This window comes from Quercus robur, chromosome 11 (genome assembly GCF_932294415.1).
Source record: "Quercus robur chromosome 11, dhQueRobu3.1, whole genome shotgun sequence".
Classification (NCBI taxonomy): Eukaryota; Viridiplantae; Streptophyta; class Magnoliopsida; order Fagales; family Fagaceae; genus Quercus; species Quercus robur.
In genome coordinates this window covers 18,316,388-18,379,116 of record NC_065544.1, presented here as the reverse complement: position 1 = coordinate 18,379,116, position 62,729 = coordinate 18,316,388, and the positions used below count along the sequence as shown (strand labels likewise).

General features: G+C 32.8%; 3 protein-coding genes, 1 long non-coding RNA gene and 1 pseudogene across 7 annotated transcripts; 2 read left to right on the top strand and 3 right to left on the bottom strand.

Moving 5' to 3' along the window:
- Positions 1 to 4,077: 4,077 nt before the first annotated feature.
- LOC126706163 (O-fucosyltransferase 23) lies at positions 4,078 to 6,900 on the top strand. 3 transcript variants are annotated; one of them, XM_050405477.1, is made up of 3 exons: positions 4,079 to 4,622; positions 4,857 to 4,968; positions 5,075 to 6,900. In XM_050405477.1, exon 3 carries the CDS (start codon positions 5,190 to 5,192, stop codon positions 6,537 to 6,539), a length of 1,350 nt encoding a protein of 449 aa, XP_050261434.1. In that variant the 5' UTR covers positions 4,079 to 4,622; positions 4,857 to 4,968; positions 5,075 to 5,189; the 3' UTR covers positions 6,540 to 6,900. The 3 variants fall into 3 exon arrangements, with proteins under 3 accessions (XP_050261436.1, XP_050261434.1, XP_050261435.1); XM_050405479.1 differs by lacking the exon at positions 4,857 to 4,968 and having other exon boundaries at positions 4,078 to 4,622; XM_050405478.1 differs by lacking the exon at positions 4,079 to 4,622 and having other exon boundaries at positions 4,629 to 4,968.
- A 3,543-nt stretch (positions 6,901 to 10,443) lies between these two features.
- LOC126704545 (E3 ubiquitin-protein ligase RSL1) lies at positions 10,444 to 16,139 on the bottom strand. 2 transcript variants are annotated; one of them, XM_050403517.1, is made up of 4 exons: positions 15,983 to 16,139; positions 14,965 to 15,666; positions 12,763 to 13,523; positions 10,444 to 11,174 (listed from the first exon to the last, which is right to left on the bottom strand). In XM_050403517.1, the coding sequence occupies exons 2-4, from the start codon at positions 15,355 to 15,357 to the stop codon at positions 10,796 to 10,798; spliced, it is 1,533 nt and encodes a 510-aa protein (XP_050259474.1). In that variant the 5' UTR covers positions 15,358 to 15,666; positions 15,983 to 16,139; the 3' UTR covers positions 10,444 to 10,795. The 2 variants fall into 2 exon arrangements, with proteins under 2 accessions (XP_050259474.1, XP_050259473.1); XM_050403516.1 differs by having other exon boundaries at positions 15,866 to 16,123.
- A 16,970-nt stretch (positions 16,140 to 33,109) lies between these two features.
- On the bottom strand, positions 33,110 to 41,767 carry LOC126707171 (probable zinc transporter 10; annotated as a pseudogene).
- Positions 36,992 to 39,342, bottom strand: LOC126707172 (uncharacterized). Its single transcript, XR_007648850.1, has 3 exons — positions 39,026 to 39,342; positions 38,003 to 38,065; positions 36,992 to 37,727 (listed from the first exon to the last, which is right to left on the bottom strand). It is a non-coding gene; the product is annotated as an uncharacterized LOC126707172 (long non-coding RNA).
- Positions 41,768 to 55,860: 14,093 nt separating the features above from the next.
- LOC126705940 (fe(2+) transport protein 1-like) lies at positions 55,861 to 57,460 on the top strand. Its single transcript, XM_050405178.1, has 3 exons — positions 55,861 to 56,628; positions 56,860 to 57,009; positions 57,113 to 57,460. The coding sequence occupies exons 1-3, from the start codon at positions 56,029 to 56,031 to the stop codon at positions 57,416 to 57,418; spliced, it is 1,056 nt and encodes a 351-aa protein (XP_050261135.1). The 5' UTR covers positions 55,861 to 56,028; the 3' UTR covers positions 57,419 to 57,460.
- Positions 57,461 to 62,729: the final 5,269 nt, after the last annotated feature.

Sequence of the window (62,729 nt, the reverse complement as noted above, 5' to 3'; positions counted from 1 at the left end):
TTGAGGATATTATTGCAACTGTGTAATCATCAGTCATCACTCATCATATATTGAGTTGTACCGCCATAAAATTGTTTCTCTCTGTTGTTTTGAAATTTATACGTTTGCCTTCATAAAAAAACGAAACTTTCCAACAATGAGTGATGAGTTTGCCTTCATTAAAGCAACTACTACCTGTCCAATAACTTTCCAACTTGCAAATTGATGAGTGATGACATTGACAACAAATAATCTCCATATCTTTCTTTTAAAAAAATTAAGTTAAAATTCAAAGGTGAACTTCTATATTTCTTCATGTTTGATTTTAATTTTCTAACTTTATTTTTATTTATTTTAGTCTTCTAAATTTTCGATTTATTCAATTAAGACTTTTTCGACAATTTTTGTTAAAAAATTATAAAAAAAAAAAAACTGAAAGATGTTTTTCAATCATTAATTGAGTTTTTTTTATTTAAAAATTTTGAATTTTTTTTTTTTTAAATTAACCATAATATATAGCAAATGTTGATAGAAAAATCTTAATTGAAAAACATTTGCTATATGTTAAAGAACCAAATTTTTTTTTTGCATTTTAACCCAAAAAAAAAAATCTCTACGTGAAAACGTGCCAATATACTGGTTATAGGATTATATCACTCACAACTTTGCAGGAAAGTAGGACAAGATAAACACGTACCAGCTTCAATAAATAGCGGATAAACATTTAATTTTGTAAACTTTGAGGTAAGAATGTCAAAAGGGGTATTAGTGGAAATCCACGTAAAGGACCACCCTCCCCTTCATAAACTGCCCTCCATACATCACAAGGCTGTGATCTGTGAATGTCCTTTTCCATGAGCAAGTAGCTATTTATTATTATTAACAATTAATTATTACAATAAAATAAATAATAATTACATGCTCACATTATTTTAAGGATGGATGAATTGGAAACTTGCAATTGCAATGTCATGGAGGCATAGAACTCTTGCTATTCAGCTCTCTTCGACTATATGAGATTATTTGTGACCATTGCAAAACATCCATCTCACTAGTTTGGTACATTTTAGAATTCATTTCCCTTCCTCTTATTGGATTCAAGAACATATGTTTTGATGAGTCATTCACTATTTTGGTGCATTTTAGAATTTCTTTCCCTTCTTCGAATTGTTGTAACTATATATTGGAAAGTGCTACGATCATTACATTTTTACAATAATTCATAGGTTGTTAATTATTATTGGTTTTAATTTAAATCTACCACTAAAATTACGTTTTTGTCAACCAATAACAATCGGTAACAATCTGTCACGTATGATTTGTTGTGAAAATATTGTAAATATAACATTTCTTACTATGCATTTGCTCTATCTCATTTCTTTTAATTAATTACTTTATAATTTTGTAAAACTTCATTTTTTATTTATAATCCTATTTTTATTCATTTTTAATAAATATGTAAATAGACATGCTTACTATTTGTTACTTAAAGATTTCAGTAAGTTTGCCTCTATTTATTATATATATATATATATATATAGTGAAAAATGTTAATGCTAGCTTGGGTATTTACTCCAATCTCCTTAAAATTTCTCCACATCTATTCGACGACACTATTTCCACACTAAGAGTATGTGTTTCCAAAAAACAACCCTCTCAATAGTAATAACAAACTCATTTTATATGAAAAACCATTTGATTTTATAGGTGATTCATATCTTCATTTAAAAAAAAAAAAATTAGAAAACAATGGTAAATTTTATTATTCATAATCAATATATATAGGGATTGGATAGGGGTTAGCTTCAGTACTCTACACAATGCAAACACTTAGCAAAAATTAAACATGTGTCTATATCGTATCGGTGGGGTTAGGGGCTCAAATCACATACTGGGCCTTGGGTCTTGTCCGAAGAGGTAAGTAATCCGAAGACAAGCAAGCAGTACAAAATGGTTTGAGTTAGACTTTACTAACAGAGCATGGATGGGAAGGTGATCCGAGGAGGAGTGTCTCCTCGAACCAGCTAAGAATAGGTTAAACACAGATCCTAATGATCAAGGCGACCTTCCAAGAAAAATTAGTGACAAGGACGTACCCCAGAAACGTGCAAGAGATAAGGAAACCCCAAAAAATATCTAAGGGAAAGCTGCTACCACCGCATTGAATGCATTGCATCTATTTTTCTGGCCGCATTTATGTGGAGAAGACCCTTGAACAGTACTGCCTTGACAACCGCAACTCACAAAAAGCCAAAGTGAGTGTCTGATGTGACAAGTACTCAAATAAAGGTTCAGATAATCAACAAGTGTGGGATCAAGATGGCCCAAAGAGGGCTATATAATGGGAGAGACCCTCCTTCTAAAGGGGGAGGGAAAAAGAAGAAAAATAGAAGAAACATTGTAGCAATCTAGAACCAGACTTGTAGTAAAGCTTTGAGAATAATATTTAAGAATCAGTCTCCTCGAACTTGGCCAGGGACTTTTTTTCTTTAGTGAACGTCTATTATCTTTCTTTTTATGTCATCAAAATCCATAGGTCGGTTACTTAATTCACTAAAACCCAGTTTTCCAACACATTCTCTACAAATTTATTACTTTGGGCTTTTTGGGTTTAAGTCCATACATTTGTTGGGTTAAAAGTTCAAACTAGGTCCTTACAGTATCAATTCCAGTACACTGAAGTTAACTTGTATCTAGTTTGAAACAGCTCAAACTCCACACCCAGTGAAAGTTTTGTATGCACTCAACCTATGAGACTTATGTCTCATGACATGTAAGCCCTACACATATTAATGAGACATAAATCTCATATCCCGGGCACATAAGATACTAGCTCCATACCAAGAGGGGTAATATTCCCAAACAATGACAGCTAATAATTTGAAATAATGACCATAATTAATAGCAACATGGCATGATTTTTTTTGTATATGATATTAATAATAGGTCATGCTAACGGGTGCCCGTATTAGAATAGTTATCAATGAAAAATTTTTTTTTTAGAAAATGTTATCAATTAATTTTAGGAAAATTTTGGCATTACTTTTTTGGAAAATGGAAAAAACTGTCAAAACATTAATTACTTTTTTTTTTCTTTTCCCATAAAAACTTTCTTTAATTGGATTGTTAACCATTACCCTAAAAAAAAAAAAATTGTATACTCCCAAAGTACCATAAATGTATACTCCCTCCTCTCACATGAATGGTAGGTCCCACTAATTAAATTTATGATGGGATCTACTATTCAAGTGAGAGGGGAGACTATGCATTTATGATACTCTAAAAGTACTTAATAATTTTCCTATCCTAAGAGCATTCATTAGCTTTCTCGTTAATAATTTAACAACAATTTTTACTTCCTTGCTTAAAAAAAAAAAAAAAAAAAAAAAAACCAAACAAACAAACAAACAGCAACAACAGCTTCCTTGAGAATTGAGAATTAAGAAAACGTGTGGATCGAAAATTATGTGAGCGTTTGGATTCAGCGTTTCCGCAGAATCCCGCGTCACGTTTTGCTTCTTTTTTCTTTTTTTTTTTTGCTTTCACGCGTTTAAGGGAGCAAAATTTACTGTTCATGAGACAAATTTTACTGTTTACGCACTGTTCCATCACTGTTCACGAACTGTTTATCACTGTAGCAACACTGTTCATACATTAAAAAAATATTAAAAATGGATCCCACGGTACTATTCACACATTTAAAAATTATTTTATTACAGTATTTTCAGTTTTCAATTTTCAGTTTCAGTAACAATAAATTTAATCCAAACGAAACCTATAGATATACTTATGAACATCAAATTGTAGGCAAAAGAAGGACCATATATTATATTATATTATAATATATTTTAGTGAGAAATGTAACTAGTGCCTATTTCAACAGCTCAAAAGGGCTTTCTCCAAAAAAAAAAAAAAAAAAAACAGCTCAAAAGGGCCAGGCTCACCTGCATCAAGTGGCCAAGTGAGTACCAACTGTCAGAGCCACCTTTTTAGGCATACAATACAATACAATACTTTATAGGAGTAGTTGCTTTGTTTTAAAAAAACTCATAATTAGGAGCTCACGGTTCCCGTCCAACTTTGGCTTTTTGTCAAGTTTTGTGGGACTGACTAGTACAGGTATTCCTCTGGTGTGACTGTGAATGAAATCTCAATATGTCCTTTTGCCTCACCCTGATTAGACAATTACCCTTCAATCTCTCTCTGCTTTCTCTCTCATCTGTACATATCCCTCATTTCTTCTGACTCCTTTTCACTTCCCCTCTACTTTTCTTTTTATTTCCTCTTCTGTATAATTATCTTTAGTCTTCGTCATCCCAATATTTCTTTTCGGGTTTTACTTAAAAAAAGAAAAAAAAAAGGAGATTTAATTTTGATTTTTTTGGGTTGTTATTTAAAGTCTTTATCATATTGGTTTTGATTTTTTTGTTTGACATTGATGGGTTTGGCTGGTTGGTTTTGGAGGTTTGCGTGAATCCAGGCCTTTGTGGATTCCTTTTCTTCATGCATGATTATTTTTCTTTTGTCTTTTTCTTTCTCTCTCTTTTTGAGTCTCTGAGTTTTGGCTCAGAGTTCGGAAAAAAATTCAGATTCCTTTTTCTCATAAGCTAATTTGGGTTCAGAAGGTATTGCGTTCTTAAAAGGTGAGATTTTTTTTGTTGTTGCAGTTTTTGGTTTTTTTTCATTGGAAACAAACACAGACACAACAACACACACACACACACCCAGACTCTCTGTCTCTCGTGACACCTCGAAGTTCTTTGGCATTGCACGCGTTACTTTCTCTTTCTAGTACTTTGTTGTTGTTTTCTTGTGAATTCTGGTGTTTTGAAAAAAGATGGTTTTGAATCTTTTGATGGTGCTTTACCTGAACGCAGTTTGATGAGAGTATCACGTGGGAATCTCTTGGCGCTTTCTGCCTTGAGTTTGGCATCTGGGTTTGGATGCCTTTTGCTTCTTTCACCCATTTCATTTCCCATTTGAATTAAGGTGCAATGCAAAGCCTGTCAATTTTTTCATCCCTAGTCCTGTTCTAGATCAACCCCTTTTTTTTCTTTGGATCTTTTTATTGATTTATGGTTCTGTTAATTTTCAGGGTTAGGCCGATTGTGTGCAACTTTTCTCTGGATTGATGTGGATTTCTTGTGGCGTTCAAGTTGGTTGTGTTGGACTTGAACTCATAGGATTGAGTATTTACAAGTGAATCTTAAATGGACATATCATCGTCTAATTGTAAGCAATCCAAATTCTGTGGCCGGCATTTGAATTCAATAGCATGCAAATGTGTTATTTTGGTTGTGGTTTCTCTGGTTATTAGAGCTGCTCTGCTTCCTACTATTACATTCTCTGGCTCTGGTGGAATTGAGCAGAAAAGCTTGGTCTTACTCCACAACCGCTCTTTATCAGTGAATTCTGACTTGGGAATTCGAAAAGATAAGTTCTTGGAGGTTCCTCAGATTGTATGGGGTTTAAACAATCAAAAGATTGCATTTGCAAGAGCTTGTCTAACTGCTAGAATGCTGAACCGAACTCTTTTGATGCCTAGCTTAAGTGCTTCCTTGTTTTACAAAGAAGTTGATCTCTTGAAACCAATTTCCTTGGATAAAGTGTTCCAATTTGACAAGTTCAATTCACTATGCGCTGGATTTGTCCGATTGGGTCGATGCTCGGATCTTTTGAATCAGACCGGAGTGTTTGAGCTTCATAAAGGAAGTGGAAGGAAGTGGACAATTGAGAGAGATTTAGATCAGTTGAGACAGCATACAGAGGACCCTATTGATGGATATGAGGTGATACGCATAGTTGGGAAGAACCCCTTTTTGTGGCATGATCATTGGCCTGTTAAGGACTATGCCAAGGTCTTTGAGTGCTTAGTTTTGGTGGATGAGATTACCAAAGAAGCAGATAAAGTTGTAACAAAGATTAGAGAGAAAGTACTGGAGTTGAGAAGCAATACCGAGCCTGTACAAGATGGGGCTAATTCTGAGGGGTCTACATTGCGGCTAGTGCCTTATGTAGCTGTCCATATGAGGATAGAGATAGATTGGATGATTCACTGTAAGAACTTAGAGCAGAGATTAAACATAAGCCAAATTTGTAGCAGCAAGGAGGAGATTATTGAAAGAGTGGGGAACGTTGTGGGCCTGAAGACTCCAACTGTAGTTTACCTTGCTGTGGCTGATAGTCTTCTTGAAGATTCTTCTATATTGAATGGTTGGAAGGAAGGCTTGCTTCCTTTGGAGAAGAAGAAATTGGGTGTTGATGGAATTTACAAGAAGTATCCCTATCTCATTCAATCAGCAATTGATTATGAAGTGTGTTTAAGGGCTGATGTCTTTGTTGGCAACAGCTTTTCTACATTTTCAAGTCTCATAGCTCTTGAGAGAACACAGAAGATGATCAAAATGGGCGTCACAAGCTCGTGCGGGATGCATGTAAGGTGGCCATCATATGCGTATAACATATTAGGGGAATCGAAGGGCCCTCGAAGCTGGATGACAAATATGTCAGATTCAAGCCTTCAAGCTATTAGCTATGGCTCTAATGACATCTCTTGTTGATGGTCATGGTAGGTGATTCTGCTGCAATCTTTCCCATTTGATGGAGTTATTGAGGTTGCTTTCCTTTTTGAAATATATAGATAGTTACACTGTCATACACTGGCAGAATTGGTTGGTATAGTTACAAGTTAACAGGGATTTTTATTTATTTATTTTTTGTAGACAAAATCAGTGATAGATAATGTCCAGATAGCAGTTTGATACTGAATTGGTACATTTTGCCTTTATGTAATTTTGTGTATTGCTTTTTTTTTTCTTCAACTCAGTGGCTACATCTTTTGTAGATTTTCCTACAGCACACTAATGTAATCACTTATACATTTATCATTCAGTAATAGAGATCCCTTCAGATTTCACATTACTTGTTGGATTTTCTATGTTGTTGAAGGTAAATATGTTGTGCTTTTTGGAAAAGTTGGATCCCAGTAATTATAATGATCTTGGGGAGCCTTAAATTTTTTGCAGGCCGCTATTTAGAGAACAAACGTCCTAACTATTTCTCTGTTTGTGGGCAATACTGTGAGTCTGAGGGAAATGAAAAGAAAATTTGAATTGAGTGGCACTGGTATGCTAGGTCTGTCTCAGTTTGCTGATCTTCCGAGAATTCAAACACAAGATTTCCTTTCTCTCCCCTCCCCCCCCCCCCCCCCCCCCCCCCCACTTTTTTTTTCTTCTAATTTCCATTTTAGAACCTTCATTTTCATAGTTAATTTGACGTTCAGAGGCAGTCTATTCTGCTGAGGATCCAACTTTTACTCTTGATGGATTTGATTCTTAAGTTACTTACATTCATCTTTGTCCTAAACTTTCATTTAGAATATGTCATTGTCACCTTTTCTTGCCAAATGGAAGTCAAACTTCATCTTATAAAGTTGCAAAATTTTCCTGATCTTGCACATGCAATTATGCAAATTAGCCCCCTTATGCATAATGTCATCTTTACCTGTTTTTGCCAAATGGAAGTCAAAGTTCATCTTATAAAGTTGCAACATTTCCTGATTTTGCACATGCAAATTAGCCCCCATTTGTAAAATGTCATCTTTACCTGTTCATGCCCAATGGAGGTCAAAGTTAATCTTATAAAGTCGCAAAATTTCTTGATCTTGCACATGCAATTAGATTTAGACCCCATATGCAAAATGTCATCTTTACCTGTTCTTGCCCAATGAAGTCAAAGTTAATCTTATAAAGTTGCAAAATTTCTCAGATCTTGCACGTGCAAATTAGTCCCCATAAGCGAAATACATCTTTCTCTGTTCTTGCATAATAAAAGTCAAAGTTAATCTTATAGAGTTGCAAAATTTCCCTGATCGTGCCTTTGCAAATTTCCTGAACTTGCATATATAAATTGTTATGCGTTTCATTTTGCATTTTTAAATTACATTTGTTATGTGTAATTATCTCTTATTACAAATGGTATGAGTAATGTTGCATTTATGCCATCATTTTCATTGATAAAGGACTTGGTGAATCAAAGAGTCTAGTATATATTTTGTACATAAGCAAATGCATTGATTTTAAATTTGATTAGACATTATTATTGTAAGAGAGAATCATATCATAGGAGTTCAGGAAAATGACAATCGGAATATGGGGGATCTCCAGGTTGCTTACATCTCAATGATCCTCTGCTTTTTATCGTGAACTTCTCCAAGTAAAGCTTCTCAAACAGCAGGAAACTAAATTCTTTCTGAGCTTTTCTCTTCCTCTTTATTCCTTCTTTTTCTTTACTTGAAGGTTGGTGCAACTAGGAAAACGTTTAGCCAGTCACCCACTTTGTCTCCTCCACAATAATTAAGGAATTATGGTCTCCTCCTGATAGTCAAATGTAAAGATTCTTTTGGCGTATACTCTATGGTATAGTGCTTTTACTGAACATTTAGATAATCCTAGATTTCTTGAGTGGAAGTGGAAAACATTTACTGCTCAGAAGTTTAGGTAATGTGGAGTGTGGACTTTGATGGTGTGTCTTGCTATTTATCTTTGTAGCTGCTCTGATCAGGCTGTTCTCATAGTTGAACTAGGCATCACTTATGAGCATTTATTCGTTTAGCTTTTTAGTCAAATTTGAGGTCACGATAGCCACACTCTTCCATTAAATGTCAACATTGGGGCTTGAATAATTTAACTAGAGCAGTTTATGACATGACTGCAGATAAAATCATAAAAATAAAAAATAAATGCAGTCCTAACTTAGTAGGTATAAGACTGAACCAGTCAACCAGGCCTTTAATTTTAGGCTTTTACTAATTAGTTTACATCATACTTGAAATGATTAGTACTAAAAGCTATTTGAATGACCTTTTAGTTGGGTGAGTAAAGTACTTGAGTCTACTCTCTGCTTCAATTGTTTTGTGTTTCTTGCTGATTATATTATATAAGAATCTTTCAATTATGTTCTTAACACAAAACAGGATGGAGATTCTATTTTTTTTGGCATACTGTCATTAGTGCAAATAAAAGTGTTGTCAGTGTGAAAGTGATTTTCTAATCAGAATTTTCCATGTTAACAGTTGGTGAAAATTTTTGTGTGCCTAGCATAATTCATGAATAATGGAATCCATTTCTTCGTCTGTTAGAGTAGGTGTGACCTTTTGATAAAAGCTTCAACTTTCAAAGCTAATGTCCTGCGTGACAATTTTTCCTTAAGGCTAATGCAATTGCATGTTTTCTTTGGGTTAGTTATGCCTGACCATTCAGCCTTTTAAAGTAGTACCTGACCTCTATGTATATATTTGTTGAAGGAAGCTATGAGTGGGAGTCAATGGGAGGTGTTAGGAACTAGGATACCCCGTTGAAATGAAATACATGGTAGGTACTATAAGATTATGATGTGAATATGGAGGTGGTAGATCGGGTATCCAATGTTTTGCCTCTGTATTTAGTATCTATATTCTATACTTAGGCCCCGAGCTTGTGATTACTGTTTAGATTGTAGCCAACCGGCTCCCTTGACTAGCTTGTTAATAATAAAGATTGTATTTAGGAATTGGGTAATGAATATTTGTACTTTGCAGTCCGGTTATTTGTAATTGGTAATTTCTGGGTTGTTACTTGTTAAGCACGTCTCATGATTTCTTCAAATCAGCATCTACAATTAGGAATCCGGTAGTAGCGTTGGGCGTAACTCGCAAAAGACTTCACTACAGCCACAGAAATAATTGCTGGATTTTCATCAAATGATGCATGATTCTTTCTGAAGTCACATGTATATCAGGTTATGTAACTATAGCCTGTTTATAGGACTCGATAACGAGAATATGGTGGCGCAATGCAAGCTAAGTCATATCATCCCCAGATTCACCCACAAAAATTTGCATAAATAGCACTACAATAATCATCACTTTTGTTACACCCTTTGTTTTTTCGGCTTTCTAAACATTGGCTGTTTGAAAAAGCCACGCCTATAATAAAAGGTTGTGTTAATGGGCACCGTGCGGTGCCCATTAACCACAGAATTTTTTTACTTTTTACTGACACAACTTGTCTTTTTTTTGCTATTCATGTCAAATTTTTTTTTTCAGTTTTGCAGGTATTATGCAGAATTTTTTACTTTTTCTGACCATTTTTTTTGGGTCTTTTCTGCACTTAACCAGCACCAGCCGGTGCTGGTTAATATTCTCCATAATAAAAATTCCAAATATGAAGTTTTTAAAAGTTGTTACTTTGAAAATGTACAATTTCAAACGGAGCATGATATTGCTACACACATAAATGAACATACCACCAAACTAAATTGATTAGCAAATACAACCGGGACACCCATCTGATGCCATTTGGTCCAAAACTGGTTATAAGAAGCTCAACAATGAAAATTTCAGCAACTCCTATAAGATAACATAGAAGAGCACCAGTTTTGAATGATTTACCAAAACATTGCTCATCTAACCACAGATGTCAGTCATTAAAATGGAAATATATGTTTCATTAGCTTTACTTTTAAATTCAGTAACATAGTAAATATTCTCAGTTCACTGACATAAGAAATGTTCTCTATTCTATTTCCTTTTCTTTCGAGAAGAAAGCAATAAATCAAGCATAAATTCTTCTTCTCAATTTTATGCAAGGACCATCAGGATCACAATTTTCCAGTATGTAATGACTAGGAAAACTACGTAGAAAGAAAAGAGCCAATTTCTGCATGGGGCTGTGAATGAAGTTGGAGTGAGTAGAGTGAGAAACTCTCTCCCTCCCTTTAAGCATTGTTGGGAAGCTGCAACTTATTTCCTAATTTCAAGAGGAATCCTGTCTTTGCTTCATTGGATATAGTCTTCATAGTAGTTATCACTTATCACAGAAACAAACCTCTCAAGCCAAGGAAGCTGATGGATATCTTTCAAAGCATCTACGTAGGAGTCTGTACAGCGGGGTGGGGATTGGTAAGGGTGATGGTCACTCAGACTAAAACCTCCGGCAAGGAACCTTTGGATCAATGCCAACTGTGATCTTTCTTGGTCCGAGTATGCATCCATAATCATAGGGAGCGAATTGAAAGTCTCCCATGCCCATTGTTCCGATTCTTGCATAGAGTGGGTAAAGTCTTCAGAGTTGTCTTCATCCCAAAAGGCACATTGACAGGTCTGTTGGCCTTCACTATATTCCGCACCACAAGAATAACAGAACTCATGTCCACACCTGAAAATGAGAGATGTTAACAAAATTGTCTCTGGCAACTTAAAATCATGCCATCAAAGTTGAATATAAATATAATCCATAATTCGGCACTATAATGCAGTGCATTTGGGCATACAAAATATTGAAAGAATACCCAGCAAAGTGACGTAACAATCCTAAATCTTTCCTAAGGTACCAGAATCAAAATAGTTAGTTTTTACACTTATTGTCTTTACCTTAAAAAATCATCATACTTAGTTTACACTTTCACACTTTCATAAAGGTTTGGCTGGGTTATTTTGAGTATAATTATAAGAAATAAACATTTTGAACTTTATGGTTGCAGCTGTGCTTTGAGTGTTGAATCATCAACAGCTTACTCCCATCTTAATCAAATCATAAGATGCAGTCAACAGAAAATTCTACTCCATTTGTTAAATTAAGAGAAAGCTTCCAAGTATGGAAGGAAATTCAACTAGTAAAGATCTAAATTTAGTTCACTCCAGGTGTCATCTCCCAGCAGAAAGAGAACAAAATGAATCCAGGTTAATCTTAACAAATACAAAGGCGAATATGTACGCAGAAATCAACTTTCTTAAAAATTAGTATCTAAATTTTCTAATCCAATCACTTATCCAGAGAGCTAAGAAAAATATGGGCATCAAAAGAACTTGAGAAGTTAGATTCACCGCATCAAGAAAAATCTGCATCTCTCTCTCACAGCTTTCAATTCCTTTCTTGGTTGTGGAGCATCATTAAGGCCAATATTTATACTCCTAAGCATGTGTGATGCCAAATTGGGGCTCAATAGGACTGAGGCACATTGGTTCTCTTACTATTATAAACGAAACACCAACACTATAATTTATACATGATTTGTGGAAAAGATCTGATGTTAAAAACCTGGAGTAAAAATTTAATTATCAAGAGAGATTGATTGTCATTTTTTAATTGGCTGGACTGATATTTGGATCAGCTGCACTGGATACCTTAAAATCCCTGCAGGAACTGTTGCATTGTCTGAAATTTAATAATCACAAAAAGAAAATTCTATTCTTAAAGCTTTGACTGCATGAACATTGAGAGTTTCAAAATTGACTTAATATTTTACTTATTATCTATTCAGATTTTGTTAGGATACTTTTTAGTAATAATAATATAATCTATACAAGTACAAGATGATGGTAAGGGATATGTAGGTGAGAGAGAATGATTATATTGTTTTTCATGGCTGGATTGAATAAGATGGAGGAGAAGAATAGATGTGGCTGACCCTAACTAATCTGTAGAGGATCCATAGCTGACCCCAAAAAATTTGGGACTAGGCCTTTGTTGTTGCTGTAACTTGTAAGTGTAGTCACAACACTTTCTATTTGGGTTGGATCTGGGCAATAAATCATTTGTTCTGTCATCAATAAAGGTAGGTTTGTCTAAGGCTACCGATGCATTTAATTCATAAGGTCAATATCTAAAACACACTGCTACTACATCAAAAATCAGTTTCTAAGATTCCAAGAATAAATCATGGTCTGATCAGCTTTACATCATTCAATAAATGAACTTCTCTAAAATAAGAATCTCAGAAGAAAGAAGAAAGAAAGTCCCATACCGGCAGGTCATGTGGTAGCAACCTTGAGTAAGCTCAATCATTCTACGGCACTGCTGACATCGTTTCCACCTTTGATTTTGTGCCAAGCGATGCAAGGTAATGTCTGCAGCATCTCTCTCTTCCAATGGGAGGTTTTGGTAGTCTTCACATCTCATCGAAGAATGCCAAGGAACACCACATACCACGCAGATAAGCCTATGGCAAACTGGGCAGTCGACACGGCTATTATCTGATTGACTAGATGAACTTGCTCTAGTTGACAAACATTCACGAGGATCAAGCAGGACAGAACAATTTGAATATGGGCAGTAGATTCTATCTGAATGGAGAACATTTGCTTCAGCAAGTGCTCTCTCTAAAGATTCAAAGGAAGTGACTGGAAGAAAGGATCTGCACTCAGAGGTAGAGATGTAATATTTGCATCCCATCTGAGGGCATTTTATTGGGACTTGAGAGGACTGCACTTTCCCATCAACATAGGTTCTCATACAATTCGAGCAGAACTTGTGAGAACATTTCATAGTAATCATCATCAGCGATTTCTTGTCATCACGACAGATAAAACAGTTTTCAAGTGATTTATCACCCTGGGAAGGAAAAGAAACAACCCCAATTGCAACTTGGGCTAATTGCAAAGGCTGCTCAAGATCAATACTGGGAACAAGTTTCAAATCAAAAGCTTCAAGATTACTGGCATGTTCTAGAATCCTTTCCCTAAGTGCCATCAGAAGCGGGATCTCAAGCTTTTCCTCATGTGATAACTGTAAGAGATTCACACCACATCACCAAATCACATTTAAAAACTCAAAAAAAAAAAGTATATATATATATACATTATTTGTGTTGTTAGCTATCAATCACATGCAATAACAATCATGCTGAAAAATGCATTATTGCAATTAAATCCATGTAAGGTAAAATCAAGAAATTCCCCATAAGCAATGACATGACACCATCTTTTATTCCAGAAACAGATAAATTATCTAGCAAACCAAAACTTTGGAGTTTTCAGACTTTACATCTCCTCCCTAAATTTTCAATCTTATCAATGTCCACTCTCTACCTCTTGTCTCAAAATTGTCCTTCCATTAGAGACAACCATTGGTATTAATTTAGTAGGCTCCATGTGACATATGATCTTATTTATTCCAAATTAGAAAAGATCAAGTTTAGTGCCAGTTTAACCATTTATGAGCAAGCTGTACTGCTATCTTTGTTTGTCCGGAGAATACATACCTCATGCAACTATGGATTGATAGAAAATCCATTGTTTATTAATTTTTTTAGATTAATAAATACTACCAACTTCATATCCAGACCAAATCAAAGAAGCTCATGCTTAACAATGATGTTAATGACAGGTTCATAATTCATGGGTTCAAGTAAATCCAGAAAGAGATAATTGTGATTATTTCTCTTCATACTTGGTTCTAAAGGTTCATTTTTGCACCATTTTTTCACTAAAAAATAATTGTCCAGTTCAATGTCAATGACAACAACTGATTCAATTATTAAGCCAGAAGAAAACTTCGATAATTTCCCTGCCATCCCTTGTCACCAAATCCCAAATTCCTTCTTATATTGTCTTTTAAGTAAGAGCTAATGCTGAGATTCATTTAGAACCGTGTTTACAAGATTATCCACTATTCTTCTGCCCCAAGAAGCATAGGAGTTACAAGTTACAACCCAAAGGAACAACTTTGCCAAGGCAATTCATCATTAGAGGAAAGTTATAGACGCATGAAAAATATAAACTGGTCTCATTTTTCTTAAGTGGAATACATAATGCTGAAATTGCATTTCGTAATGAACCCGTAAAATTGTCCCTCCAAAGAAAGAAACAAACCCCCTTATAACAAATGAAAGTAAACCAGAATTAATTAAAACACACACACACACACACACACACACAAAATTAAATTTCAGAGTATAGAAATTAAAAAAGCAACAAAACTGAAAAAGAAAATAATAAAATTCTATGTTTTGCATCAAGAAATTCTGAAGAATGACAAACTATAAAATGATAAAACAATGGCAATATACTCATATAACAATGCCAATTTCTAAAACCTCATGCAAAACTTATATCAACAATGGCAACGATTTTCAAATTTGATTATGCAAACCTTATCATCTGAGATTGAGAAATTTTTAAGAATTTTAGAAGAGCAATGCCAATTTCAGAATGAATGAATGACTCACCTGGTCAAACAACAACTCGGAATCGGTAAAAGCATATACCCTCCTGATGTTATTTTGGGCAGCCTCCACCAGACCATCCATTAGAGCTAAGTATTCAGCCACAGATTCCTCAACATAAAGATCAAGCTTTTTCTGCACCTGAATAACAGGAACATTGGCTGATCTTTCCATGACCACTCCAATTCCAGAAATCCCAGAACCAGAGTCCTCAACATCAGATATTGAGATGCCCTTGAAGAACATCTTAACTGAAAATTCATCAAGATCTTCTTTTGACTCTTCCTTCACCAATTCTTCTGTCTCATTCCACACTTCCTCATCTTCACAACAACTACAAAAATCTTCTTCATCTTCTTCCCTGACGATATTCACATGAACTGCCTGATTCTCCATTTCCAATACCAGTTTCTCAACTCTCAACTAATCCACAACTGCTTATACTTCAAGATGTGACTTTTATCAAAATCTAAGCTTGACCCATGAGCAAATCGATCTGAAACTCTGTATTTCGGCAACTATATCTCCCAAAATCACAAAGAAAAATCCTTGTCAAGCAGTGATCTTTCAGCCCCTACTTCTAGATAATATACAAGAAAAACCCATCAAAGACAAAGTCCACCCAAAACTGCAAACTCCTCCAAAAATCAAAAAGGAAGATTCATATCAAAACAGTGCTTTAAGCTCCTCTTACAAAATCAACACCTGAAAATAAAAAACCCATCAAGGAATCAATCCAAAACTCAATATTTAAGCTTATTTATCCCCAACAAAAAAAATGACAAAACAGATTAATCCCAAAACTTGTAGGAAAAAAAAAAAAAAAAAAAACCAGGAAAATAATATATTTGATATATAAAAGTGTGCAAATTGAATTGAAAGGCAAGAAGTAAAGCTTCCATACCATGGCGGGTTTGACCCAATCTGCAATTTGTGTGTGTGTCTGTGTGTGACTGTGAGTAAATAAAAAGAAAAAGAAAACCCTAATCTGACAAGGAAAGAATAGTAACAGCTTCCTTACCAAAATGTTGTTTTTTTTTTCTTTGTTTAGAGTTCAGAGTTTAGATTAAGATTAGGATGTGGATTGTGGAGAGAGAATCATCAGTTACTACTGTTGTTAATTGGCGTAAGCGGAAAGGGAGGTCCTCTCTGTCTCTGTCTCTCTCTCTCTGCTTTGCTGGCATTCTTCTCTGTGCTTCATTTACATACAGTTTCGGTTTGTACAATTCTCCACATTTCTACTAAATTAATCACCTCTCTTCCCGAGTATAAAAATAAATAAATAAATATATTTTTAGCAAGTGAATAATCATATTTAATTATATAAAAAGTTTCTCAAAAAAAAAATTTGATTATATAAAAAAGTGAATAATCATATATATATATAATATAATATAATAAAAAATTAGAAAATTCATATTAAGGGCATGTTTAGATATAGTTTATTTTACTGAAAACTGAAAACTTATTGTTGAAAATACTGTAGTAAAATAATTTTTAAATTATGAATAGTGTCGTGGGACCCATGGCTGACCTGCTTATGCGCGTCCAAAAAATGCAAAACGCCTAATAATCTTTAGGCAAACGCATGCTAAGTCCATATTTTTCATCAAGATTAAATTTTGTAAAGATGTGATGTAAAATCTATGTTTTACCCTGTCAATCTCAACATACTATATCATTTTCTCAAAAAAAAAAAAAAAAATCATCTTATCATATATTTAAGAATAAACACAACTACACTTAATTAATTCTAACACCCATTATATAAATCCAACTAAATTGGGAGTCTATTAAGATGTTATTAGGTGTGGTAAGATATATTGAATTCCAAATATAACACTGATGTAGTAATCTCTTATTAGATGGTGTAAAATATGAGTTTTACACTCCATCCTTACCAAATTCGGACTCTTTTTCATCTTCCCAATTAGAATCTCAATCTTTGTTATTCCAAGTTGTAATAGAGTATAGAAAATCATGAAAACACTTTATAAAACTTTGCATTTCACATAAGTAATTGAGTTTGAATTTGGTAAGGATAAGGTGTAAAACTCATGTTTTACACCATCTAATAAGAGATTATCACATTAGTATTTTACTTAAAATTCAATGTATTCTACCACACCTAATAACATTTTAATAAACTCTTAATTTGATTGGATTTATATATAGGTATCAGAATTGATTAAGTGTGGTTATGTTTATTCCTAAATATGTAATAAGATGATGTGGTATATTGAGGTTGGAGGGATAAAATATGAGTTTTACACCACATCTTTACAGAATTTAATCTATAAGTAATTAGCATCTTACGGCATAAAAGATTTATTTTCACTTTTTTAGTCTAAATGAAGCAATCTCTCTCTAAGCGGAGTTATACCCTATGTTCAATGGTACTAATTTGAGTTATGAACAAGCCTGAAGTAAAATGCAATGTTTTATCAACAATTTTCCACTTTTTTATATTCAGTTAATGGTAAAAAAATCAAAGACTAAAAACAAAAAGAGATGGACGTTTCAAATTGAAACAATTTCATAACTTTGGGACTTTAATTGACAAAATTAAACAACTGAGACCTAATATCATCTTGTGAGAGTACTTTGATTTGGAGTAAATGAGTATTAGATGGGACAACCTACAATTATCATCTATATCTTAGTTAATTGAAATGCTACTTGACCCACCATATGTGTTGCGGTTCAACGAGGAAAATAACCAAGTCATGACTTCTTCAAACTTAATTGTGATGCTGTAGTTAAGCAAAGTTTTTCTTCCATGGTTGTGGTAGTTAGAGACTGGAGAAGGAAATTGGTTTTTGCTCACTAAAAGAAGGTAAATACCAATGTCCCTCTTTAAGCAAAGTTGCAGAGGCCAAGACAATGGCTCGTTTGGTAACGTTGTTCTGGTAATATTATTTGCATTTTTTAGAAATACATGTGGGTGAAAAAGTGTGTGAAAATATGTGTGTGGGCTAGAGAATTTGTGATCCCGACCCACGTTGCATTAGGGCCCAAGGCCCACGCTGAGGATAGGCGTTGCCGAGGACATGCAACGAAAGTCCAAATGGCCTAAAGATACAGCCGATGATGATTCTATTCTCGGCATCCCAAGGCACTCCTAGAAAAAAGGGCGAGTATGGTATAGGAACGGTTCAAGGAAAAGCTAGACACTTCCGCATTAATGGGGAAAAGACCCCTGAGCAGTGTGGCGACAAGGGACAAAGGAAAGGCTGCCATTACTGCAATTAAGTACTCTGCGCCTAACAGAACAATGTTTTTTAGCTTTTACAACCACCTCCAACCACTTTGGGTATGGGCTGATAGAACAAGTATTAACCCTAGAAAGCTGGACCTACATGTGGACGTTGGAGGGTGGGTAAAGGCTAGTATAAAAGGAGAAGGAAGCAATCCATAAAAAGGGGCTGGGGGGCTAGGGCTAAAAACCAGAGTCACCCAGGCCGTGCCGAGGAGAAAAATCTTCTTGAGCAAGCATAGTTCACCCCTGTACAATCATCTCAAACACCATGACTAACCACTGTCTAATAATCAAGGCCTAGCCTTTTAGCCCACTCTCTGCAAATTTATTGTTTGGGCCTTTAACGTTCGAACCCAATAAACCAATCTAGAGTCGTTACTAATCGAGTCCTTACAATTGGTGCCGTCTGTGGGAAAAGTTTGTGCGTTGGCACAGGCGGCGGTTAGTCGTGGTAGGATTAAGCTCCTATCAAACAAGGGTCTGCGGAAGCTCCTCCATCATTTCCAGCAGCACGGGTTTGTCATCCTAACTCAGCTCCCACTCAAGGCTGCACTTCAAAGTGCCAGTGGTGCGGGCAGTTCTAGGGGCTTCCAACATCAAGTTTATGCCCCACACACCTTTGTCAGGGGCTAATCCCCGCGGGTCCAGTAGCCCGATTCACCAAATTACTATAAGTTTTGGACATAACCAAGGTATTTCATGGTCTTCGAACTCAAACCTATGGGGAAACCAACTACTTTAAAAAAAAACTATAAGTTTTGGACAGAACCAAGGTATTGCATGGTCATCGGACTCAAACCTATGGGGAAATCAACTACTTTAAAGAAAAATTAAAAGTTTTGGACAGAACCAAGGTATTGTATGGTCCTCGGACTCAAACTTATAGGGAAACCAACTACTTTCAAGAAAAACTATAAGTTTTGGACAGAACCAATGTATTGCATGGTCCTCGGACTCAAACCTATGGGGAAACCAACTACTTTAAAGAAAAACGATAAGTTTTGGACAGAACCAAGGTATTGTATAGTCCTCGGACTCAAACTTATGGGGAAACCAACTACTTTAAAGAAAAATTATAAGTTTTGGACAGAACCAAGGTATTGCATAGTTCTCGGATTCAAACCTATGGGGAAACTAACTACTTTAATGAAAAACTATAAGTTTTGGACAGAACCAAGGTATTGTATGGTCCTCGGACTCAAACCTATGGGGAAACTAATTACTTTAAAGAAAAACTATAAGTTTTGGACAGAACCAAGGTATTGCATGGTCCTCGAACTCAAACCTATGGGGAAACCAACTACTTTAAAGAAAAACTATAAATTTTGGACAGAACCAAGGTATTGCATGGTCCTCGAACTCAAACCTATGGGGAAACCAACTACTTTAAAGAAAAACTATAAGTTTTGGATAGAACCAAGGTATTGTATGGTCCTCGGACTCAAACCTATGGGGAAACCAACTACTTTAAAGAAAAACTATAAGTTTTGGACAGAACCAAAGTATTGCATGGTCCTCGGACTTAAACCTATGGGGAAACCAACTACTTTAAAGAAAAACTATAAGTTTTGGACAGAACCAAGGTATTGCATAGTCTTCGGACTCAAACGTATGGGGATACCAACTACTTTAAAGAAAAACTATAAGTTTTGGACAGAACCAAGGTATTGCATGGTCCTCAGACTCAAACCTATGGGGAAACCAACTACTTTAAAGAAAAACTATAAGTTTTAGACAGAACCAAGGTATTGCATGGTCCTCGGACTCAAACCTATGGGGAAACCAACTACTTTAAAGAAAAACTACAAGTTTTGGACAGAACCAAGATATTGCATGGTCCTCGAACTCAAACCTATGGGGAAACTAGTCACTAGAAAATGGCCTAAGTCCTAGACAGAATGGAAATCCCGCGCGGTCCTCGAATCCCCAACTCTAAGGAAACTAACACAAATCGAGTGTTTAGACCCGGTACAGTCATACCTCGGTCCTCGGACCGGATGCCAAAAAAAGGGTTCAGGCTATGAGTATTGTCAGGAACGTGGCAAAGCACCCTAGTGCTCGACGACCCCCTCGGATAGTTCATTTTAGGTTACCCATTCTCGGGTGATCACCCCATATGCAATACAGAGCATTCAGCGGTTATTTCGGTCAGTCTCATATGGCTAACCTACTTCAAGTCGGCATTATTGTGCCCGTCAGTTTTAATAAGTTCAAAGTGATAGCTTTTTATTAACAAGGGTTTCGACCCTAAGTATTGTTCAAAAGAAAAGGACACCAACACATCCATTCACAAAATAATTATGGCAAAAAAGAAAGAACACGCAAAATGGGATAAAGTCATCTTTTATTAGACAAAGAAGTAGTACAGCGTACAATAAGGGGCTTAAACAAGCCTATACCAGAAGCTAAATACAGAAGCAAAAAGAAAAAGATACAGGGGAACGATAAATCCTTCAAAATTTTGCCCTAACAACAACTAAGCACGTCAAGATGGCACTAGTGATGGAAGAGAAGAAGAAGCAGAGGCAACTAGATGGCACCAGTGATGGAAGAGAAGAAGAAGCGGAGGCACCTAGGTGGCACCAATGATGGAAGAGAGGAAGAAGCAAGGATGCCTAATCCCCATACCAGCTCTGACTACAATCGAGCAGGTATCATATTAGCAGCGCTCGAGACAAAGCGGATGGTACCGACGATGAGAAACTTCAGTGCTGTCACACCAAAAATCTGATGTGACCTCCACCTGCTTCGGATTTTGGCTGAAGGAAGAAGAGGCTCCTTTCTTGCCTTATCAAGGGGAAGAAGTGTCTTGAGTCTTTGTCTCCCTTGCCCTAATCGGGCCATCTTGAGTCCCAGAGAAACCTAATGCTTCTAGAGAGGGTGTGGTCCCTTTACCCTCACCCTAGACTTGACCATATCACTCCCTAGGGCTTAGTCACACTGGTAGTGGGGACTTTGAGCACAACTGGAGGGTTAGGGATTTGAAAAGCTTGAAGGGTTTGTACGTAAAGGAAATGACCTCCCACCGTGCTTCTTATATGGAGAGCAAGCTTGACGGCATTTAAATCTGTACAAATCTCTATGAAAAACTACAAACGAGATAAGTCTCGCTCAATTCCCAAAGCAGCCTTCAGCCATTGGAATTGCGTCGCCTCGTGAAGAGACCTTATTAAAGGCCCGCCTCGTGTACCGAAACGGCAGGAGCACGGCGTGGGTAAACCAAAAGAATGTCTTACAATCTGGAGCGTGTTCCAAGCAAATGAAAAAGCTCTCGCATTAATGAAGGACAAGACTTGGCAAGTCGTGACATAGGCCCAATGTCATCAAAATCCTCCTCTCCGTTCGAGGAGCTAGACAGCAGGATTTTGAGGGGTTATTGTGGGGTCAGAGAATTTGTGATCCCGGCCCACTTTGCATTAGGGCCCAAGGCCTACACCGAGGATAGGCGTTGTCGAGGACATGCAACGGAAGTCCAAATGGCCTAAAGATACAGCCGAGGACGATTCTGTTCTCGGCATCCCAAGGCGCTCCTAGAAAAAAGGGCGAGTATGGTATAGGAACAGTTCAAGGAAAAGCTAGACACCTTCGCATTAATGGGGAAAGGACCCCTGAGCAGTGTGGCGACAAGGGACAAAGGAAAGACTACCATTATTGCAATTAAGTACTTTGCGCTTGACAGAGCAATATTTTTCAACTTTTACAACCACCCCCAATCACTTTGGGTATGGGCTGATAGGACAAGTATCAGCCCTAGAAAGCTGGACCTACACGTGGACGTTGGAGGGAGGGTAAAGGCTAGTATAAAAGGAGAAGGAAGCAATCCATAAAAAGGGGATGGGGGGCCAGGGCTAAGAACCAGAGTCACCCAGGCCGTGCCGAGGAGAAAAATCTTCTTGGGCAAGCATAGTTCACCCCTGTACAATCATTTCGAACACCATGACTAACCACTGTCCAATAACCAAGGCCTAGCCTTTTAGCCCACTCTCTACAAATTTATTATTTGAGCCTTTAACGTTCGAACCCAATAAACAAATCTGGGGCCGTTACAAATCGAGTCCTTACAACGTGTAATGTTGTTTGAAAATTGAAAACATGTATTTAAACATATGTACCAAACGGCCATTTTAGCACATCATATATTGCTACTAAAGTTGCATGCCTTTCACTTTGTAATCGAAAGCGACTCCAAGATATGCATAGATTCTATAGGGGCTCCTATTTATCAAGTTCCATGGAGATTGCTTAATTTTGTATTGGCAGTTAACTTTGCATTTGTTGATTTTGATTCTTTATCCTTAAGCTAGGTTTATCGTGAGGTGAATCTTAGAGTCTATAAATTAGCTAAATGGTATTGTAGTCTAGTCTTTCACAAAGATTTTTCATCCTGATTTGATAAAATTTAGGCGCAATTGCACTTTTAGTCCCTACATTTTGAAGTTTTTCCATTTTAGTCCCTACATTTTATTTTTTCCACTTTTAGTCCCTAAAACCAATTTACGCTTTCCGTTTTAGTCCTTTCCGTCAGTCAACCAACGGAAATAACTGAGGTGGCAGCCGGAACAATTAAAATATTATAAAAAATGCCACATCACCCTGACAAATCAGCATATATATTTTAAAAATTAATTTATTAATTTTAATTAAATAAAAAAATTAAAAACATAATTAAAAATAATAAAATCAAACCTAAACCCAGAAAATCAAATCCAAGAACACAAATTCAGAATTAAAAACAATGAAATCAAATGCCTATGAACACAAGAACACAAACCCAGAAAATCAAACCCAAGAACATGAAATTTATACCTAAATAAAAAAAATTAAAAACAGATAGTTTAAAAAAGAAATTAAATTAAAAGTAAGAGGATAGATTATGTTCTTCCTAGTTATCATGAAGAACATGAACTTAAATTAATCTACCACCACCACCATGCACGAAAGGAAAACCCAGAAAATCAAATCCATTCCTAAATCAAAACCCAGAAAATCAAATGCCTATGAACACAAGAACACAAACCCAGAAAATCAAAACCCAGAAAATCAAATCCAAGAAATTAAATCAAACCCAGAAAATCAAATCCAAGAACACAAGAACACAAACCCAGAAAAGCCAAGCCCCACCGTCCTTCACATCGACACAAGACACAGCCCCAACGTGTAACACAAACCCAGAAAATCAAAACCCAGAAAATCAAATCCAAGAAATTAAATCAAACCCAGAAAATCAAATCCAAGAACACAAGAACACAAACCCAGAAAAGCCAAGCCCCACCACCACCATGCACGAAACCCACAAAATCTGAATCCAAAAGGAAAACCCATCCCTAAATCCATTCCTAAATCAAAACCCATACTAAATTCTAACCCCAAAACCCATCGGAAACCACCCCAAATCAAAACCCATGAACCATAAATCAACCCATCATCAACCACAGTGCTTCAATCAATCTACCTCAACCAACACCACTACACCACAGAGCTCAAAATTTGTCAGGGTATAAATTTAATATTGAGGCGGAGGAGGTGGGTCTGCCATGGATAAAGGCTCAGTCTTAGTTTTGCGGTGGTACCGACATAGGAGAGTAGGAGGTGGCTTTGCGTGGAGGCATGGATCACTGCGGCGGTGGAGCATTGTGGGTTGTTTATTACTTTATTGTGGAGTAGTTGTGAGTGGGGTATGGGTTTGATTTCACTTGGTTGGGATTATTTCCGACTATTTTTCTTTTGTCTTTATACGATTTAAACCAACACCACTACACCACAGAGCTCAAATTTTTCTTTTAATTTAATTTCTTTTTTAAACTATCTGTTTTTAATTTTTTTTATTTAGGTATAAATTTCATGTTCTTGGGTTTGATTTTCTGGGTTTGTGTTCTTGTGTTCATAGGCATTTGATTTCATTGTTTTTAATTCTGAATTTGTGTTCTTGGATTTGATTTTCTGGGTTTAGGTTTGATTTTATTATTTTTAATTATGTTTTTAATTTTTTTATTTAATTAAAATTAATAAATTAATTTTTAAAATATATATGCTGATTTGTCAGGGTGATGTGGCATTTTTTATAATATTTTAATTGTTCCGGCTGCCACCTCAGTTATTTCCGTTGGTTGACTGACGGAAAGGACTAAAACGGAAAGCGTAAATTGGTTTTAGGGACTAAAAGTGGAAAAAATAAAATGTAGGGACTAAAATGGAAAAACTTCAAAATGTAGGGACTAAAAGTGCAATTGCGCCTAAAATTTAAGTAATATTTCTATAAAAAGAATAACTCAATTGCAATTGCAATTGTTGTGACTGTTTTTATAAATGTTCCATAAGTGAACAACTAGCCACCGTATTCATGAGACTACTTAAAGAGTTGAACAATTTAAAATTTATGTGGAGAAAGCAACTACTTTAAGCAAAAGATATGATTTGGGAATATATATATATATATACACACACATATAGACACACACATCATCGACCGATTAATAGTCAATCAAAAGTGGGTAAAGAGAAGTAATTAGTGATAGAGTTCTTTTTTTGTTCTGGTTTGTTGAGTATGGAATGTTTCAAAAATGTTTTTAGCCTTATTGAAGTTATTTTTCATCGGTCACAAAATAATCAATACTATCATTTTAATAATATTTTGTGTGGATTCAAAATCAAACTATTTTTGTAGGTCTTACTCTTGATTCATAGATGGCTCTTGTGAATATAAGTAGAGCCTATCATGAACACTTGGCAGCTTCATTTGCACTATAAATAAGCACTAAAATCTCTCCCAGCTTCACCAGTGGCAACTTCCTCAACTAGGGTGGGTAAAGATTAATTTTGACGTGACCATTAGACCTTTCTCCATAGCTATTGCGATCGGCAAAAATGATGTTGGTGAAATCATTTTAGCTCAAGCCTCCATATTGCCTCATTCTCAGCCAATCATTGGTGAAGTCAATGCTGTCCTCTTAGCTTTGAAATTGATAGTTCATTACCAGCTTAAGTTTGTTTAGTTCGAAGGAGACTCTAAATCGGTGATTGACAACTTACAATCTCCTCCCAACATTGCTCCATATTTTCTTTCCTCCGCTATGTTGCTTGTTTCTTTAGCTATAAAATTTGTTTCATGCTAGGATTTTTGTTTTGTAAACAGAAACTTGAATTATTTAGCCCATAGCCTTGCTTGTTTGGGCGCACATTGTAATTGGGATGGAGCTTTATCTATTCCATCTGTTCTAGTTTAGGTTTTTGACTCCATAGATAGAGATGGTCCAAGACCCTCCTCCTCATCTTTTGATTAATATATGCTAATAAGCTATCTCTGCGATGCATGGATAATGTTGTAATGTTTTATGTAAGATGATTTGGAGTTTTGTATAAGTATTATAGTATAATTGTTATAGAACTTTATTAGTAATAAGTTCATCATAAAAAGCGACAATTATAAATTAAACACACATATCCATTATAATTATTTAACTGAAATAATGAGAAAAAAAAAAACTTTAGAGGAATATTATAAAATAAAAATTGATATGGAATGTGTCCTTTTTTTTTCTCCGTAATTCTAAAACAAAATACACGTCCTAAACATCTACAGTCAATCACTTCATTTACAGAACCCACAAATTCGCAGTATCCTTAACATCAAAATCGTATTTGCCGTTGTCACTCAATATAAAATACAATCCCCATTTCCTTGGTTGTAGCCAACTCATACGAGTTAGGATTAGATGAAACAACAATGTTAGAGCTAGGTAGGTGTCGTTGAAAGATTGAAAGTAAATGACATCGTTTTTTGTTTGTGTGTATTTGACATGAAATGACATGAAAGGCTGTAGGTAGTTATATATAAAGAAATAGAAGTGTAAGAGATGAAAAGTCTTGAAACATTGAACTAAATGAAACAGAAAGTCAATATTGAAATTGCTCTTATCTCTTATGTGACACTTGAGAATATTTTAATTATCTTTGCATAAAATGTGTCATTTGACAGAATCTCATGTTTTTCCACGTGAAATCTCTATCTTATATATATATATTGATGTGTGTGTAAAAATTGCATCCCATTCATGGAATGAGCTTTGATCATTAAGAGGATATTAAATTCTATGCTATTTTTAAAAAAAAAAAAATCCATATGGAATTATAAATATAGGATATGTACTTAGTCTTGAACGGTAGAGGTTGAACCGGTTTGAAAGCCAGTACAGTACAACAAGCATATAGGGTTGAAATATTAAATGTATAGTAAACGACTACGCCCCTTCCAAGTTATTCCCTCAATCACCAAGAAAAAACTTCGATTGGAGGAAAAAAAAAAAAAAAAAAAAGGCGTTAAAATCAAAATAATAATGTTTTAAAAGAGAGCTTGGTTTTAAAAGAGAACCAATGCTATGCTGCACAATCACATGGGTCTTTCATCATTGTCTGTCTAATTGGAGGAAAATATTTGTTTTTACTTTTCAACGCCATTAACATTTCCTTCTTTTTATTTTTATTTTATTTTAATAAAAAGTTATCTCACTGACAATGAGGTCGGAAAATAAGACAATAATGATTGCCCACTGTCTCCTTCTATTTTATTTTATTTTATTTTTATAAAAAAAAAACAATATATTGATATCTCATTTCTATATTCTTTTAGCAGTGTGAACACTAGAGGTTTTTGTCTTGTCTCTTATGTCCCACCAATTTGGATGTTTTGGAGTCTGGACTATCAATACAAGAGCAATTCCACGTTAATTTAATCATTCAGCAAAAAAAAAAGATAATTCCACGTTAATTTAATCGTTTACTTTTTTGTATGTGTATATATATATCTTGCACTTTCATAAAAAAAAATATATGTCTTGCACTCAAAATCTACCTTTTAATGACATTTCCATGTCTTACAAATTGCCACTATAAATATGTATGTGTCATAATCAGGAAGTCTATTCTATAGTAACGCCAACGAGAAACCAAACAATATTCCCTTGTGCAACAGATCCATATAACATGCATGTTTATGTTAATGCAAGCAAAAAAAAAAAGTACCTACTTATGTTTCTCCCCTTTCAGTAATGAGCTTATGTCATTTCTTTGTTTTTGTTTTTAATGCTTTCTTTTTATTGACTTAAAATATCACAATTAATGGTATTTTAAGAATACTTAATAATTATCGATGTTTATTGAGTATGAAATAAGAGCACACACAGCCAAAGACGTCAAAATTATGTTTCCAAGTGCTATTCAATATAAATTAATTTCAACCCAAAATATTCTGTGTTTTTGTTGGAAGGTCTGTCAATATTTTTCTTTTATTTTTAATTTTTGGAAAAGTTGGCCCTATTTGGTATGCAAGTTTAAACATATGTTTTTAGTTTTTAAACAATATTATACGTATTTTCACATATTTTTTCATCCATATGTATTTCCAAAAAAACTAAAAACTGTTGTTTAAACACACGAACCAAATAAGGCCTTCTTTAGTACACACTTTTTTAATTGTCTCTAACCCTCGTTTGTTTGGCCAAATTGTTTTTTATCTCTAAATTATGTATTAATTACTCATAGAAATTGAGAATATATACAATACCACAATTACCTTTGAATAAAAAGTTAACTACTTCTGGGATTTTAGCCTTCCAAGTTTTGTTAACTTCTAGGGTATATATGTTTGAAATGTTGGGAGATGGATTATGGAAAGAGATGAAATGGTTAGCCTCCATCCAAACCTAAGGTTAATCTTGAAGGAGATTACTCAGGCTGCTTTGTAATGTGCTATGTTCTGTCTTTAATAAAAAATTTCCATTCAGCAAAAGAAAGAAATATTGAGAGTCAACAATTTAACCAGTGAACCTCTGTGGTCTAGATCATAACAATATAGCATGGGATTGGTATTTGTTACTTCTACTGAATGATCAACCTAAATTATTAAAGCAGAATTGGGCTGATGCTGATGCATCTTTTGGATTCAAGTCACTTTCTTGTGCAACCTACCAATGCCATTCCCATTCCCATTATCAATAGAAATTAATTGTTTAAATCACATCTTTTGGTTGGGTGGGTATGGTAGGTAACGTGGTTAATTGGAATATGAAACCAGGATATATAAATAGTGATGAAGACAGGAATCCTATGATTTTCATGAATTGAATCATCAGGACACTAATGATTGATTGCCATCAAAAATTGACTGGGCAACAAAAAACATTGGTAATGTTTCATTACATTACATTTAAGAAAGTAGATAGGTAGGTGTCGAAGCGATAATGGAAATGACATCTTTTTTATAAAGTTATTATATGTTTATTGTTTAAATCTCCTTTTCTCCTTCAAGTAAAATGCTGAGCAAAAGTTGGTTAAGATTTTTTTTTTTTTTAATTTTTTTGATATAAGATAGAATTTCTACTCTAGAATAATTTAAGTGTATATATATGTAAAGCTCCTTCCTGGAAACTTGAATCCCGCTCTTACCCCCTCACACCTTACAAGTATTTATATTTGTGGAGTGACCACCGCATCAAAGGTGCATAGTGGTAATTGGTTAAAAATTATTAATATAAGTTTCTCAAAAAAAAAAAAAAAAAAGAATTATTAATATACAAATAAGTAAAAGACATTTAATAAATTGAAAACATGAAACATCTAACTTTGAAAAATAAGATGTACTGTACGTTTGTTAAAAAGGATACATGAAAAACTGAAAGGAAAAGAAAAAAATATATAATGTTAAATTACAAATTACACTATCTAACTTTAATATGTTTTTTAATTAGTTTTTGAGTTTTAGATATGTGTGTGTGAATATATATATATATATATATATATATTTTTTTTTTTCTTATTTCAATTTTTAACTTCTATTCATTTTCTATGTAGTCCTTTAATTATTTTTTTTTTTTTTTGAGAAAGTAGCTCTTTAATTCATTTATTATATTCAATGCACAACGTTTTATTTTTTATTTTTGATAATTCGATAGCATGTGGTGGGAAGGATTTAAATTCCTAGATGTGTCTCCATTAGAAACACTAAAAAAATCCACAACATTAAGTGAACAAAATACTAAAACAAAAGGCAAGATTTGGGTGGAACTAAATAGAAGTATTAAATTGAAATTGTTAAAAGACTTAATAGGGAAAAATAAATCAAACTCGAATGTCTGAATTAAAAACATGTCAAAGTTAAATGGTGTGATTTATAATTTAGTCAAAATAAAATAAAGAGAAAATAGATTAAGAACAAGGAGATGGAACTTGGTTGCAAGGACGTGTAATAACAAATTTGTATAATATTATTGTATATGAGATACACTTTCCCCTAATTAACTATGATACAGATGCAAGATTTTCCCTAAATTTCAAAACTGATTAATAAATTCCTCAACTCTTAGTAGTAAGCATTGTGGTTCATATCATTTGGATTTTTATCAAGGTTGCATTTGTTTCAACATGAAATGATTTCAGATCGTAAAATATTTTCTGCCAAAAACATTTTGAGAAAAAAAATTTGTGTTTTGGTGTTTGATTGCGTTTCTAAAAATGCTCTAGTATCAATTATATTCAATAATATGGATTTTTTTTGGGTATTTTGCCAAAAAAAAATCTTTTTCCGTCTAATAAAAAATCTTACTAGAGAAGGAAGGGTTAAAGGATAGAGATTTGAAGTGATTACTTTTGTTTATTAATTTAGTTGTAGCTTGTAGGTTCAATGTGTTTTTAGTAAGCTAAGCACCGAGTAACCCAGTGGTAAAAAGAATAAGGATTTGTCAAATCTTTCCTCTCCCTTTGTTGCAACAATGAATTTAAAAAAGAAAAAGAAAAAGAAAAAAAGCCGACTTGAAAGTTGAAACAAGGGAAAACAACCAATGGAGTGAAATAAGATGAAACGAAGAAAGTAACAGTAGACAATGGACATGGAATTGGGCCAAGCACATTCTAAATTAAGTAATGTTTCTGGGCGACAAGTCTTCGGGCTTTTCACAATTGATAATGGTTGTTTGTGGGTTACTTCATGTTTAGTATTGGAGTAGTATTTCAAAGATTGCTCACTTTTTAGATTACTATTAGTATTTACTAGCATGTAGTCCGTGCTTACGCACGGAAATATTAACAATTGTGATGATAAGATGTTTATCTTAGTAGATTCAATTTCCACATTGAGCATTATGAATGGAAGTAACTTAACACCAACATTTAAAAATCAAATTGGACACATAGCACAAAATTAAATTACAATTAGAAATTAATTTGATTCAATTTGAATTCTAAAATTGAACTTCAACTTAATATAATATATATGATTATATTTTTGTCACTTTTAACAAATTAACAAAATCTTAATCCAGACACAGTAAAAACTACTAAAAAATAAGAACTAATCATTGAGCTTGGAATCTTCTTGGAGGCGCCAATGAAGCGCTAATGTATGAAAGTGTGAAGCAAGGAAGAGTGGGATTGAACATTGTGTTTGAACCCGGCCTTGCTCTAAAAAATCCGTAAGGAGGAGGAGAGGGCAGTGTGTGGATCTAGTTGGTAGAGGTTGAGAGAGGAGGAGACATGGGATGAAGATATGGAATTAGGAGGAGATGATGTTTTACTTTTATAGTCTTTCTCGTTGGACTCCTTGGTTCTGGTTGTGGGATTAGAAGAGCTCCAAACTCTATTGAGATCACCCATAAAAGTGTGCAGGTGAGATGTTCTTGCTTAGGCCAATGAATATTATTATTGTGGTTTTCTTGGCTTCCGTGTTAAATGTTAATGCATCATTTATTTGGGCACAAAAATTAGAAAATTTAGATAAGATACATGACACAAAATTGGAGTCCAATTTATAATCTTCATGAAAGTGTGCAGGTAAGATGTTTTTGCTTAGGCCAATGAGCATTATTATTGTGGTTTTATTGGCTTCCGTGTTAAATGTTAATGTATTATTTATTTGGGCACAAAAATTAGAAAATTTAGATAAGATACATGACACAAAATTGAAGTCAAATTTAAAATCTAATTTAATTTTTTTTTTTGAGTTTTGGTTAGGACAAGTGGCGCAAAATTGAGAATCCAATTGAAATCTAATTGGATTTTCTCTCTGCTTCACCTATTATTATATATATAGATTACTCGCAAATGAGTTACGTTTGAAAATAATTGGATTACTGTGAATTTTTATTATTATATTTATTTATAAACTTCAGCGTTTAGAATGAACTTGCAGTTTTTAATCGGTTGGTATGAATAATCTATGCTATGATAACCAATATCAAGATCGATAGGATTATAGGACCATATATAACATAAAATAGTAGTTTTTAACCCCCACAATTCAAGTCATTCAATTGGTGAAGGATCCGCTAAAAACTTTGTAACTCAACTCACACATTTTAGTGTTTTCAACAAAGACGTCTATGGTTCAAATCTCTTTTCCTCAACAATTAAAATTTTTATTAAAAAAAAATGATGAAAACCTCTCTTACAAATGAGATAGTAAAATTTGTAAAAAAAAAAAAAAAAAAAAAAAAAAAAAAAATCTGCCTTTTGGTTTTGGCTCACACATTCACAACTAATTGTTAAAAATAGAAGGTAAGTTGCTTAACTGATTTCAATTAATATTTCAAAAATCTCAGCCATTATAATTTACTGATCTATTTGTAGAATTTGGACTAATTAATAATTCAATAATTATATAAAAGAATGGAAAGAAAACCTTATAACTTATAAGTCACACGTGCAACAACTTTATAAATCCCATTGCAACTCTCTCTTTCTCTCTCTCTCTGGGGTTAATCTCATTATTTTCTCTTATTTGAGTATTTTTTACATTTCTATCATACATACATGAATATGAAATCATCTTTATTAAGAGTGTTTGGTAGGAGTGGTTTTAGAAATGATGGAAAAGACTGGAGAAAATAGATAAAAGACTATTTCCACTTATTTGGTAGGAGCGAAAAGAGAGAAAATTGGTTTTTTTTTTTTTTTTTTTTTTTTTTTTTTTTTTTTTTTTTTTTTTTTTTTTTCTCCTAACTCACTAATGCTTAGGTTAGAAGTTGATTTGAAACCATCTAACCATTTGATATTGATTAGATCCATGATTTAACAAATGTTGGGGGTCATAATTAAGAATGTCAATCCTTAATACAAGTTATTGATTGTATTACCAAGAGTTTTGCAGTCTATTGAAACTTTCTAGTCTTTTCAATAAAAACATTCAAAGTTCAAATTCTTTCTTCCCTATAGTAACTATCAAATTCTATAATTGAAGAAAATGTCATTGTATAGCACACTCAGATAATTGATCATGATGTTATTAATTGTGGTTGATTTTAGGATAAAAAAAAAGTAAGTCTGGTAGCACAACTAATTTCACAACTTTGCTACAACTTTGCCATATGACACCTCATGAATAGTAGAATCATGGACTCACATGGACCCATCATTTTATTTCCATCATTTACAACTAGCTATTTAGGCAAGTTGTGGCAAAAATAGTGGAAATTGTGGTGACACAAGAGTTACTCATCAAAAAATAAGCAAAATATAATACATTTTGTTAATGATAAGGTTGCCAGCTCAAAATAATGGTGCTGTGTAGCTGTGATGTAGTTGCATAAATTCAAATTTGAATCAAATCTGTGTAGCAGCTTTAAACAGATATTTAAGTTCTTGGTTTGAATTGCAACAGAGTTTTAGATTGAGATATGATAAGATAGGATATGATAGAGTTATGTATATTTTGAACTTCCTTTGTATTTGAATTTGTATAGTTATATAACTCTATAAATAATGAGTCCCAAATCAGATTGGATTGGATTTGCAAATTATATCAGATAACTATTGTCTTTACACATTTTATTGAACACATATGTATCTTTCAATTTGTTACATAGATTTTCTCAACATTATTTTATCCATATATAATTAATTATCTCATGCCCATTTTGCTATCAAAGACATGCCATCAGCACGAGAAATTATAAGGTACTAATGGTGGACAAATGATGTGGTCCACCATTCCAGTAAAAAACTTCCACTTGTTTAAAATTGTGAAGTTTTAAATAAAAACTAAATACTGACTCAGCAATTTTAAATAGGTGTGAGTTTTTTACTGGAATGGTGAACAAATGACATGGTCCACCATGAGCATGTTATAATTTCTCCACCAGCACCCAAAAGAACGAGAAATTATAGGGTTCTCTGGTGGACCACATCACTTGTCCACCATTCCACAAAAAAACTTCTACTTGTTTAAAATTGCTGAGTTAGTAATTAATTTTTGTTTAAAAAAATTTTCTAACTAACAATTTTAAATAGGTGGAAATTTTTTAGTGGAATGGTAGACCACATCACTTATCCACCATGTGGATCTTATAATTTCTCCAAAAGAACAGCCACAAAACATTTAATCTGGAGCTTAATGCTAGCTTGCAACTTTGGAGCCATAAAATCTGCAGAAAGAAGATCAACCAGAGCCATGTAGATCAAAAGGCCCGCTGATGATGCATTAAGTAGTCCAACGGTGATCAAAGCACTAGTGCTATTTTCTTTGTACGTTTTTGACAACGCAATCCCTATGGCAACTCCAAATGGGGTTGTCACTGAGAAGAAGAACACCATAATTGCCTTCTTTAATAGCTTGTATTCTGCCTGTATAAGAACAATTAATGTAAAGAGAATTGTTTGAGTGAAAGTGGTATTTTATAAGTCAAGTATATGAAATTAAGGAATAAGATAGACAGCTTAGAATTTTAAAGGACCTGGAGAATGCGACCACCAAGACTCATCCCTTCAAACATTATTTGATGGAAGCAAAGTGCAGCCACAAGACCTTTTATTGTACTAGTGTTGTTTGAGGCACCTAATGAAAGCCCTATCACAACTGAATGAACAACAATTCCCAGTTCTAATACCTGCATTTCATTTTATAATAAAAACATATTCTTTTGAAGAAATCTACAGGTTTATGTAAATTGTATCGAGAGTCGAGAGGGGATCTGTGGTGCCTTTTTTTTTAGTGTTTTGTATTCAAAATGGTAACTGGTAAGGTATCTAAACACACATACCAGCTGCTTGCTTGTAATAATAAAGTAGAAAGTCTTCCACCTCCGGCATATTTTAAAGAAAAAATCCTTTCGACATTGCATATGTTAAATGGATTTTTTTTTTTTTTTTTTTTTTAAGAAAAGAAAATGCTAAAGTCGAGTTTTAATTCAATCTTATATATGCATAAAATATAGGGATATATTTTGTTACAAATTTTATTAATTTTTATTGTATCAATATTTTAAAAATCTTTTAGGTGAATTATATGTTTTACTAATTTTGTTTTAATATACATGTTAAATTTTATGTTAATCGAATGCCTTTTTTCTTCTATCCGCTTCATAAAATTTTGTTATATATGTATTTGAAATACCCTCTTATAAACTTGAATCTCAACTCTTACCCTTACACCTCATAAGCACTTATACTTGTGAACAGTGACAGAGCCAAAATTTCACTTAAGGGGGGGGGGGGGCAAGATTAAAATGAAATATTAAAAAAAAAACCTTAAAAAATATTAATCATACTAATAACAAAATAAATAGACAAATGTAATTGTCATACAAAATTTACCTAGGTTCAATTAAAATTTTATCCAGACTTATTTTTACGCTTACAATTTTCTATAGTTTAAATTAACTACAAGTATATATTTCATATCATCAAAATACAGAAACAAAAATAACCAATTCATAGTTTTTAACAATCAAAGTAAGAGATTGGTCTAATATATTAAGCTTAGACATCTAACATGATTCCTTAAAGAAATTGAGAGAAATAAATCAATTTAAAAGCATAAAGAGTATAGCAATATATGTGCAAAGTTGTATTGTATACACATTGCAGGACATATATTGTTTTTAAAAATTTATTTTCAAAGTATTTAAAATTAGAAAAAATGCTAAAAGTACTACAAGTAATACTACATATAAAAGTTACAAAATTTGATGTGTTAATAAATATGATTGCTTTAAAATTTTGGTTTATAACAAAAATCTAGATTTTGAAACTGAAATGTCAAGAGATAAAGGAGAAAAACAAAGACATTGGAGGCTTTATTATTACCATACAAGGACATTAGGAAGGTTTATAATAATAATAATAACTAGTCGCTAACCCGTGCGATGCACGGGATAGTTTTTAAAAAACATATATATTTACTTTGCTTAGAGAAATAATCACTTGAAACAAATAAGAATTCACCTCTATTTACTATGGCTCAAAACATAAAGTATAATTTTATTTGAAATGTAATCAAACATTAAAGGAAACTAAACAATTGTATATCAATTATTGCAAAATATCTAGATGAACAAAAAATAATAATAATAAATGAATGCTTAGGAAAATATTCCATTTAATATTTTTTGTTTATTCATCTTTTGACTTATTTAAAAAATATATTCCTTATACTTTGTAATCTAGAAAAGTAGATGACACTCATATTCTACATGAGCACAATATAAAGGAAGAAACTCGTAACAAACTTTAGGGATAATAATTTAATGATTTAACTATTTTTAGTGATAATTTTATAACTAAATTCATACAAATAACTTATAAACACTCCCTCTCTCAAAAACTTTAAAAACTACTATTCAAGCATAAGTAAATAAAGATACAACTACCAAAATAGCTTTCACATAAATATTTTGAAATTCCCAAGGTCTCTATACACAAAGACAAAACAAATCTCCAGTGTACAACTTCTAATCTCCACTTGAAAATATTATCTACAAAATAAGAGAATTCATACCTAAAAAATAATTCATTTAGAAGGAAATAAAAAGAATCAATATAAATTTTCTACTATTAATGGAGGCTTGCAATTAGTATGCACTTCCCTCACTTTACCACTCATGTGAAACAATAGGAAGAATACTTTGCATAAATCCATGAACTACTTATACTCAGGAGACAAAGCAATTATGAAAGATACCATTTATTTCAAAAAAAAAAAAAATAGGAATAATCATAATGAATCAAAAAGCAAGCAATATGGATGGCTTAGGGACGATGATCCAATATGTTTTGAAAATATTGAACATCAATGCAAGAACCTATTTGTGACTTTCATTAAACATTACATTTATCATGAATTCTATCCAACACATGCTAGAAACTTTTAATTCAAAAACTTTTCACAACTAAAGAAAATCAAATATGACTACAAACGATGTGAAAAAAAATTTAAAACTTTATCAGCAAAATATATTAAAAAACAAACATAGACCAAATACAATAGAAATTGATAAGGAACTTCATTAGCACAAATTTCCAATCAAAGCTCGAAAGCGTACGAAAATAAAGAAAATGCTAAATGTACTACTAATTTTACAACAAAAGGCTTAGACAACTAACTTCAACGAACAATTGAAGGAGTGACATTTCATAACTTTGTACAAATGAGTCGTTCTATCCACTACAATGACAACTTCAAATTCTAAAGCATCATCCAAGATGTTGGATTTATTAATGTAGTATTATACAAAACATGAATGATTCCAATTCATGGGCAACTAAAAAGGCATAATAGATGCGTCTAATGAGGAAGACATGAAAAGAAAAAACGTTAGCTCAAATTTTATTTGCCTTAGTCAAATGAATTTGATGTTGTTCTAGATAGAGAGACTTTCAAAGGATGTTACAAACCCCAAGAAATTGCACATACAGTCTAATTAGATACCGAAAAATTCAAAGAAAAGACAAAAGAAAAGAACCAATTTATCTTTAATTAGATACAGATCCAAACCACAATTCTTCTAGCATGCAGTCTGAATGCATAAGTATAGAAAATCAGGACATTTTGGAAGTAGTTTAACATAGAAACAACTTTGAAATACAAAATAATTTCAACTTAAAATACATAATGCTATGATGTTAATTGTTTCATTTGGTCATAATTGGTTGGGTTAACAGCATTTACTGTAGCATTTTGTGCTACATTAGGGCCAAGGCTAGTCCAATAATTTTCTTAACAGATTTGTGAAGGACATAACAGCTTACACTCATGATTCTTATATTTGAATTCAGTCAGCTATTCAACTCAAAGTTTTGTTGACTTGGGTAAAAGTGACTTAGAGTAATTAAAAATATGTACAATTCTCCTACTACATAGCTCATTTATCTTTAGTTGCGCATGCTTAAATATCTAAAGCATTTAAAGAATGTAGATGTCAGTGGTACTGAACTCTTAACTTCCAAGGATTTGTTCACAAATGATGGAAATATTATACCTGAGCACTTATTATCTCTAACTAATGCATAAATCATTATGAAAATTGTAATTCTCATGCCTATAGTGGTTCTTTTTTAAGAGAACCATCTACAGCTCACAACATCAATGGAATAAGAATAACAAATTCTAAAAAAATATAATTATGCAGTAAACAAAGAAGGTACCAGATTACCAATCAAAGTGAGTATTGGCTTTGCAATGCCCCATCTTCCCTTTGCCCTGCTCTTCCTCATTTATTGGCCAACAATCTCTTCTTTTTTTCTTTTTCTTTTTTTTAATATCAATTAACACATGTCAGAACAAAAATAAAAACAACAAAATTGAACTTTCTGTGATATCCTAGAACATTAATAGTGAAACTAAAACAGATCCAAATATTTTATTAATAGTGAAACTAAAACAAACCCAAATATTTAATTAGACTGTAAAAAGGGGGAAACTCAATATAGATCAAACCAAAAAAAAAAAAATCCATCATTGTTTCTCATAAAAGACCTTAAAACACAACAATTTTTTCCAACATACTCAAAATATGTCTTTACCTGCACATCACAGGGTCCAATTGTATCCTTATGGCCTGCAGAATCTTGATGAATAATGCCTCCCTAAAATGCAAAAAACCCAATTTTAATTTCTTTACAATCAAACCTGATAATAATCAAGCAATTGAATAGCTTTGTGACAAACTGTCCCTATAACATGTATGTGACTGTCAAAAAACTTTCAAAACAGAAATAAAATCGCCACAAAATGCAAAATAGCAGTAGCCCCAACAAATCGAAAGATTATATTACCCATTAAACTTGTTTACTGTTTCATAATGTACAAAACTAACTTATGTTTACAATGCCAACCGACATAATTGAAATATACAATGGGCTGAAAATTCACAAAATTAAATCCAAAAAAACTGAATAGAAAATCAGAATTATAAAGAGAGCAATAAAAATTTAGAATTATAAAGCAAGCAAAAAAAATTTCAGCTGTGAGTTGCGTTGTAACAAATAATCCCTAAAAAAATATTATTTATAATATAATATAGGGTTATGGATTCCTAATCGAATTTGGTTAGAATTATGGATTCCTAATCAAAATACAATATAGGGTTATGAATTCCTAGTCAATTTTGGTTACCTTAAACTGAATAGAAAATCTGAATTATAAAGCAAGCAAAAAAAATTTCAGCCGTGAGTTGCATTGTAATAAATAATTCCTAAAAAAATATTATTTATAATATAATATAGGGTTATGGATTGCTAATTGAATTTGGTTAGGGTTATGGATTCCTAATCAAAATACAATATAGGGTTATGAATTCCTAATCAATTTTGGTTACCTTAAACTGAATAGAAAATCAGAATTATAAAGAGAGCAATAAAAATTCAGAATTATAAAGCAAGCAAAAAAATTTCAGCCGTGAGTTGCATTGTAACAAATAATCCCTAAAAAAATATTATTTATAATATAATATAGGGTTATGGATTCCTAATCGAATTTGGTTAGGGTTATGGATTCCTAATCAAAATAGGATATAGGGTTATGAATTCCTAATCAATTTTGGTTACCTTTGCCAACTGACATAATTGAAATATACAATGGGCTGAATAAATTCAGCCGGAGTATAATGCCCAGTTTTGATGGCTGTCGTCAGTGCTCAAAGGTAGAGATCGGTCCTTGTGAGTAGCATCGTGGAAAGATCGGTGATGCCTTCTTTCTATTTTGGACCTGACAGTGTGGGCATGACTTCTTGGCAAGATTGATTTTCAGTGTTGGGTTTTGGGGAAGAAGAGGCTAGAAATAGAGAAGAGAAAGGAACGGCAGGGGTCTTTGTTTTGGAGGAAGAAGGAGATGGCAGGGGTCTGCGTTTTGGAGGAAGGAGGTTTGTTTTGGAGGTAATGTGCAAAACAGCAATGCAAAAGAATTGTATATAGTTAGTTAGGCAACGTTTGAAACAATAAGGGAAAGTAGCATCTCGAGTCTTTAAAACTCGAGTTTCATGCGAAAAAAATTTCACCTATAGTGGCGTTTTTAAGCCTTTCAGTGACGTTTTAAAGCCCTATAGCGGCGTTTTCCTGAAAATGTTTTTTCTTAAGTACAGATTTATGGAGACCTATAGCAGCGTTTTTATTCAATTTATGGAAATCAAGTCTTTAAAACTCGATTTTCAGCTTAATTTTTTTCCACTTTAAACTAATCCACATACAAATCGAGACTTAAAAACTCAATTTTTATCTTGGAACTCGAGTTTTAGACACTCGAGATGCTAGTTTTCAATATTATTTTGAAACGTGACAATTAATTAAATTTTTTAATATTTATTGTTATTTAGAAAAAAAATTCGTTTGTTTTGTATTTATCGTGTTTTGGAAAAGGTATTTTTTGCATTTATGTTTTTTTTTTTTTTTTTTTGGTTTCAGAAAAGTTTTTTTTTTTATCGTGTTTTGGAAAAGGTATTTTTTGCATTTATGTTTTTTTTTTTTTTTTGGTTTCATAAAAGTTTTTTTTTTTTTGTGTTTATGTTTTTTTTTTTTAATAAGTATTGCGCTGACGTGGAAAACTGTAGGAGCTTCAAAGGCTTCGGTTTTATATATATATATATATATATATAGATAATAATAATACTAATTTTTGTAAAAAATATAAGACCCATCAATTGAAATGTTGTGACTATATAAAATTAAAAAAAGGCGTGAAAGAATGAAAAAGGATCAACACTAAAAGTGCCGTGACTTTTTTCTTTTCTAAACAGGTGACTAGATTTCACAAAAAAGGAAAAAAGAAGAAATGATTTCATGAATAGCGTGGAAAAGATAAAACACAGCTTTTAACTCCAGTGTTGTATTTTACAGTGTTAGGAAATCTTTTTTTCCATTTTTTTTTGGTGTCAGGAAATTTTTATAAATAAATAGAGAAATAGAGAAATATTTTTTGTATTTTACCATGAGAGAGGGGGGTAGAGCTTTTATGGTTACTGAATATTAGCAACTATAAGGTCTTTTAGGTGGAGGTAGGGGGGCAGTTGCCTCCTCTCGACCCCCCTAGCTCTGCCCCTGCTTGTGAAGTAATTTTTGTGTCAAGTATGCGTGGTGATGAGAACAATTAATTTAAAGGAACCTAAATATATTCTTACCATGGCTACCACATGATAACGTAAAAGTTGTGAGCCTCCGGTACTTATCCCTACCTTTATAACTACTTGATGGTGAGAATGCAAATGCCCCATGCTCGCCACTGCAATTACTTGCTCTCCTTCATTCACACTACTACCACTACTATCTTTATCTGCAGTGATAAATCCGGCATTACAATAATTCCGGCTATAGATACTAGTGGCCATGGAATCCACCATTAGTGTTACTATTGCAGACAGCATAGCCACAAAGCCTGAAAAGGGGAAGTTGTGTCATGGGTTGTGTTTAAGGCAATTAGACCTCAACATATCAAAAGAGTCAGGCAAAACGTGTGTCTCTATATGTTATATTAATTACTCAAGGAAGCTCCTCAAGGTGTTTATATTCCCAACAAGTGGTATCAGAGCCTATGGTGGTGTGCAGCAAAGGTGGTGAGTTGTTCATGGTTCCTACCTAGCGGGGAAAGAAAAAGCCTAAACAGCCCAGACACAAAGATCTTGGAGAAAAAAAAAAAATAGCCCAACAAATGAATATTGCTAATGGTGCAAAATAATAGTGTGATGCAAGGTTCCCATGGACATGGTCGTGCGGGGTTCCCATGGATGTGCGTGTGGGTTGACACATGGTTTCCATGGATATATGGCGTACGAGAGACTCATGGATGATGCATTGATGAAGTGAAAAGCCCATTAAGCAAGAGGGAGTGAGTAGGACTTGTTCATGGCCCATAGAGAGGTCTTGAAGCCCACAGAGAAGCAGAGACTCACACGTGAGGGGAAGATTGTTGGGTTATACGTGTGAGTGAAATCCCACATTGAATAAAGTATTAATATAACATAATTGAGCACATACCCATTGGGCTTAGGCCTTTTGAGTTAAAGTGTGTCTCTATATGTTATATTAATTACTCAATGAAGTTCTTCAAGGTGTTTATATTCCCAACAATGTGCATGAACCCGGTTGCGAGTATAATGCCACCGGCGAAAGACTTAACGATAATAAATAGATCTTGATCGGGCTGTAAGGCTTGGACTGAACGTGTAACACTAGGTAATTAAGCTCACGCCAATCATACTAGTTACTAAGATGGACACAATGGCTATGTTCTTGAGGGGTAATGCAAGACTTGGATTCTATATTGCATTGGTCGGACTCTGAAAGAGCTTGTGGTATCATCATGAAGATGGAGATGAGCTTGGAAAGTGAAATGGCCATTGACTCTATCCTGCAAGATTGGTCTCTTGGGCTTAGCTATTTAGCATTTCATGGAGCGATGGAGATGAGCTTGAGAAGTGAAATGGCCATTCACTCTGTCCTGCAAGATTGGTCTCTTGGGCTTAGCTATTTAGCATTTCACGGAGCTTCTTAATATATATAAAGTTATTATTATTCTTCTTAATAAATATATATAAAAAAACTAAATTTATCCATATAATACTAGAATATTATGGGTGTTACGAATTTATCTATGGTTCAATTATAAATTAATAACATGATTGTTTTGATGTTCTTAAATGTAATGGTGATGTAAACTAGTGCGTCAGAATTGAAAATTTATAGGGATGAGATCGTTAATGGTGTCATATTCACCTTTAGATTAAAAGAAAGAAAAAAATCACCATAAAGTGGCTTTTGACTCTTTCAAAAGGAAATTAAGCTTGAGTTATTATCTGAGAAAATCTTAACTTTTTTGAAATTAAACTTGAGTTGATATCTGAGAAAATATTAACTACTTTTTGACAGGTCACAATAAGGTGATAAAGAAACCATAAATCTCAATAAAAAAGGGTAGACTATTATATTTTGAAAACGTTTTGATTTTATTCTTGCACCCACTTGACATGAAAACTAACCATCGAAATCTTATCAATCTTGAATCCTTCGAGATTTTAGGTCTTACTAAAAAGATTCTAAGTTAACCATCGAAAGTGGCTTTTGCCTCTTTCAAAAGGAAATTAAGCTTGAGTTATTATCTGAGAAAATCTTAACTACTTTTTGACAGGTCACAATAAGGTGATAAAGAAACCATAAATCTCAATAAAAAGGGGTAAACTATTATATTTTGAAAACGTTTTGATTTTATTCTTGCACCCACTTGACATGAAAACTAACCATCGAAATCTTATCAATCTTTAATCCTTTGAGATTTTAGGTCTTACTAAAAAGATTCTAAGTTAACTACAAGGATTAAGCACTTGATTTGAAAGAAAGAAAGGAAAAAAAAGAAGAAGATTTAAGAAAGGAGCAAAGGGCTTCATGTTTTAAAAAAGAGGAATATGGCTTCCATTTGCTACTTGCATTTTCTTTAATTAATGTTTCAATTAAAGTTATAAATTTCTTACCATCTTTTATTTTATTGACGTTGTGAAGGATTTTTCCTTAAGCTGTGTTCCTTTACAATTTTCCTTCGGGGATGTATTAGATCTAATACATAGATTTTAATTTATAAAATAAAAAGGGTCAGAATGCAACTTTTACTCCTTAAATTATATATAGATTTCAATTTCATCTTTGAATTATCGAATTTTCAATTTGGTCCTTAAATTGTTATCCTTACCTTAATTGTGCTATTCTTACTACTCAGAATGATAATTGGTGATGTTATGTAGCAAATATTTTGTTTACATATGTTCTTACTTTTTATAGTACTGACCTAAGATGTTATGCGATATGCTGGTCTCATAAAATAAGAAAGTTTTAGGGTCATATTTTGTATAATTTAGTAATGGTAAATTGTATCTAAAACATGTCCAATTATACTTTGAGTTGAAAGTCTTTCGTGTTCTAGCTAGAATTTGTTGTTGAAAATCAAGTTGAAGTTGCAAGCTCGATTACAGGCTCAATTGCGCACTTGACCGATCCAACATCACTTAAGCCTGACTGCAGTCTTGATACTACTCGACTGATTGAGAGGGATTTTTTTTTTTTTTTTGGTATGGCAATCTAGATGTCTGCAATAACTAGAACTAGCTGCTAAGTATGCGTTCATACGTGTGTTCAGAGGCTCTTATATTTTTTGGGCAAATTTTAATAATTTGCATCTATTATAATCTGGAATTACTGCATTTTCCATCACAAAAAATTCCTAAGGATGTGATGAATATTATATATTTGTGGATAAAATAATTTTTTCACTACACCCCTAAGTTTTTTTATGATTGGAAAATGTAGTAATCTCAAATTATAATGGATGCAAGTTATTAAAATTTATCTAAAAAATAGAAGAACCTCTGAGCACACGTGTGAGCATGTGCTCAGAGGCTAGTTTATAGGATGCACTTGTGTATTTCCAAAACTCATATCTAGGTAATACAAATTTGATTAAAAATTTAAATCAATGCTTTCCATTACTGAATTAAGAAACAACAAAAGTGACATATTTTGTGGTAGTTTATAAAAATCTGATGGTAGATAACAAAATATTATATGGATTTGCAACAATTAAAAAAAGAAAAAAAAAAGCAATAGATGAACTTTAAATAAATAGCAAACACTAAATAAAGCAATTATTTATTTTATAAAACAAAGAATTACTAAGGAGCTGTGCATGACTGCATGCAAATTTTAACTTCTCTTACTGAACTCAACTAACGCCAAATTGTGATGCTTTGGCCTTTATGGAATCCACTAAAAAGGTCACCTTGTATTAAAAAGAAAAAAAATTATATGAGTTAAATTTGTTTTATGTTTTTGGACATTGAAACAAATACATGGTTGTTGTGTTTTTTTATTTTTTGACCATGTTAGAAATTAGTGCAGAGAAAAGTCTATAATTAAAAGGGAAAAAAATACAATGTAGAGAGATGTGCGGAAAAAAAATAGTTCAAACACCAAAATAACACAATAAATAAAATTAATAACAGTAAAAATGACGCACCAATTCTTAATTATAGCATGCGTAAATTTGTAGTGATTAGTGGATTTAGCAATCATAAACAAATTCTCCAAAAAAAAAAATAATAATAATAACGATACCTTGAAGAAAAATTACATACCTTTTAGTGAAATAAAGCAAGGTTTGTAGAACAATTTTGATATAGCACTCAAAAGACGTGTTTTTCTCTTCTAATTTTTGGCGTGTTTTTTTTTTTTATTTAATTAAATCACACGCATGTTGCTTTTATATAAAGAAGTAGTTACTTGACAGAGTTTGGTTATCAATTAGGAATAGGAATAGATGTAACAAACGATTGAGACTGCTGACAAAAATTCTATTTCAATTAGGAATAGAAATAATAGTTCTTGTATGTGCAGTGAAGAGTTTTTTTTCATTTATTATTATTAACTACTGGGAAGAGTTTGTATTTGTGAGAAGTTCAGCTACTAAGAGGTTTTTGTTTGTAGTGGGTGGAGAGTGTTATTTCAACATGGGGGAGTGTTTTTTGTTTGTATTGGGATTTTTTTTTTTTTTTTTTTTTTTTTATTAGGTTTTTTTGTTTTACTTGATCAAATTTTTAAACGTGTTGTGTTCCACAAATTTCTACAGTTTTTATACTTTGAATTTGAAACAAAATAATGGGTGGCCGGGGTAGGTTTTATTAAAAAGAACATGGGATAGTATTTCAATGCAGAAGTAGAAGTAGTGTTTCAACGTGGGTAGGAATTTATTTAGGAGAGAATTTACTATTTTAACCTCATTTTGATTGGAATTTATTTAGGAGAGAATTTACTATTTTAATCTCATTTTGATTGGTTTAAATTATTTAAATTAAGGGTATTTTTTTACAGTAAAAAAGGAAATACATAACTCTTCAAATCCTCTTAATATATACAAATACAGATAACCATGCATCATTAGAAGCAACAATATAATATTCCAATTCACAATCCAAAAATATTTGAATACAATAAATATATATAAAATACATTTTGGCTTAATCTTGGTGCCTTTTAAGATGATATAATTACAATTGAATATGAAGTGTATGATCTTTTACTTTATTTTTAAAAATGTATTTAGTTTGTTTTGGTTTATATATATATATATATATATATAAAATGTTAATTGAAATTTTCTTTATTTCTTTTTATTTTTATTTTTTGCTAAGAAAAAAAAAAGTTATGCATTATTTCAAATGTCAAATGGATATAATGAATATTTTTTTCTATTGTATACATCCACAATAATAAAATTTATGAATCCTCTTTAAGCTAATATTTTATAGCTTTTCATGCCTATTAATTTTTTGATAATGAAAATCAGAAGCTATATATAGAAATGAAGTATATTTGTTTCAGATTGAGACAAACATAATTAAACTATTTTTTTCACAAAAATTTGGTGCTCTCCAACCTTTGTTATTGATTAAAAAATGAGTATTCATACACACAATATGAAAGTTGTTTTTCAATATTGAACTTAATGGTTGATTGTACTAAGGGACTGGAAGAATAGGGAAATTGGTTGTGATGATGTTCTCTCAGTATAGGGAGCTATTTAAGTTTGGTATCTACTATTTTTCTTCGAAATAATTATTCAAACAAATATTATCATTCAGTATAGTTGGAATATTCCAGAATCTTGGGAACCCAATTAACAATCAGAAAAACAAGGAGAGAGAAAAATTGGGGGTTGAGAATTGAGAATATTGTTCAATTTGTTGCATGTGATATTCTATTTAAAAATGCTCATTAGTTACATGAACTAATAAATTTATAATTTTATCTAACAGATAAAAACAAAATTTTGATTGAAAAATAATTGTTTCATGATAACAGCTAAGAATAGGTTTATCATTTTATTTTGGGTGAATAATTAGAAATGACTAGTTTAGTTTCCACACGATGTACGGTGCAATTTATTATTAATTTTCCCTAATATTTCAATAAGTTGTACAAAAAATCTTGTAATTTAACTGATTGACACCTCAATTTCCAATAGAAACATTCAGGATTCATATTCCCACCCCAACTATCGATGTATAAAAAAGATATTTCAATAAATTTCATTGTAAAAAATCGTAATCTTTAGTTATTTTATATATAGAAAAAATAAAAATACACTAAGAGTAGTATAGTGATTTGATCATACTATATATATGTGTGTGTGTGTGTGTGTGTGTGTGTTTAAAATTGAAAATTCATGATATAATATCTAATATAGATAGACATGTTTCATATGCCTACTAAAAAATGCATATATCCTTCAATTTTTTTTTTTTTTTTACATTCTTGATTGTGTGATACTAAAATTCCCACCCCCCTTTCTTTGTTGGACATAGTTTTAATTGTTGCAAAAACAACTAAATTTGAGTAAAAATGCCATATTTCAAATCAATTGTTTCTTACATAAAAAAAAACCAATTGTTTCTCATATAAATCTTACAAAAATGATATTAAAATTTCATTATACTTAAAAGAATCAATAAAACAAAATAAGCATATTTATTATATTAGTATTCTTTCTAATTGCATATAATACATACTATAGTGTTAGTTCCACGGACACACGCAAATGAGTTAGGAAATTTAAAGGATTAAAATTAAATTTACTGAATTGACAAATATTTAATTTTTTTTAATGGTTTTTGTGACAATTTTTGTCAAAGCAACTAAACATGAATAAGAATGTCATATTCTAAATTTATTATTTTTATTCCAACTAAAAATTATTTTCTATATAGATTTTATAAAAATAATCATATAAATTCATTTAATATAAATAATTAATGCACAACAATAGATAGTTAATATATGCATTTATCTATTGGCTAATTCAATGAACTAATACTTTATTATAAATCCAAACTTTGTTGAAGTAGAAAACTAAATAAAAAGAATTTCAAGGAATGCACCATATGGCACAACCTCATACTCTCTAACATAAGATTTCTACTTTTATATATATTGATTGGTTGATTGATTGATTGATTAAATTACTAATAAGTGCAGTAATTTCTTAGTGTCAAGGTACAGTAATTTGTCAGACGGCTCTAATAGAATTAATCTTGTCCTACATAGAGACAAAAAATTCTCAGATTTTGGTTACTATCTAATAATCTATCTCCAAACTCCTTAAACAACAATAAGTCTAACTTTTTTTAGTCAAAAAAGAAAAAGAAAATTATACTTTTTCTTGTATTTCACAGTGACGTTGAAGATGAGCTAAAAAATTATTGTGGGGGTTTGGAATGTGCAAAAAAAAAAAAAAACATTTCTTATATGGTTCATAACATGCATATTGTGTAAACCAATTACATAATCAATATAATATAAAAAATTTTAAAAATCAACAATAATTCTCACAATTCCAAACACACCAAAATGCTTTTTATCACCAAACTTCTTCATATTTTTTTCTTATATTGAGTCTCCAGACTTTTTTACAGCTCCCTTGAATCTTTAAGGCACTGCTTCATATATTGTGCAAACTCTACTCATGACTTTTTGATCAATGAACCATGCAAGTTGTATAATATAGAGAACAGAACTAAAACAACTAAAAATCTATAAAATAAAAAATTGTTTTTTATATCAATTCTTTGGTTCAAAGGTTTCATCTTAGTATAGTCAAGCTTTCTCTTCTCTCTTAGGAATGGTTAGCAGGACTTGGTCATAAAATACTAGGCAAGGCGCAATAAAAATATTGAAGATATATAAATATCAAATTAATGTGCTGGCATTAGAAGTAGTTATAGCTAAGGATTAGTTGTGGCAGAAAGAAATGTTAACCAAAAGAATCAATAAGTCCTAGTATTACTCTATGACGGTTTTTTTTTTGATGGACATACATGACATGTTATTTAATATGATAGAGCTTGCTCATTTGCATTATCACATCGAACTTCGCAGTGGAATATATATGACTTTGATAATAATGAGAGCTCAACACTTTCTATTAAGGTTCCAATTAACACGAGCACGCCAAAACTTTTTTCCAGAAGGGCAAAACTAAAATAACAAGACAAAATTCTATATAAAGTTTTATATATATATATATATATATATATAAAATTAACATTAAGTCAATAAAGTTGTACTCTTTCCTCTTTCATGGTTATATAGATCTTGAACTAAATTTTTTAGAAATAACTAGTTGAGTTTCCGCATGATGTGCGGTGTAATTTATTATTAATTTTCTCCAGTATTTCATTAAGTTGTACCACAAATCTTGTAATTTAACTGATTGACACCTCAATTTCCAATAGAAACATTCAGGATTCATATCCCCACCCCAACTATCGATGTATAAAAAAGATATTTCAATAAATTTCATTGTAAAAAATTGTAATCTTTAGTTATTTTATATATAGAAAAAAATAGGCGCAATTGCACTTTTAGTCCCTACATTTTGACCTTTTTCCATTTTAGTCCCTACATTTTATTTTTTCCACTTTTAGTCCCTAAAACCAATTTACGCTTTCCGTTTTAGTCCTTGAAGCACTATTCCGTCACCAAACTAACGGGAAAACTGGACGTGGCTGACGTGAGCATTAAAATATTATTAAAAAAATTATTTAACATTTTTTAAATGCCAAAATTATAAATAATTAATTAATTACTCAAATTTAATTTTGTTTCTCTTTTTTTTGGGAAGAACATGAAGAACATGTTCATGTTCTTTGTGTTCTTCCCTATAATCAATCTTCAGCAACAACATCAAACCCAGCAACAACATCAAACCCACAACACAGCAGCCACCACCACCTAAAATCCAACAACACCACCACCGCCACCACTGCCAAATCCATACCCACAAACCCAAACCCACCAAAACCGAAACCCACACAACCCACTCACCGAATCCCACAACCCAAACCCAAAATCCACGCCGATCTGAGCAAACCCACGCCGATCTGAGCAAACCCGAAACCCACGCCGATCTGAGCAAACCCAAACCCACCAAAATCGAAACCCACACAATCCACTCACCGAATCCCACAACCCAAACACCAATTCCCACAACCCAGTCACCGATTTCCATAACCCAACCACCAATTCATCGATTCCACAGCCCAGCAACCATCGTGACCCACACATCAACCTCGACCACAAACGCCGATCTCCACCACAGATGCTGATCTCCACAAACAAACACCCTCCATCACGCCGATCCTCACAAACCCACACCCTCCATGCCGATCTGAGAGAGATGGTTCGAGACAGAGAAAAGAGAGAACAAACCCACCCATCACCGGCTCTCCCTTTACCGTTGCCACCCATCATCAAATCCAAAAACTCAAATATCTCCCATCGTTTTCTCTGGATCAAGAATCCATGGCATCCATTATTAAAACCTTGAAGATCTGCCCCTTGCTCTGCTCTTCGTTGGTCGAGGGAGAACCTGAAGTGCGAAAGGGCCGAGTCATTAGGCACAATGCAAGCTTGAAGAACATGTGTTTTTATTCTAGGCAAAGATCCAGAAGAATGGGTCTGAAGATGGGTAGTGGTGGAGGGTTGTTGAAGATGCGTTTGAGCATTCTTTTTAATTAAAAGAAAGTAAATTTTTTTGTTGGAAAGAAAATATTTTTTTTTTAATTTTAATTAAATTTGAGTAATTAATTAATTATTTATAATTTTGGCATTTAAAAAATGTTAAATAATTTTTTTAATAATATTTTAATGCTCACGTCAGCCACGTCCAGTTTTCCCGTTAGTTTGGTGACGGAATAGTGCTTCAAGGACTAAAACGGAAAGCGTAAATTGGTTTTAGGGACTAAAAGTGGAAAAAATAAAATGTAGGGACTAAAATGGAAAAAGGTCAAAATGTAGGGACTAAAAGTGCAATTGCGCCAAAAAAATATAAGTACACTAAGAGTAATATAGTGATTTGATCATACTATATATATGTATTTACAAATTGAAAATTCATGATATAGTAGCTAATATAGATAGGCATGTTTCATATGCCTACTAAAAAATGCATATATCCTTCAATTATTTATTTTTACATTCTTGATTGTGTGATACTAAAATTTCCACCCATTTTTGTTGGACATGGTTTCAATTGTTGCAAAAAAAAACTAAAATTGACTAAAAATGCCATATTTCAGATCAATTGTTTCTTACATAAAAAAAAAAAAAAAAAAATCAATTGTTTCTCATATAAATCTTAGAAAAATTATATTAAAATTTCATTGTACTTAAAATAATCAATATATGTGATACCTATCACAATATAATTAACAAAATAAACATATTTATTATATTAGTAATCTTTCAAATTACATATAATACATACTACAATGTTAGTTCCATAGACACACACAAAGGAGTTAGGAAATTTAAAGGATTAAAATTAATTTTAGTGAATTGACAATTAATTTTTTTAATGGCTTTTGTGACAATTATTGTCAAAACGACTAAACATGAGTAAGAATGTCATATTCTAAATATATTATTATTATTCCAACTAAAAATTATTTTCTATATAGATTTTATAAAAATAATCATATAAATTCATTTAATATAAACAATTAATGCACAACAATAGATAGTTAATATATGCATTTATCAATTAGCTAATTCAATGAATTAATGCTTTAATATAAATGCAAATTTTGTTGAAGTAGAAAACTAAATAAAGAGAATTTTAAGGAATGCGCCATGCACAAACTTATACTCTCCAACATGAGGTTTCTGTTTTTATATACTAGTAGTGGGTTTCAATTAGCTCAATTGGTAAAGTCTTTGATGGTTGTATAAGAGATCTAGGATTCAATCCCCACCTACACCAAAAACTGATTGATGTCTTGATTTGATGATAAAGAGCTATCATTAGGAGTGGACGTTATAGATTGAAATTCTCTAAAAACAAAATACTAATATTATGCCCGTGTGATGCACGACTTAATTAAAAAGTTATATGTAAATAAATCATAATTAATTAACCATACTAATTGTAGGGTCACGTTCCGAAACGAACTATAATAGTTGTTGGGTCAGGACGTGAATGGGCCCATACAATATCATTTGTAGAGAGTGGGATCGAAAGGCTAAGTCGTGTTTACCCGGCAGTGGTTTTTGTTAAGATATTTATGCATGGTTCAGGTGTATTCGCCTCTGAAGCCCTTTTTTCTTTCCGTGGGACTGGGAGGCCCCTCTTTTAGGTTACATATTTTTTCTTTTATACTCGCATGCGTTCAATTTCCTTCGTCCACGTGTAGGGTCGACCTTTCCAAGACTGATACTTGTCCCATCAGTCCCAAACCCAAGTCGTTGGGAGTAGTTGATAAAATTAAAGGACATGGCTCTGTTAGGTATAAAGTTCTGTCCGGGAAAGGTAGTAAGGGCAGCCTTTCCCAGATATTTCAGATTTTCTTTCAAGATTGTCCTTATGCCGCTTTTGCCCCTTTTCTTGGTGGAGCTTTGTGCCAGCCGAGGGCTGCACCGTCCTCGGACGCTTTTCTGGGCCCATTTGTGTTTTGCGCTAATGAGCTTGGACTACCATCTTCTTCGGCTTGGGCCTTAAAGCTTCTTGCGAACAAGTGGGCCTGGCCCATATATTGTTGGGCCCCACACTAATAAAACCACATTAATTTATAAATAGAATTGAGTCAGTTTATACAAACACCATTTTTGACTTCAAAACTTTTTTCTTTTAGAAACTTCATAGCTCCACATGTTTGGCTTCATAGAACCCTTTACAAACCTTTTTGCAAAATTAAATATTTATAAGTATTATAAAATAAATGATGAGCAAAATGAATAAAAAATATATTTGGAACTAAATGATATGTAATATGTATGTGTGTGTGTATATTTCTCCCATGTGGCTTAATTCACAAAGCATAAATAGCAATAACTTCTTATAAACAAATTTGAAATTTAAGCCATAGAGAGTATTTCAAACTACATGAAATTATTATATGTACAAAAACTAATCAACATGACACGTGGATAAAAAAGAGGGGGAATCATAAATAATATCGGTTGTTATTGATTAGAATTTTAATTCTATTAGGAGTTATTATGAAACATCATACCTTTATGTTTAGCATAAATTTAGCTAAATTTTCTAATTTTCCAAAAAGAAATTACAATGCACTAAGACATGCAAATCTAAATATTAGAAACTAAAACAAAGTGAAGATAGAGATCAAGGTTAATTTACCTGATTGGCACATTCAATACCAAAATGAAGAAGCAAACTACGAACAATAAGCATCCAAACCCTTTAGGCAAAACCATTGATAAATGCAACAAATATTCTAACCCAAAGCATCGTAGTGTCCCACTTCCATATCTATATATATAAATAACACCAATTATATAAGAAAAAATAGAGAAGGGTTGCAATACTTGTAGTATGTTACCTAAAATTTGGAGATCATAGCCTAAAATTGAATCACTCGTAACTAAAAGCATGTTATTGAGAGTTATGACTTTGGTAATAAGCTTTCATGGATGATTGAAAATCCCTCCTTTAACATTAACATAAGATGAGAATTGAGTAGTAATACCTTTTGGCGAGGTCTTGCATGCCGAAAGTGCATTCTTTCTTGGGCTATTCTTGTGAACAACAATTTGTATAATGAGTAAAATCAATAAAAAAATAATTTGCATACCCTATGTAAAACAAAGCAAAGATCAAATTGAAAACAGGAAAAATTTTATATAAAAATATGTCTCATTATAAAATAAAAACCACTTAAAAAAAAGGCTAACTTGAAAAGAAAATAAAATTCACACATCCATTAGCATCGTTGAAGCTTTCATTACTCACCTAGCATCATGATTGAAGTTTTATTATTTCATTCAAGGTCACACCTATATTATATAGATGTTAGATACATCATATAGAAGTTTGATTGAAAGAAGGCCTCCAACTCTTCATGCCTAATGTTTTTAAAGAATTGTAAATCTATCCATAATTCCTCTTATGCACAAATACTCTTTTACTGTTTTCGTGGTGTGAGTGGGCAGATGTTTATGATTATAATTTTTTGATATGGATTACATCTTGTAGGATTATAATTTTTGTTAAATCTTATCCCTTAATCAAGAGTTTTGTAGCTTGATATTCCAATAAAATATTATTTATTTATTTAATAATAATTAATATATAAAATTTAAGTTGCAACTTGAGGAAAATAAAAAAAAATGAAAACGTGGGATGAGATTTATGTAGGTTGCAACTTGAGGAAAATAAAAACAATGAAAATGTGGGATAAGATTTAAATTTAGAAAAATTTTAAAATAGACTTTTAGTTAGAGTAGAATTAAAATTCTAAAATTTAGAAGATAAAATTTTATTTGAATTAAATTTTTGTATGTTAAATACTATCCCTTAATTTAAGAAATATATCCTAACAAATAAAAAATCTAATTTTATTTCCTCTTGGTGCAACTACAGCTTTTAAACTTAACTTTTATTATATAGTATATGATATTGATTGATTAATTAAGTTACTAATAAGTGCAGTAATTTCTTAGCATCAAGGTACAATAATTTGTCAAATGGATCTAATAGAATTAATCTTGTCCTACATAGAGACATAAAATTCTCAGATTTTGGTTACTATCTAATAATCTATCTCCAAAAAATTTAAAAATCAACAAAAATTCTCACAATTCCAAACACACCAAAATGCTTTTTATCACCAAACTTCATATTATTTCATATATTGAGTCGCCAGACTTTTTTGCAGCGCCCTTTAATTTTTTTTTTTTTTTTTTTTTTTTTTTTTTTTGAGATGAAATGATAGTAACTTTATTAATGTAAATCACATTGTACAATGAGGAAGGGCATTCTTCTAACCAAACAATAACATCTTCCTTCTCTTTTGTAGCACTAGCTAAAACTAGTGCAACACAATTACATCATAAATGAATACTAGCAAAAGAAATAAATTCAAAACTTTCACTAATTAAACTAATGTATTGCATTCCACTTCCACTTTTGAAAAACTAATACTTTGGCAGAAAGTAAAGCTTTCCTTATTATAAAAGCTACTGTGCACAGGGGATTTAAGCTCTTCTCTGCTTGGTCAAAGTATGCAGCAAGCACTTCACCCTTATTGTTGCGAATAATAAGACCAAAACCCACTGATGTAAACTTCTTTGACTGAAAAATAGCCACGTTAGCCACGTTCAACTTGTGAATAGAATCTATCTGAGGAGGCTTCCAAGTTGCTGCTAGAATCACATTCATCTGCACAATTTTCTGCTGTACTTCCATGAAATCTAATCCGTATACCTCTGCCCGAGTCCATAAATCCTTGTGAGAGGGAGCAATGTTATCAAAAACCAGCTTGTTCCTACACAACCATATTATCCAGCACGCTATGCATAAAGTATCAAAGACTATTGCAGGTAACTTCTTTAGTGCAGTATCCATGACATCAATGAACTTAGTATTAGATGGGAACCTGTAATCATTTGAGATGGGAGATTGTAGCCAAACGGCTTGGGCAAAGGGACACTCCAAAAACAAATGATTACAAGTTTCAGCTTCATCACAGAACATACAAGAATAGGAGAATCTTGCGACCTTCTTCGCTTATCAGGCAGCGGAGCTCTTGTACTGCCTCTCGGCAATTGAGGCTTAGAATTTTCATGTAGGAGATGGAGGGGAGAGTATCCCAATGAACAAATGCTGACCTGCCTTGACTATCACCCTCCACAGCTAATTTTTTGAAAACCCGGAGACCCTTGCTGTACGTGAACAGTCTGACTGTGGACGTTTTAGAGGATATAAGGGTGTTTCATGAACTTCAATGGATGAAACAGTATTGGACTGTCGAAGAATTCGCTTCCAAGAGCGTAGGGATGATTTTCAGTATGTGGGTGTCTATTCAAATTTGAAATTGAAATTGAAAGGGGGATAGAGTTTGCAGCATTTTCAAATTTGAATCAGGATTTTGTGATTTCGAAGGTACCTGATTCTCCGAAATTCTTCAATAAAAATATTGAAGATATATAAATATCAAATTAATGTGCTGGCATTAGAAGTAGTTGCGGCAGAAGAATCAATGAGTCCTGGTATTACTCTATGACGTTAAATGAGAGCAAAAGTAAATTTTATTAGCAAGTGACATTACATCTTTATTTTTAAAAATATATATATATATATATATATTTATAAAAAACCCAATAATCAAATGTTCAAAACCCCTTTAAATTGCACAGATTCATAATTTAAATATGTAGCAGATTTGTGGTTGTTTGGTTATGATCATAATGACGGTGTGTGTGATGAAGTGGCTTTAATTAATTATTTGGTTTGGAGTGTGATGTGGCTTAACTTATTTGTGTGTGACTCACATGCCATATGTGAATTAAGGCGTGTGTTGCCATGTGCTCACCGCATGTATTACACTCTTAAGCACACGCCTCAATTCAACAAATGGTAAATCTTCCTAATTCGTTAGATAACTATTTCAAATATTCACTCCTTATATACCGCCCCACCTTACTACTTCTGTGATACACAAAGCTAGTCATTCTGAATTATCACTCTCACTCTGATCACTCTCAGTCATTATCTCTAGCCAACAATGGCAGCATTATTCACTAAGTTTCATGCATTCTTTCTCTTCCTTCTCCTTCTATCTTTCGCATTACAAGTTGTTTCCGGTGAGGATTCTCAATGTGTGACCGAATCTACACCTGGTTGTCACGACAAATCCAAGGCGTTAAAACTCAATCTCATTGCTATTGCTGCCATTTTAATCTTTAGCATGATTGGTGTGTGCCTTCCACTATTCACACAATCCTTTCCAGCTCTTAACCCTGATTCCAAAGCATTTTCTATTATCAAAGCATTTGCCTCTGGTGTAATTCTCGCTACTGGCTACATGCATGTTTTGCCTGATTCCTTCGCTTGCTTACAGTCCGACTGTTTGCCTCGTCACCCTTGGAAAAAATTTCCATTTTCAACATTTGTGGCTATGCTATCTGCCTTGTTAACCCTAATGCTAGACTCACTTGCAATGTCTTATCACACCGGCAAACCTAAAGCTCATGCGGATTTTGGAAGCAGCAGGGATTTGAAAAAGGCAGCAGCCACCACTGAATTACACACTACTGCTGGGAATGGCGAATTGGTGCACAATGATAGTCATTCCAAATTGTTAAGGCATCGTGTTGTCGCTCAGGTATATATATATATACAAATTTGTTAATATATATATATATATATATTAACAATTTTGAAGTTTTTTTTTTAATGTAATTACCTTTTTAGCTTCGACTTTGCTCCATTTCATTAATTCATTTGTGTAAAAATTTAAAACTCCGATATTCATATAGTCATTCTTAGCCTTAACATATTTGTAACTTAATAATGTGTCATAGCTACAATCAAACATTGTATGTATTGAATGCAGGTTTTAGAAGTGGGGATTGTGGTGCACTCAGTGGTGATTGGGCTCTCATTGGGTGCCTCACATAATCCATGCATGATCAGACCACTCATTATTGCTATGTGCTTCCATCAGCTCTTTGAAGGAATGGGTCTAGGAGGATGCATACTACAGGTTAATTTTGATAATCCATACACCCCTAATTAAAATTTTTTTTTTCCATCCAAATCATACAATTACATGGTTTCTAACATGCATTATATAAATACATGATCAGGCCGATTATAAATTGAAGATGAACATGATAATGGTGTTCTTTTTCTCGATTACAACACCATTTGGCATCGCTCTAGGGCTGTGCCTATCAAACATTTATAGTGAGAACAGCCCAATAGCTCTTATTGTGGTGGGAGTATTGGACGCAGCATCAGCGGGTATATTGAACTATATGGCGTTGGTTAATCTCCTTGCTGTTGATTTCATGGGGTCCAAGTTGCAACAAAACGTAACGCTTCAAATGCTAGCTTTTCTTGCTGTTTTTCTTGGTGCTGGAGGCATGTCCTTGTTGGCAAAATGGGCTTAAAAAGGGTAGTGTAACTGTGAAGCACAAAACTTTTTTTTTTTTTTTTTTTGGGTTAAATTTATTTAGTTGTTTTTGTCCATGGATAAAACTTGAACTTCATCTTTTATGGAAATAAAAGCTTCTATTTTGAAGTATCTTCAAGTATTTACTTTTAACATTTTTCTTTTATAACTTTTGAGTGGAGTTGTTGTATGCCTTTATATTAGAATCTCTTTCCCTCTCCTTTATGTGTGTGTTTGTTTCTAAAAAAAAAAACATCGCTCTTCTATAAGGTGAGAATCATCTCCCTGAAAATAGAAATAGTAAAATACAAGAAGAAATTACACAATGTCTCCTATGGCTTGGGTTTGTTTCGTTAATCTCCCTAATATTTGATAAATTTGCTTTTTTTGTTGTTGTAATGAATTCAAGTTATTTTGATAAATTTGCTAAGATTTGTGCAAAATTATTACTTTCAGTTTAGTTTTCAGATGTGCATGTGCACAAATTATGCATTAGGCAATAATTATAAATTTTGTGTTCTACTTTATGTAGCACCAATTATTATTTGTCATGTATTTATTTGATTTTGTTTATAAAATAACTAAAGTTTAAAATGAAAAAAAAAAAAAAAAATCAAATACAAAAAATAAGACAAATAATTTGTAGTAGTCTAACAATGTTGTAGTTGAATTAGTAGGGATTGTCAATCATTTTCATACTGTTGTCCATGGGGATAAGCGAAGAGGTTGTCCTGATAGCCTAAGAAAGACCATGTTGGCATTTGGCAAGGTTGACCATTAATTGTCAATTCTCTTGATAATTTTCTTTTTAAGGTAATTATAGTAAACTCACATGTGATTTGACTTTAAATCATTTTACCTACTTGTGGTTTAAAAAATGTTGTTTTACTTACTTGAGGTTTGCTCTATTTGTCTGCTATAACCAATTTCTATTAAAAATTGAGACAAATATTTATTTTTGCTCTAATTTTATGTCTCTCTCGCCCCAAAACATACAGAATGAAGGAAAACAAGATCAAAAAATGTTATTTGGTAATTACCCCTTTCTTTTTAATTGTCATTGTGACAATACATGATGAAACATTCATTCAATAATCAAGTGAATGGAGCACCAGTATGTCTACAATAAACTTATTATAAAAGGAATAACCTCTCAAAACATGACGATAAATTCATCCAATAAAGCAATTGTATAGAGCACCAATATAGGTTGTACGTACTCCAATATCTTCCAAAGTTGTTAACAGATGCATTTCAATTGTCAAATTGATCCCGTAGCAGTCATTCTTGAATCATATTCTGATATTGATTCAGAATTTCTTTTGATTTATTGCTTTACGTTAAAGACTATCTCAAGTATCAACTACTTCATTCTAATTATGTCAAGTTAATAAATTTTCGTAATACAAAATGTATACAACTTCTACAACACTGGTGCACCACGTTACCTTCTCTGTTTCATATTCTAATTATTTTATATAAACGCATGTAATAGCACACACTTCTTTTCTAAAGTATTCGATATTCCCATTAATGTTTTATTATTTGGTGATTGCGAATGATTTGAAAGAAAATGAATTTAAGTGGTCCATATGACATTGTTGACGTGGGTGACTTGAATTGCCACTGAAGCCCAAGCCCATTGCTTGTAAGTCGGTCAAGGATGACCGAATACAACTAGGAATTTATCTCCTAGTGTTGTTGACCTATGACGTATATATATATATATTAGGTTTGAGATGAAGGGCAGCCGTGTGAGAGAGTTATTCCTAAAAACCTAGCAGCAGCCAAGTGTTTTCTTGTCTTGTGGGTGAGAGAGTTAGGGTGTATTGCGATTTGGGTTTTTAGAGAGTATTATTGTGCACTATTGTATTTCCTTATTTTTATAGTGAAATTTCTCCGTCGTCATCATGGAGGTAGATAGTTTACCGAACCACATAAATTCTTGTGCTCTTGTGTTCTCTATGTATGCTTGTTATTTAATTTATGCTTATTTACTATTATTGACTTAAGTCCTGGGTGTTATCTGCACAACAAACATAAATATTTGATTCTATTTCTAGCTATCTCAAGAAGCCTTTTTGGTTTGTTTTTCCTTTTGCCAAGGATGACGGGAGAGGATGCAACGAAGATTAAACTTAATTTATTGACCTTATCCTTCTTTATTATTCAATGAATGTGAACAAGACTTAAGGGTGTTTGGCTTTCTTATTTTATCTAAGAAATATGTAGATTCTAGTTAGCTCAATTAGTAAAGTTTCTGATAGTTGAATAAAAGATTTGGGGTTCAATCTCTGTCTACACCAAAAATCGATTAGTATCTTGGTATGATAATAAAAAACAAAAAATCATAAAAGCAAATACCACAAGTTGAAACTCTACAAAGAAAAAAAGAAATTGCGGTGATTGAGGTGGTTTGTGATATAAGAAAGAATTAAAAACAAACAGGAACAGGAGTATCTCACAGTGCACAAAGGAAACAAAAGACCCATCTCACTCATTACTATTTACTCCTCACAACCCTAATAAATTTCATCAACATGCTTATCACAATACATTGGAAGAAAATATGGAATGTTAATTTTTTTTCCCTTTTTTTTCAAACAAGAAAGTGAGCTTGGTCCATACAGCAGAAGGAAGAAGAAAATAAAAATTTAAGGGATCACATCAGCCTTGCATTAATGGTGAAACTGAAAAGGGGTTGTGTGTTAGGTAAAACTTATACGCGATAGATATATATTTTTTGTTTTCACGAGTTGTCTTGTTTTACTTAAGCATGGCATCAATCTCAAAATCAATGGTCTCACATGTCTTCCAGGCTCATTTTTGGGATTTTTGAGTGGGTCCAAGTGGATGCTAAATGTCTCTTTTGCCTTCCAATCCATAAGCTCATTAATTTGTTTTTGCTCCTATTTATTGAGCTTGGTCCATACAGCAGAAGGAAGAAAAAAAATGACAAAAAATGGTCCTCTTGCTAATTGGTATTGGGCTTGGTGTTTTAGCTGATTTATCACTTTCAATTTTCCTTCAATACACATAAGAAAACTTTCTCTTTTCTTGGGCTACACCAATAGGTTTGGGCTAAATTTCATGAGACATATTAATGTGTTATAGGCCTTTTGTTGTGCCAAAATTGTCCTCAACCATAGGCGTAGGTGAAAAATCACTACCCTCGCAAGACAATCAGAACAGATCCACATGGAACACATACCACCACAAACCAAATCATGAAAAAACAAAGGAAGTTTAACAAAAAAATTTCTTCTTTTTATATTCTTTACGATTGACAAGATAGAGAATTCATTTCTGTCATTTTCGTTACATTATAAGGAACCAACAGCTAGGGCCTATGAAGAAAACGCAGTACTCATACTTGGCCACTTTTTCTTTATAGATACATGAAGAAGATTCCCTCAGAAAACACTGATTCATTGAAAGACCGACCTACAAAGAAAAATCCCTTTTTGGATTATATGGGGAGGGAGGGGTCTCTCTTAATTATGAAACAACACGATGAGTTGGTGGGACATGAAAATGTGACACAAACTTTTACCATTTGTCTGTATTCTAAAGGACATAAAAAACTTGATGAGACAGACACTCACAAACCAAAACCCAACCCCACTGCTTAAATTTTCCAGATTATGATCTCTCTCTCTCAATGAGTCATGACCTTTGTGGGTTACCATTCCCCAGTACCCAAAATTTGTACGACTACACCAACTCCACGCCGGTCTATTTGTCCCAATTTGTCGGCAATGCAAGTAAACCATAGGACCCAATTATCAATTATGATGCTTTGTGACTTGGTTGTACTCAACGACTATGAGATTAAAATGCTAAGGGTAAGGTGGAGGCAACCTCACATGTCATTCACAAAAAGCTATGTGTATGCAGTGTGACCCGTAATCTTGTGACACCAATATGTGTGATTGAAAGTAACTTCATATTTTATCAAAATAAGTGTTTATCATTACAAAATAAGACCATGCTACACCCTTATTAATTAGTTTTTCTTTATTAGTAAAAACTACTTGTTTGTGTTATAATACCTCATGCAAACACATTATTTTTTTAAAAAAATCAAATTAGAATTAATTTGAGGAGAATATTATCTATTGGATGTAAGGTAGCTATAGTGACATATTGGAGTGCATGCCCGTGAGACCAATTAACTCTCAAATAAAGGAAGTAGTGAAAAGTGAGATAATTGCACTTCAAGTGAATGTCAATTAAACACAAAATAAATATATGGTATATGGAGATAAAAGATAGCCGTGTACTATACTTCACAAAGATTAGAAAATCTCAAAGGAAGCTGTGTTCCATCTTATATTGAAAGAGACGGATGACATTATATTGATGATTAAGTTGATAACATTAAGGGGATATACTAAGCCTCACCCCACACTTTTGTCACGAACGAAACTCCATTTTAACGTATATAATTGTCATTGGGACACCTACTTGGAAGTTGGAACCAACCTGTCTTTGGCTTAAATGAATAAGTTCTTAGTTCTACCGTACAAGGAAGGGTCGCAATCGTTTTGTTAATATCTTCTAGGAAAAAGTTCAGATCATTGAATTTTTCACAACTTTTTGTTACAATTATTGTTTGGAATACAAGTGTAAGTAAAGTCTCACATTGAATAATGATTAATGATGAAAAGAATAAGTAATTAATATAACATAACATAATTGAGCACATACCAATTGGGCTTAGGCCTTTTGAATTAAAATGTGTCTCTATATGTTATATTAATTATTCAAAAAAAACTCCCCAAGGTGCTTATCTTCCAAAAAAGTGGCATCAGAGCCCATGATGGTGTGGGGTAAAGGTGGCAATGTTATGGAGGTTCCAATGGTGCCAGACAACAATAAGGTGCGAGGTTCCCATGGAGGATAAAAGATGTGTGGGTTGATGCGTGGAGGCTCATATATGATGCACTAGTGAAGGAAAAAGGCCATTAGGCAAGGGGGAGCAAGTAGGATTTGTTCATGACTCATGGAGAGGTCTTGAAGCCTACTAAGAGGTAGAAACAATGAGGGGGAAATTGTTGGATATACACATGTGAGTAAAACCCCACATTGAATAATGATGAGAAAAATGAGTAGTTAATATAACATAATTGAAAGGAAACAATAGTAGATTTTATTAATTAAGAAACAAGATAACATAATTGAGCATATATCCATTAGACTTAAGTTTTTTGGATTAAAGTATCTCTATATGTTATATTAATTATTCAAGAAAACTCTCCAAAGTACTTATCTTCCTAACAACTATAACATGACAGTGTGTGATTGAT

Excerpts from the sequence above, each read along its gene's own strand:
- LOC126706163 (XM_050405479.1), top strand. The coding sequence starts at position 5,190 with ATGGACATATCATCGTCTAATTGTAAGCAATCCAAATTCTGTGGCCGG.
- LOC126704545 (XM_050403517.1), bottom strand. The coding sequence starts at position 15,357 with ATGGAGAATCAGGCAGTTCATGTGAATATCGTCAGGGAAGAAGATGAA. Across the intron at positions 13,524-14,964 it reads CCGAGTTGTTGTTTGACCAG|TTATCACATGAGGAAAAGCT; the intron begins GTGAGTCATTCA and ends AATCTCTTACAG. Across the intron at positions 11,175-12,762 it reads TGCTACCACATGACCTGCCG|GTGTGGACATGAGTTCTGTT; the intron begins GTATGGGACTTT and ends TCTCATTTTCAG.
- LOC126705940 (XM_050405178.1), top strand. The coding sequence starts at position 56,029 with ATGGCAGCATTATTCACTAAGTTTCATGCATTCTTTCTCTTCCTTCTC. Across the intron at positions 56,629-56,859 it reads GGCATCGTGTTGTCGCTCAG|GTTTTAGAAGTGGGGATTGT; the intron begins GTATATATATAT and ends TATTGAATGCAG. Across the intron at positions 57,010-57,112 it reads TAGGAGGATGCATACTACAG|GCCGATTATAAATTGAAGAT; the intron begins GTTAATTTTGAT and ends ATACATGATCAG.